This window comes from Protopterus annectens, chromosome 7.part0, assembly GCF_019279795.1.
Source record: "Protopterus annectens isolate FY-2018-M chromosome 7.part0, PAN1.0, whole genome shotgun sequence".
Lineage (NCBI taxonomy): Eukaryota > Metazoa > Chordata > Ceratodontiformes > Protopteridae > Protopterus > Protopterus annectens.
Window position 1 is genome coordinate 1,815,977,486 of NC_056739.1, and position 72,089 is coordinate 1,816,049,574.

A 72,089-nucleotide genomic window follows, 5' to 3' on the forward strand; every position below is an offset into this window, starting at 1 on the left:
ATTCCAGCTTTGAATTCTATCTTTGAAGGAGTGAAGTGTCTTTGAATAAAGCAAGCAGGAGTACAATCTGTCACTACTGTTTATGTGAAAAATACATTAATGTAACTGGACACTACAGGATGGCAATGGGTATGATGACTGTCCATGGATTAAATAATTCTAACTTTGTAGGACTGAGCTATATTTGAGTGAAACACACTGGAAGACAAGTAGTGATTACTGTTTCTGTGAAACAAAATGTACATTAATGCATTATTTTTTATACTAGAATGGTCAAACCAGATACTTCAAGTATGCAATGGGTATGGAGGCTATATGTCGGGTTGGGAGGGTGGCCTAATGGTGAAGGTGTTTGCCTTACAAACACAAGGTGCAGGGTTTGAGTCTCACAAGGGATATATTTACTAAAAAAAAAATGGCTCAGGGGGGCAGTTAGCTTTTCAATCTCTATGAATCTATGAAAAAATGATTGGCCCAGAACTGTTAAATGACATGTTTGTGTTCTGCTGAGGAAAGCTTTGTGTGTTATTGAGTGACCTACAGGTGGCCGAAAATTGAAGTCTTGAGCCTCATGCGGTTCAAGCCCCTGACAGTTGGAGTTCCTCCATTGGAAGTCACTGTCTGTCAGTTCTACCAGCAATTACCTTTTTGAGGGAATTTCACCCTTCTTTGAGTTAGAGTGATCATGGAGTTGGTATATATAGGTTTTGGGGTATAGGGGTCTTGCCCCTCATCTCCACATCATGGGGTGCAGGGGGGGCTTTCCTCTTGGAAAAACATTTAAAAGGTGTTCGGGGATTCCAACCTTGGAGCATTCAATTGTTTTCCTGGGATAGTGGAAGTGTTATTTTTTGCACAAATTAAATGGAATCTTTACTGAATCAGCCCAAAGCATGTGCTTTTGGTTTATATTTGATACTGCATGATATTAAGGTTGATATTATGTTACATTTCTCTGTGGTATTTTACAGTGATTTCATTTGTTTTCTTAACAGCATATAACTGAAATGAGGTATTCATAGATTCATAGACTGTTACTAGGCTAATGACTTGGGGGGCCTTTCTAAGCCTAGCCAAGTTTTCCTGAAAGAATAATGATGTCCTGCATCCAAACAGGACATTGAGGATCAGGCATTTATAAGATACCTCTGTCCATAAGAGACAAGGATGCCAAGCCCCGTGCAAATTTCCTATTCTCCATCCACTTGTCTATGCTGTGCTTAAATTAGGTAATAGACAAACTCACTTTCGCATGGATGGGAAGCCTGCTCCATAGGAGGATCAGTCTCTGGGACTCAGTCTGTCCAACATGTTCTGTTTAAGTAACAGACAAAATTCAGGTTCCTAGACCTTGTATTTTTGGTACGCTTTGACTTATGAGTATGTAGGAGATTCATAATTTTGGGGTTTGTGGATGTCTTTTAAGCCAGGCATAGATCAGGAGACTGAGTAGAGGGAAAGGTCTTTAAGGTGCTCTGCCTGCTTTTTCGAATTTCTTTTCCCATAACATGTAGTCCCTGATGTTGCTGTGTGTGTGTGTGTGTGTGTGTGTGTGTGTGTGTGTGTGTGTGTGTGTGTGTGTGTGTGTGTGTGTGTGTGTGTGTGTATGCATGTGTTTGCATAGCTATTCATTGGCTTTGCAGAAATTCTTATTTATTACAAAGTTGCTTGCTTTTGCTATAGTACTTGCTGAGGTGGTATCACCTTTACTGGGACTCTTTGCTAGGCCATCATAACACATATGCAAACTGTGTCATCATGGGAGAGGTCTGTGACCTGCCATGAGTAACCAATAGCTGGTACTGTCTGTAAATTTGCTGTATGCTGGGCAGGAGTCACCTACCTCCACTACCACAGCCAGAACACAATGATGTGCAACAGAATATATATTGCTGTCTTTTCATATGTGCTGTCAGAGCATCTTAAGGATCTTTCCAGAGCCCCTCCACAGCCAGTGTTCCACCCACCTCCACCCCACACTGGTGTACTTTCCAGACTGCACCCTCCCTTCTGGAAATTTCTGAATCTGCCAATGGTAGTTAACTGACCAGAGTGCACCACCCCCCTTTTGCAGATTCCTAGATCCACCATGGATATGAAGAGAGGTGATACAGAAAGTGGAAAAAGTTGCAATTAGGAAGAGACAGGAGAGCAAAAAGGCACTTTTAAAGGGAAAATTGAGCAGTTTGCAGAGAAGAATTTAGTATGAGTAGAAATGTAACAGTTTAGAGTTGGAAGAGAGAGTTTCTAGGATGATAAAGGGTAGACAGCATGATTACAGGTGCAAAGCCCCTTCACTGGCCCAGTAATCAAGGAGCCTCAATCCTCACCACTGGCAATAGTGGGAAACGTACACACTGGGAGGATGACAAGTACACACACAGTAAAGTACAATTTTGCTTAAAAACGCACAGAGATCTCAGGCAGTCTGGGGATGGTTTCTCCCTCTTTTTCCAGATCCCCATTAAGACTCCCCACTGGCACAGCTATAGAGTTGAGTCCTTAGCCAGGGATCCAAGCCAAGTTCTGAAACACTCTCTCTGTCCAACCAGTGCTTCATGTCCCTGCCCATGTAGCTGGCACACACACACACACACACACACACACACACACACACACACACACACACACACACACACACACACACACACACACACACACACACACACACACACACACACACACACACACACACACACACACACACACACACACTCTGCGATTTGATTTATACACAAACACACATGCACACACCTAGGAAAGGCTGGTACAGCTTTATTAGCTATGCCATCTTCTGCCCAGACTATAAGGTAGTTACCACTGCCACCAGAACCCCTTATCAGCTACTTTAAGGCCCTTAACAAAGGGTGTCCAATCTTGCTATGTAATGTTACTATTAATCCAAATGGTAGTCTGACCAAGAGAAGGCTATTTAGGAGTGGCTTGTACAGTGTCACCAAATAGCTTTGTAAGTACTCTAATAGCTTAACTATCTCTAAACAGACCAGCCACAATTGAAAGTTTTAAATATATTTAATAATAAATAATAAAAAAAAAGAAAATAATCAGTTACATCAGAGTTCAAAATCACAGGAAATATTTAAATCAACATTGCAGGACAGTCTCAAATAAATAAAGAAAACATCTAAGCTATACTTTACTATATTCCTATCTCAAATTAAAAGAGTTACTATGCCCTAAAAAACTTGCCTACAGCAAGGCAAGTGCAGAGGTGGTGATGAGTGGATGTTCTTGTTAGGTCAAAGATAAAATACAAAATGCACAGTCTCTCCCTGAGAAAGTTCTTAAATTAATATTACAAAATGTACAGAATTCTACCCTAAGCAAGTTGGAACAGTGCTACAACAAAGTTTCAAAGTTTGCCACAAACTCTAAATATCACACACACCACTGTAAACCACTTCTAGAATTAAACTGGCTTGAACTCCCCAACCAACTTGCCTTTATTCAGATACACACTTTCCACAACCTTATTTTCAAGCCTACTGCCTGCCCTGCACTAGCCAATCTAGTCACACATTACACACCAAATCAATCCCTATGATCAGAAGACAAAATTCTCTTAGCTATTTCAAAACCCACAAGAAAACCTGGTCACTCTCTGTATTCATACTCTGTCTCTATACATTGGAATTCACTGCCTCTAGCTACCAGGTTTATGCCTGGCGTAACACATTCCAAAGCCTCTTTAAACAAGCATCTCAAACATAAATGGCTCTGCTCCTGCATAAAGCCTGCCTAATGCTCAGGTCTTCCTCTTTTCTCAAATTTCAATTCCTCTCAGACTGCAAGATCCTAAAGCTCTTCTAACTCCTTCTCTGCTTCTATACCATATCCTTAAGATACTGCTCAGACTTTATTGCTTTTATTCTTCTTAACTCTCTCTCGCTATATGTCTGCATCACTAACTTTCTGGCTGCTATTTCTACATCATGTATGATGAGAGTGACTATTATCATCTGTAATGTTTAACTGTATAGAATTGTTTACATGTGTAGTACTATATTACAAAATCTTGTAGCAATTTGTTTCTTTCAGCTTATTTTTTGTATAGTATTTCTAATGTGATCTTTATTGTATTGGGTTATACTGCATTTGTATTGTACTGTATGTGGAGCTTTTCTCCCCGGGCCTCTGCTGAAAACGGGTTCTGTAGACCCAGTCAGACCATCCTGGTAAACAAATGTCAAATAAAATAAATATCAAATATTACTGCTGGGTTATCTTTCTGTGAAAAATACATATCTCTCAGATGTTTGCAGATCCTGGAAGTCATAAAACAATAAAACACGTCTACATCTCAAACCTAGTAATTACTTCTATTTCAAGACAATGCAAAAAAAACTTCCAGCTTTAGACATTGTGTTTTCTACTGCACTGAAACTGAGAGATAGCATCTTCTGTTTACAGTCCAGTAATTATAAAAACAATTTAATTTCAACTATGTTCTTTGAATTTTTTTTAAGTTAACCTCCTGTGCTCCAGTTTCCATTAAACATATACATCCAAACAGTCACAATAGTGCAGGTACATTCCTGTTCTATTCCAATAGGGCATGCTGTGGTAACATTTTAGCTCAGTACTTTGCACACACTTCTGTATCAATCATATCAATATTCACAAATGACATAGAATTTAGCTGGGCTAGCAGTGTACCAACAGGGAAAGAATGAAATTAAATGAAACAAAATTTGGATGTAATATGTGAGCAGTTGTAGAGGAAAAGCAAAAGACATAATGATGCATTTAGCCAGATGAGCTGAAACAACAGCACAGCCAGAAATTAAATAAGTAGTCCTTTAGTTTGATTCTGAAGCAGATGGGGAGGATAGTAGCCTAATAGTAATATAGAGAGAGTTCCACAATGTAAATAGATGGGTGACATATAGAAGTCACAAAGGTACTTAAGGATTTTTTTATGTGAACTCCACTTGAGTCAGATGAGTGAAGGGACCTTGTGGAAGTGTACCATTGTAGGAGTGGAGTAAAGGGAGGAGGGGAGGGGAAATGCTTTTTTCTAACATTTTTTTTTCTTCTTAGTAGTATGGCTTCAATACAGAAGTAACACTGCATCCTGCAAGAAGCCAAAGAGTTTTTTGAAGATTCGCCCTTGGAACGTGTTGTGCCTTCATTAGAACCTCCTCAGTTTAATGCTAAAAGGGACAGTTACCAGTTAGCTGACGCAATATCATCAAGCAATTCACAGACATCTTAAGTGGGAAGAACATCACTCAGATACTTTGTTAGGAGTTACGACTGGCAAGTCTAGGTCATTGTCTTGTACATTTGAAGATCAAATAGATTCCAGTCCCAAAGCTTGTTGGGCTTTTAACACAGATAATCATGTCTGGTCTTCTTGCAGATTTTCACACACTTGTTTTCACTGTGGGGGCAGGCATTCAGCACTTAATTATTGGTGTAAAGAAAGTAGCAAAGGTAGTAGCGTTGGTAATGCCCCTGAAGAAAAATGATGGACCTTATCAGCTAATTTGCTAGAAACAGGTAGGTCTCCTTTAACGCTTCAACAAAACCAGCTTCTTTTGAGATTTACAGTCGAGTTTTAAAGAATCACTTTCCCATCAAACCAAAGCATTTTGGCCAACTCATTAGAAGGCTGTCCACATTACCAAGCTGCTTTGGAGTTGTCCTGATTTACTTTCAAATCCAATGCCCCTAATACTTTTCCTAAATGTAGGAATAAAAGTTTGGTACATGAGAAGCAAGAAATACTATAAGAATTTTTGCACAAGGGGATTGCTAAAGGGAGAGTTGTAAGCCCATTCTAATTTCACCATTTTAAACTTTTTAAAGTCTTCCCACTTAGTTTGGTGCCAAAAAAGACGGATGAATTTCACTTGATCCACCACTTCTCATTTCTATATGGTTCTTCTGTGAATGATGGTATAAAAAACATCCTCATCATCATCATCATCATCATCACCATCCATGCCATACATATTATTCATCAGTTTAAGGATTCTTGGTTAACAAAAGTGGATGTGGTGACAGCCTTCTACCTCTTCCCTGTCTGTCATCAGAACTAGTATCTGTTGGGCATGCACTTTAAGGGTAATTATCACCTTGACATGGCCAGGCCCATGGGATGTTCTGTGATGTTTGCCACATTTAAGAATTGTAGTACCACCTTCCTGTATTGCTGAGAGCAAATATCTCCCACCCCAGCATGTTGTGCATTATGCAGACAATTTTCTGATTATGGGAGAAGGGGTGATTGGTACCATGAAAGGTCTTTCTACATTTTAAGATCTGTGTCACCAGACTGGGATTCCCTTAGTTCAACACAAAACAGAAGGCCTTAATAAGACTCTATCATTTTTGGGCTAAATGTTGACATGGTTTCTTCCTCATTTCAGTCACCACAGGACCAGTTGGAAAGTTTAAATTTTTGTATGAGCACTTTCTTGTTAGCCCAAAAAGTGAAAGTCAGCCATATCATGGAGTGTCTGGTTTGCTAAATTTTGCATGCAGAGTGGTAGCAAATCTTTTGCATGTTGGCCACAAAAGCATGGCAGCCAATAAAAGGGTGAAATCTGACCCCTAATTATATACCTTCTTTTCATTCCACTTCAATGGTAGATCATTCTGGCAAGAGGAATAAGTCCCAAACAATGCAATTCAGTTACTCACAGATGCATCAGTGACTTGGACATGGAGACTTCATAAAGGTCACTGTTTTTTCTATACTTTGACTTTCTTCCTTTTCTAATTATAGGAAAAAAACATCACCTTTCTGGAACTGATGCCCATTTAAATTGCAGTAGTCATTTAGCAGGAGTGCTTATGCAACAAGAAAGTGTTTTTCTGATTAGACAACAAGGCTGTTGTGCAAATTTTGACCAAAGAAGTTGTCCATATCTGCATGTGTTCAATCATTATTAAGACTTTTGGTACTTCACAGTTTACATATTAACTTGTCTTTCTCTGCTGGACATATCCCAGGTATTTACAGTGTGCATACTAATGCTGTTCTTCATCTGCTGATTTCCAAATTTCATCAGTTAACTCCAGAGGCAGTAACTTTGCCAACACAGATTCCTAGCACAGTATGGATGGTTGAAGAAGAGTAGCTCGTATCCTGTGGTGGAATTCATGGGCCTCTAACACTAAGAGAGCATATGGGTAGCTGTCATTGCTTTCAGATGTTTTTGTTTGTCTCTTCCTAAAAAAGACAGATTTTGATCACCTCACTTAATATTGCAATATTTAGCATCTTGTTGGGTTAAAGGTGAAGCTCCTGGAAATGCTAGGGTTAATTTACTGGTACTTAGCTTGTTTCTTAGAAAATTGGTAATACAAAGGGTCAAAAGATAAAGGAAATGGATGAGGACTAGGCAGATGAAGATAGCAAAAAGTCAAGGTTGATAGATGAACATTTTGTTGGATGTGCTGGAAGTAGATTTACTGATATCATAAAGTAGAAGGACCCACAGCAGTTAGATAGATTTCAGCAGTCGTTTTCACAGAGAAAAAGTTCTGAACAATTAAAAAAAAGCTAAAGTTTTAATGTGAAATTCTGAGCAGAATTCTTAGAGAACTCAAGGAGGGACTAGTAATAAAACTAATATTTTTTTAACAGATAATGGGAAGATAAATTTCCTGGTGACTGAGAGAGGACAGCTGAGATTCCTTTTCAGCAAAGGCTGGAAAATTAATAAATGGCCAATGTAACCTCGACTGTATGGGAAATTTATTTAAGATTTGTTAACCGGGAAAGCCCGATTTGGAACAAAGCTAATTTTCATTGGAGGCCCGGAAACACTCCAGATGCCTGTCTTTACAACATGGGAGGAAACCAGACCAAACCCACATGAATGCAAGGAGGACATGCAGACTCTGCACAGAAGGCACTCCAGCTGAGAATCAAACCAGAAAACCTCTTGCTGTGAGGTGACAATTCTACAATTGCACCACTGGGTCATCCAAATTTATTAAATCATCTGTGAAGGAACAAATTCTACAACAGCTCAAAGAGCACAGGGCATAGTACAAGAGACAGCTGAGGATTACAACATTAATTTCATACTAAATAAGTGTTTGAATGAGCAGCCAAGACATTATGATAAGAAAGAAGCTTAAGATGTGATGTTCATAAGCTTTATCAAGGTTTTTGAAATGGTACTAGATAAACAGTTAATGAAAACATTACACAGACTCTGAGTGCACCCCTAAGTGGTAGGTTGAATAAAACAGTGGCTGCACACCAGGTCCCATATCATTATAGTAAATGGAGTCCATAGAGATAGAATGACATCCAGTGGATTACCAAAGCCATCAGTACTGGGACTAGTCTTTTCCATGTATCTGACTATGCAAAAGGCATGGAAGGGAAGGTTTATTCTTAATGTCACAAAGTTATATAATAGGGCTACTATTAACATTCATGTCTATTTTATTGCATGACTTTAAAGTCTTTCTTGAAATTGTTAAGCCACACAGCTTTAAAAAATCCGTTTGGATGTTGTTCCCAAATGAAATGTGTTTGCATTTGGGGAAGGGATTCCTTTGTAAACAGGTGGAACTGTGTATACTGTTGTTCAGAATTTCCATTCAACAGCTGATTAGTTACACTGCCAGTGAAGTGCTTCCTGACTGCAAGAGTTTGATGACTGATGAGCAGTGTTTCTTCAAATAAGGAATAACTGGATAGTATTACATCCTAAATGTTTAACTTTTTTGTTAATCCAAGTGTTTATTTGGGTTAAGGTGGCTGCTTTAGGTGAGTTATGATATTTGGGAGTTATCAGTGTATTTTGTAAGCAGAAAGTATCATAGGTTTAGAGGAATTTTAATAGACAATGATACATCATAGGTGCAAATAAACTGTTAATTGTAAGTGTAGATGTTTCTGAAGACACAGAACTAAACCAAATTTGGGGTTCCCCTAAATCCAAGGTAAGAAAAACAATACAAAAACTGGGGTAAATAAGAAATAAAAAAACAAACAAAAGCATAAAATAACCAAAAATGTATTGACACAAGTTGAACGCTTTCATCTGTAGGTAAAACAGAACTTCATAAGACCTACTATGCAAACCAATCCAATTAAATTTATACATTCATTACAGTGGTCATATAACCTACTCATTCATCATATATTTGAAAAACACGTATAATCTAGTATAAACAATATCATTTACAAATAAACCTCATGTAAATGATGATGCAAGCATCCAGTGATAAAAATATTTTAAGCATTATATTAAATCATTGTTAAAATTCATAGAAAACATACTTATTCATTTAGACCTTAGCTGTACACAGTTTAAGTACACTGCTTAAAAAGCACATCATTAAGATCAGGGTGGGCATTAGCATTTCATCTAATCTGTAACAAAAGCTCCCAATACTCGAGACTATATTCCCATGGGCCCCCTCTAGGATTGAGGTGCACTTGCTCTAAAATAAAAAAATAAAACTTTTTGTTGTTAAACAAATAATTAAGAACAGTGGGAAATTAATTAAATGTGAAGGTATTGATTATGCACTACTATGATATTAGTAGCTCAAACACTAATAATGCATTGTATAAACATAAGTTACCTTGTACAAATGACAAAAAGTTTTATTTATTTGATTTAATATAACATTTAATTGATTTGTTAAAGATTGTCATATGACTACTGTAATGAATACAAAAATTTGATTGGATTGGTTTGCATAGTAGATATTATGAAGTCCTGTTTTTTTTCTAGGGCTGACAGAGCTTAACTTGTGTGAATAAATTTGTGGTTACTTTGTGCTTTTATTTGTTTTTTCATTTCCAGTTTACTCTGGTTTTCATATTGTTTTTCCTGCTTCGGACTTAGGAGAAATCTAAATTTGGTTTTCAAGGTTTCCTCTCCCACGTTGTTGGTGTTTGATTCATTTCTGATGACACACAAAGAGTGTTAAGATAAGTGTACAGATAGTTAGATAACTAGGTAGATAAATGATGGATAAACAGATACATACCTAGACAGACAGATAGATAGATACTGTAGATAGATAGATAGATAGATAGATAGATAGATAGATAGATAGATGATAGATAGATAGATAGATAGATAGATAGATAGATAGATAGATAGATAGATAGATAGATAGATAGGTAGATAGATAATTTTCACTATGGCAGTTGATTGTGACTTATCATGTACATTACCATATGCATCACACTGTATAGAGACAAAGCACTTTGCCAAAATCCTTGAACGGATTAATTGACCACTCGAGAGACAATACTGGACTGTGATTAGTGTGTTGATTATCTATATTTTGCCAGCTCAAGAGTCTATATCACATGATGAAACAATGATATGCATCACTACGAAAGCTTTGTCTCTTTGTGAAGCTACTTTCATATATATCTATATATATATATATATATATATATATATGTGTGTGTGTGTGTGTGTGTGTATAGCTAGACAGATATATAGATATACATCTGTATATGCATGTACTTCGAAACATCAAAGTACACAAACATTGATCCCATATGATCAAAACCCAAAATAATGAAAGAAACAATTTATTTTGCAGGTGTCAAGTCTACCTGCATCCCTCATGTGGGGGACTATGCCCCACACCCCCTGCTAATTATATATACCAACTCTGAGGTCAGTCTACAGTGGGGAAAGGGCAAATTCCCCGATCCTCACTGTTCGCGATCTTGCACAGACTTAACACCAGCATAAGTGATCCAATTATAGAGATATGTTCCATATATATATATATATATGGGTCTACTTCTAATGACCGAAAGACAGTGAAATAACCGGAAACCGACAACACACACAAACCCGACAGCGAACACCGAACACCATAACACCGACACACTACACGTAAACAACACAGTACACTACAACACATATCCACTAGCCCTAACCCAAACCCTAACCCTAAGGTCCGACACTACCTGCACCCTAACCTAACTCACTTACACTCTCCTACCTGCACCTAACCCTAACTCACTTACACCCAAACCCCCTCCCTACCTGCACCCTAACCCTAACTCACTTACACCCCAACCCCAAACTCCGACACTACCGCACACCACCTATCACACCCTAACCCTACATCCCTGAGTATTGCACACTTACCTGTCCCTCCCTACTCCTAAATCCAACACTTACTTACCACACATTCCCCGGTCCTCCGTCTGTTCGGTCGATCTTGCACAGACTTAACACCAGCATAAGTGATCCAATTAGAAGGAGACCCGTATATATATATATATATATATATATATATATATATATATATATATGTATATACAGTCATATTCTATAAGTCAACCCGTCATTTCCAAGGAGATTCTGCTGCTAAGAGTTTTGCAACTTATGGATGAAGAAACCTGAGGCTTATGGATATTATAAAACTTTTTTTAAATCTATACTATGGCTTAGGGTGTCTTCTGAATTTTCAAATGCTGCATAATTGTAAACATTTTATTTCAAGCTGCACCCTCATGTAGCTCTGCTTTGAGCATGCCAGTCAAATAATAGGCTCCAGCTGACATTTTTCTTCTTGAAGTATGAATAAATAAATATGAAAAGTCTTATTTGAACTCTAGGTTAAACCAGGAACTTCCAAGTCCTTCCCTCTTGTTCACTAGCTATTTCATTCTAATGATAATAACGGCACAGTGCCGAACCGCAAAAACTACCGTGGCAATAAATAAATAAAAATAATCAGTCCTGGATGTCACCACAGTAGTTACCAAATAGCTGACTTATTCTGTACACCATCAACGTCACTGCTAAGGCACGAAACTTCTTCAAACCACGATCGGTTAATCCAAGGAATATTTTATTTTGTTGTATAATTGTGAGCGCTTTCACCTTTCGGCTTCTTCAGACATAAAAACACTTTAAAACAATCAAATTTAAATTTAAATAGTCCCCCTTCAGTACCAATTGGTCAACCACTTGAAATAACCATTACATCACTTCCTTGATTATATTATGTGTTCTATCAGTACTTCAATGGAACTATGCATACTATCAGAAATTCTAAAAAATGACCTATAAAGCGCTAAGCATTTTCATGAATTAATATAAGACAAATATATATAGTATATGGAACTACATTAAAAATATAAAAATATAACATATGTAAAAGGCTGGTGAAGTTTGCATATACTTTCAACACAGATAAATATTCTCAGCTTTTTAAAGCCTTGCCTTTACAATAGTAAGATCAGCATAAAGTGCAAATGGAATTATATAAATAAATAATGCTTCATAAATGGACATGCTTATAATCTGCTAAAACGTGCCTTATACATTATATGAATAATAAATATGAGGTAGAGAGATAGGAATACATATATATATATACACTCTTATTACCTAATCATATTTCATTTAAATAAATATGCAACCATATTTCATCTAAATAGGGCACTTCTCCAATTCATTGTCTATACTTAAAAGAAATGATAAGAAATAATAATAAGTACTAACATTTACTGAAAATTTCTCAATCGAATCTGATATGCAGGGTAACTAATAAAAACTGGTATAGAAATTGTCTTCGCAAAAGTTGTTATATTGCAATGACAAGTCTAAGAATAATGCTGCTGTTCCTAAAATCTATATACATTTCTAACACCTATATTAACCTAATCACTTGACAGATAATTTCCTATTCTTTAAAACTGGTTTCAAAGGGACTTTATCATTTATACCAGGCCTAACATCTGCTCTCAGACGTATTATCCAGTTGAGCTCACACTCTTCTGTGTGGTTCGAGATGTCCCCACCTCTTAACGTAGCGTTGATAGTTTGTAACACCATGAAACTAAAAGTGTGTAAAGGCCCCTCATTAATAACGTGTTTCGCGAGTGCATTATGTATGTACCCCAACCGTATATTATACACATGGTCACGTATTCTTTCACGTAACTTTCTGTTGGTTTTCCCAACGTAAAATACATCACACTGACCACATCTAGCAAGATACACTATGTTCTCACTGTATTGTATGTTGGGAACATGTATTTTATGTTGGGAGTTATCATATTGGTCTATAAATCCATAAGTTACTGTGTTTGAATCTTATCACAACTGCTTAGTCATATTGTGTGATTGTCCATGTGACAGATGGTTACAGAAATTAAGCTTGTCCAACTCAATATTTCAGCTTCTGCCTTGCTATCTTCTTGTTTTTTACTGTTGTCCTGTTGCTGCTTCCATCCTAAATGATACTTTCAGGAAAAAAATGCTTAATGGCATAGAGACACAACAGTCTTCTGCCCTGCCACTGTCCTGGATTTGTGTAATTATCTAACTAACTATAATAACAATAATAATAATAATAATAATAATAATAATAGCTTTCACTATTTAGTAAAGCTTTCAGCCTGAAGTAGCAGCTGATGATCTCAGGTTAATAGTTATAGACTTATAAAACCTGAGGCTGTAGCTGATCAGCGAAATGCCTAGACATCTTCTAATCTAACCCTCATCTTGGCATGCACTCATTTCAAACTCACACAACTGCCTGGCAGCCATTGACTCATCATGCAGGAGAACACACTCTGAGCTTGCTTCCTACATTTTGGGATTTTTCTGGGAAATATACTGAGGTATGATGCAAAGGCAGATTGATCTCTGCTTCTTGGTAAACATTGCCCTCATCTATCTCTGATTGTGCATCCATGCTTTTTTGCCTCATATTTTTAGCTGAACTTTGTAAAATGTCTGATTTTATGGTAAATCACTGAGGTCAGCAGTGCTGTACATTAAATTTTCCTACTTCTTCTTCTTCAGAAAATGTATTTTGATGCAAAACATGTTATTCTTTTAGCTTTCTAAATAAGTCTGTTATTTTGGCCTTTCATTTATCATTATATTTGTCTTTGTCCCTGATTCTTGAGCAAATAAGTTAAGAGGTATGATTGTAAACAATGTGGCATGGGTTTTACTGGGAATATAATTGTTATAATTCAATTCAAAACAGATAAACATGCAACAGTTGTGAATGTGCATTATAATTTGATGTAAACATGGAAAGTATTAATTCGTAAAGCTGCTGTGAAAATGGATATGGTATCAGAAAACAAATAGAATTCAGTGATCACAGCAGCTGCCCAAATGCAGAGCAAATGCAGGGAACAAGCAGCTGTGGAGAAACACAAGGATGCAATGTTCCAAAGTAGAAAATGAGCTTGAAAAAGTTACGGGGCATATATTGCCATATGTGTCTATTTAAAGACATGTACTGGAGGAATAAATAGTGTTTTGCAGACATCATTACTTTTAAGTCCAGATAGAATTTTCTTAAGCATAATTGCTTTTTGGGTAAAAGGCAGTTTGACAGTGTGTAGGTTTATTATATGACAAAAAGTAGCCTACCTACCATTTCATCATTTTGTGAATAAATTGTAGTTTGTTTGACTTCTAGCTGCTTTTTTGGGGCAAAATGCCTTGTGTCAACTTATTAACTTAATTATGTGGACAGCATGCCATCTGTCAAACTAGTAATTCCATATTGTTGGCAAAATGCATTTCCTTCTGTGAAATGTTTTCTGTCACCTCAACTCATTTTTCAGACGAAATGCACATTGCCAGTCTCATGTTGTCAATGCATATATAAAACACATTTCAGCCGGACTGTTAATTATATTTTCTCAATAAAACAAGCTTGTCAGTCTACTAATTTCAATGTTTAGAGAAAACATACTTTGTTGAACTATTGGTTTAATTATATGAACATCTGTTTAACAAATTGTTAAACACACACTACTTAACAAAACTTCTGCTGTTATTCTCCAGACTGCGTTTTGTACCCAGAGTGTTAATGCTATATTTTGAATCTAATGACAAATATATGAGTGACACATAACCATGTTTTTTATCAAAACAAAATGCTTAATTTTCTTAAAATCAGAAAGAAAAAGCAGTAATATCAAGGGCAAACAGTACATTGCATATGGATATGCTTTATGTCAACATTTTCAAGTAACTCTGTTTAGCGGAGTTGTTTGGTAGAAATTTTATTTATCCAGACAACAATGAACATCATAATGCTGTGCAATACATGCATGTTTGTTTTGTTCTGGTCAATGTGCAAATCAATGGTAATAAACACTGATAGCAATTGAAAGTAGTTACTTTTCTCATGGACCACTTTAAATGCAAGTTGAATGAAAGTTAGTGTGAAATGATTGGGTTTGACTTTGGAGTTGTTGTTTTTCTCTTGTATATAAGCCTCAAAAATACAAAAAAAGTTTATTAGAGAAGAGTCAATAGGAGAAACTACATTTCAGGCCATTAGACTTAATCTAGTTGCAGTCCACCTGCATAATATTTTTTCCATATAACTGCTGTGTGTTTACCTTAGTATCATAAGAGTAAAATATGAATAAACACATGAATATGGGTGTGGCTCTGCAGCAATTCTTTCCTCATAGGCTTCTGCTTAGAGGATGGCATGTCTACTGATAAGCATATATATGTACCAATGAGCATGAGCAGATGAGCCTACCCTTTAATTTTACATTTTTATTAGGCAAAAAGAACAGCATATATGGGAACAAATGCAATCAGCTGTTTCTGGTTACTTTATAAATGCATATCTCAATTACCTAAAATCAACATTATTGTCCCCTAACTACTGTCCCTGAACACTAGATGTTCTTCATTTAGATCACTGCTGCAGTAGTCTTGACTACTGAGACTTCAGAAGTAGAGTCGCTGGATGGACGTCTGTCATAACATCAAGGTCTTAGACCATTTCCCACCTCAGTGTAGCAGAAGCCCTATCCATGAGATATCGGAATTCTCCTAGTATAAACAGGTGTCCAACTATATCATATTACATCTTTCTTGCTGCAGTTTGATGCAGATGACTCATATACAAGCATCACCAATAGCATCTTTCTAGTGTAGTTTGGCTTGCTTCAGAGCTCAGGATTGAGATGTGTCCTATTAAGGAACATTACCATTTCCTTCACTATTTTTAAAAGTTGCACATTTTGTATTAAAAGAGTTTTGTGATTTTAATTATTGACCATATATCAGGGCCTAAAAGGAGAAGGTGTGTCTGTGGTAAACAGATTCCTCACAAGGAATTTCACAGCAATTGCATTTTCTGCTTGGAGCCTAACCACAATGTCCAAGGGTGAACTGTTTGCCAGATTTTAACTCAGAAGACCATCCAAAGTAGGCAGTGTTCCATACAAGACTACTTAAACAGGAAGAGGTAAGAGGTTTTCACCCAATCCACAGTGGTGCCTGCAGGGTCATCTGTGGCCCCCATCATCATCAAGAAACAGTGAATTAAGGACAAGAGATGTAACTGAGGTGTTCAGTGTTCCTAGTCAGTTTGAGAGTGTCAGTTCTGGTAAGGTGCTTTTGTATCTCCCAGATTGTACTCCTCTTTGTTTAGAGGTAACTAATGATTTTCAGTTGGAATCCATTGTAGCAGTGTATGTCAGTCCTTCCAGACCAACAATCTAACAAACAGGGTTCAGCTTTTGTGAATATCCATCTGTGTGAGCTTGTAGTCAAAGCTCAGTTCATGGTTCTGAAAAGAGAGAGAATGGGACCCCCATCATAATGGTGACAGACTATGTCACAAGCCACAAGGTGTAGGTCTGGCACTCCCATTCTAAAGCCAAAATTCCAGACCATATGTCCCACTCAAAAAGGCCCAGAAGGTAAAGCACATTCTACCACCCCCAAGCAATCAGCAGGTATCTGGGCCTCAGAAATCGGGTGGGTCTTCTTATTATTCTCACATGTCAGACCCACCCAGAATAATGAATCACCATGGCACGAGAGCTCCTAAGACTTGTACAGACCCTGCAACTAATTTTATTGCATTTTGTTTACTGGGATAGTCTGACTGGTTCATGCAAGACACATTTTCAACAGTGGCTCAGGGAGAAAAGCTCCACAGGAACTGAACATTTTATGTCTCAAAAAAAAAAAAAAAAATAAGGAAATACTCACATGGACAGACTGACTACCAAGAAAGCAAAAGAGAAGATCTGAATTTTTCTTCTTGGATGCCCCCCCCCCCACACACACACACACACACACACACACACACACACGCGCACACACACACACACACACACACACACACACACACACACACACACACACATAAACTGAAACTGACACAGAGGACATGATTTCCTCTGAATAACCTAAAAAGAAAATATCAATTATAGAAACCCACACTTGAATGAAGGAGTACTTTAAAGGAAGGGAGGCATCTGAGGCTAAGATTTCTGAGAGGCTCTGAGAAATAATTTTCAAAGACAGACAGGTTCATCAGATCATTTTAAAAGGGTATAGACTCCAATTTGCAAAATTTCCAAACATGGCAGGGATTCCTCCTGTGCCAAAAGATCAAAGACACCTGATTCCCTATATTCTACAAAATCTCTTGGCACTAGGGGTCATAGAACCAATATCCTCAAATAAACAAAACAAAGGGTTTTATTCAAGACTTTTCCTGTTCCTCAGAACGGAGAGAACTTGAAGACCTATCTTGGACCTATCAAAACGCAGTTGAATTCTTCAAAATTCCAAATATCAGAAAATTAATATTTCAGGCCTTATTACCCCTCCTATTTCCTTAAGCCCTGATGGCTACTTTAAACATCAAAGAAGTCTACTTCTACACTGCAAACCAGAGAGATCACAGGTGCTTTCTTATATTCAAAGCAAGGGGCCAACATTATCACTTTAAATCATTGATCTTTGGTTTGACTACTGGTCCCAGGATGTTTAGAAACTGTCTGTCTTTAGTGATTAATTTATTTGCAGAATTATGGACATTCACATGTATCCATACATTGATGACTTCAGGAGGACATCATCAAGACCCTTCGTTCACCATGATTTTCCTCCATAGCGTTGGGTTTTCCACTCCACATTCAGAAATCCAGTCAATTTCCCTCCCATAAAGTAATTTTCCTGGGCTCTTTTTTAGACACCAACCTTCAGAAGGTTGTCATACCACCATGGAGATAAAGATGACTGCCAGAGTTTCTACCAACATGGTATCTCTGGTCAGGCCTATAGTGTCATCTGACATCTTTCTGGAGCCAACGATCTTAACCCCTGGAAGAGGTTATTCCCATTTTATCCTGCATTTCTGAGGAAGTGGTGGTCCATATAAGTAAGCAAAATTGCAGGGATTCCATTCCTTCAGGTACCACCCAAATAGATCCTGACAACAGACGCTGCAGACCTAGCCTGCAGGGCATTCAGGCAAGGGATGTGGAATACATCTCAAATACAGAACCATACAAATATGAAAGACATTATGACATTGATTCACGCTTTGAAAGTCTTCGAACAAATTTGGGCAATGGTTGTCTTCCAAGTGCTGACAGACATCATCACAGTCATGTTGTTTGTCAATAAGCTGGGAAGGACAAGCCCTTACACACTTTGCAGGTTAGCAATGACTGCTTGGGAACTAGCTTTACAGCATGAGCAAACTGTAAAGCTGGTCTGCATACTTACTCAGCAGAATACAGTGGAAGACTAGTTCATCAGCTCAAAGGCAAACCCACATAAATGGATGCCGCTCATTTAGGTCTTCTTGCAACAAGTGCACAGGCAGTGCATGCCACAGACAGACCTGTTTGAACCACCAGACAGTAAATGCACATAAATGGATGCTGCTCAGATGTAACTAGTGCATGGGTGGATCTTGCCACAGATAGACCTGTTTAAATCACCAGACAGTAAACCCACATAAATGGATGCTGCTTAGGGAGGTCATCTTGTAACTAGTACACAGATGGATCTTGCCACAGATACACCTGTTTGAATCAGCAGAAATAGGCAGTTGAACAAACTATGCTCAAGATTAGTATGCAAGGAAGTTTGAACAATGGATGTCTTTTCCATCAACAAAAAGGACTTTTCCTAAATGCCTTTCCACTGATCCCCTTGTTACTCACAGTGATACTGGAAACGAGATTGGAAAGACCAAAGATGCTACTAATAACACCATTTTGGCCTAGGCAGCAGTGTTTCTTCCTTCTCAGGGAGATGCCCAGTGGGAAAGATTCAGGTACTACCTCTAATGATGTACCTACTCACATAGAACAAAGCGCAGGGCATCAAGGGTTGTTAACAATAGATAAATGGCAGTGATCATCTTATGTTTCCAATCATACATTGTATGTTTTATTTTGTCATAATCAGTTTTCTTATAACTTTTAGTAGGCCATCCACATTTAACTGAATTATGCGACTTTCACATTTACCTTATATTACATTTGCAATGTTCCTTTAGGGATTATTCCCTAAAATAGTTCGGTCCACTTGTCATTTGTACTGTTAACAGTCTCTGGTGAGCACTTAGAGATATAGAGTAAATCTCAGCATCTCTCATCTGGTCACATTTCCATTCTAAAATGCAGTTTGTTGTTCTAGAACATTGCGGCTGGTTTAGTGTAGATAATTGCATGAATAGCACTATCACAAGAAAACAAAAATTATGCATCGCTTATTGCGGGGCTTTATTATAGGAACTTGCTTATTTTATTTTATTTTTCTACGTAGTTTATTTGCATTTCATCCAAGCCTCGGTATTTAACTGCATACATGGAATGTTTAATTCTATTTTCTTTCTCTGAAATGTGTCATAGCATTTGTTTCCCAAGTGTCTTAAATTCCTATTATTTTAACTGTAAACAATTACTATGGACATTATTGTACAGGCAAGTGATGTTTGGCCACTTGGAGTTACTGTTATGAGGAACAGTAAGTGTCTGACAAGTCCAAAAAGGTCTCACAGTATTAGTACAGATACATTGTCAGCATCCTTCAAAGTCCCTTGTTATATCATCTGTTTACTGTCTGTTTGCAAGTGCCAGGTTGCCACAAGGAAATTATTTATTTATTTGTTTATTTGTTAATCAGGTAAACCCCATTTGCCATAGGTGCCTCTTTGAGAAATAATACGAGAGCACAGATTGATTAAATGACTTATGTAGATTCACACAGTAGGTAGACTACCACACACCTAAATCTTTGCTGTTTCCAGGTGCCCCCTCACATGTTGTGTCTCTAAAATGAAACTTATCTCTGATTACCATTCTAGTGCTACACAGGGCCTAGACATATGGACAACACCCCTTCTTCAGAAGTAAATTCAAGATGCAAGAGATTATTATCATTAAAAAATCCTTTATGACTATTCCATACACTTCTGACAGCATCGAGTCATTCCTGGCTTCTTTTCTTATCTCATCAGCTGCCATGTGTAATTGCACAACAACCAACAGGTTGACTTTGAAATCGTCATACCTACAATCTTTCTTCACTACTGGCACTATGGCTACAGACCATTCTGTATTACCCAGGCACTTTCTAGCTTGTTTAATTCAGTTTGTGTTTTAAGTCTTAAACACAAGGCAGTGTCCTTGCTTTGACAAATGAAGGCCTAGAATTTGCTTGTGGTTTAGGTCTTACTTTTATGTCATTTAATTTCCCTGTGATATTGTAAATATTTGGCTTCTGCAACTAAGTGTCACAACTATCTATGTGTAGTAGAGTTGTTACTGTCCTTCACTAACATATGCAGCTTCTTGACAGAGCATCAGCTGAATGTATGCATGTACTTCATCTGTCCTTTGCCATATAGTGTTGCTTTCCCAGTGTCACATACATGTAAGTCCAGATGTTTTAGTTTACCTCCGTATATAACTGATGTACTTACTCTGAGGTCTTATTCCTATACTGTAGGCTATTCAGTCAGTCTATCCTGATTATCTTACAGCTTTCATCTATTTTCCATCAATTGTATTAGAGTATTCTACCAAGGGGCCATTTGCAGTCTCTTACTATTGCCCAAATCCACTATGATGTTAGAGAAGGAAATAACATGAAGGATTGTTCTAAACATGAAGTCCTACAGTACTGGAGAACTTAAGTGTTAATTAACTAACTCATAGACATCTGGGCACTCACCTGAATTCCTCAGTTAATGTCTATAAACAGGCAGAACTCACACAAATAATGAAGTTAGTATATGGAGTCTGTCTTGTTCACTGCACTAGCTAAAAAACATTCTCATCCATAAAACAGTGCATGTTATCCTCCTTGTGGTAATCGGAAATTTTCTAAAATGCCCTAAATAAAATCTTCAGGTATTAATTTGGCTAATACTTGAATTCACTATTGTACTACATTTTACATTCATAACATCTTGTGCAGAAGCATGGATACTGATGCGTTGGGGTAGATATTAGGAGATAACTCATCTTTGAGGGTTCTTTGTTGGCATACTTGGATAAATGCTATTATCATGGATAGTTTTCAATATTTATAATCTAAAGTGTCAGCATACTTTTATGACATGGTTTGGCTATTTAGCACAGAGGGCAAAAGCTATGAGCTGCCAGTGAGCTTTCTACAGTAGCCTTGGGTTTGATCCCTCAATCATCAATTGAATCTCCAGTTGTGAAATGTGTGACACTGAGTCAGTCAGTATTAGAACTCTCATGTTACTCCTGCAAAGAAACATTTAGCTAGGATTCACTAAAATCCTCACAGTTCAAGATAATTGCCCAATACAGTTTGATCAATTACTGTGACAATGAAAAAATGTGATTCAGAGACCAGTATAAATGTCAAAATGTGATTCAAAGACCAGTATAAATCTCAAGAGTAAGACCTCAGTTTTGGCACATTGCCATGTCTATGAATCAAACACTGCACTGTCAGACCTGTTATCACTAGTGGCCCATTCATTGCTTTAGCAAAGGTAACCCCCCAAACACACACACACACACACACACACACACACACACACACACACACACACACACACACACACACAAAACCAGACTCAAGATTCCCTAACCAACCCCGCAATGCAAACACCCAGGCAGACACAGAATTTCACACACACTAAAACACTCCCCGCCCTCATAACTTTAGTGAACTTCTCTGCACTGAGAGTATTAACATAGGAGTGAATTGGAGAATCCAGTGTTTTTACAGCAGTCAGTTTTTTTTTCTTTTAGCGTAAAATTTTATTTGGCTGCAGACATTTCCATGGAGAGCACATAGTTAATTAGAATTAGCCACTCCTCCAGAATGCCATAGTAGCAAGTTGCTTCACCTACAAGATCACTCTCTGACCTGAAGTCCCTATGAGGGTCAAAACTCGGCAGTAGATTCATCTTGGAATTCAAAAGGCTTATTACAATGCAGAAACTTTCCAAGTTAAGGCTTTTGTATTTCTAAGCCTTTCTGAATCCCAGGGATTTGTGTTTAAAGGGTTTGCATAATTAACAAATGAATAACATTACAAGCTTACATTATGAAGAAAAGTATTGAAAAGTACACCTGGCTTTGGAAGACATTTTGCCCAGTAAATCAGAAATGTAATGTTGGGGCACACAAGCTTTTAAGATGTGAAGCTATCCATTTGTATTTTGGTGTCCCGCAGTCTGACTGTGGAGTTTTGGATTGCTTATCAAAGCTTTTCAACTATTTAATCTGTTGAATATATACCATTATATAACACATGCTATTTTGGAAAACAATCTAGAGGATTAAAAAAAAAACATAACCAAAATGTTAAAGGATGTAAAGAAATTATGTTTGCTTTGCAAACACATTTCTTACTGAGATAGTTGTTAGTTACGGGGTGGGGGGGGTTAGAGTTTCATAGATAGTGTAAACTGGTAAAGGGTGAGGGATCTGGAAAGTCTTAAGTAGTCAGGTGGACAGGAAGGGATGTGAAAGAGGGGTATATAAGATTATGTTAGGTGTGGTACTATCTCTTTGGCACTACAAATTTGATGTGTAGTGTATATGTGAACAGCTGGGGTAGTTTTGGTCATTCTAGTGGCACTCCCAGGTAGAATTGTTCTTGGTGAAGCCAAGTAAGTGTGGTCCAGTACAATTGGAGGTGGTAGGTATTATTGGCAAGGTTATTAGTGGGCAGGTGGTGGTTCTGGATTAGTATGCTACAGCATCCTACTTTAGGGGTTTACTGGTGAGACTGTGGGGAGTCTTCTTGGGGGTATGCCCTGCAGTTAGGAAAAGGGTAGGTCACTTGATAGTAACACATTATTAAAGCTAGGTACTTTGTTGCTAGGCTTATAGATTTGGTTAGTCAGATAGGGAAGCTTTAGCTAGGGAGTAAGTCCACGTGGCAACAGCTGTCTAGAGAGCTTTAGGTTGTAAAGAGTACTTAATTGCTGTTTAGGGTAATTGCAAAGTAAGGACAAAATAGGGGATGTTTAAGGTTAGTCATTGGTGTGAGTGGGACTTTCTGGCCATTATCAGTGACCATGGAAAGAGTACAGCTCAAGGGATATTTATGTTTGGGAGACGAAAAGATAAAATAGAGTAAGAAAGTAGTATTTATTAAATGGATAGGTTAAGATGGATTCTTGGTCCTTTTAGGAGAGGGATGAGTGTGCAGAAAGCCATTTTGAGAGGTATCTGAATCATGAGTAAAGGAGTGAGTCATGACATTGTCATATCGTGGGAGGACATTTTAAATGTTAATAAATAGTAATAAAATAAATACAATAAAATAAAATAAAATAATAATGACAATAACACCAGCATCAGATGAAAGAGGCTAGGCAGTTTGCAGGTTTGCCTAGTATTTTGATTGATCCTTTATAAGTTTTGTGCATCTGTTTAGTGGTTTTGTGTTTTTATGAATAAAGTCTTAAAAGGAAAACCTTTTTGTGTTGCTGGTTTCATATCTTCCATAAATGCATGCTAGATCCCGTATCTTAGCAGCTTTATAATTAGCTGAACAATGCATAACAAAATAAAAAAATGGCCCTCATCTTGTGTTTGTGCTCCAGGACTGTGATCTTTTTTTTTTCATGATGTAAGATTTTGCCAGTTTTCTTTGCTATAAGGCTGAGAGGTATGGCTCTAGAGGTATTAAGGGTGTTGGGGCAAGTGACTGTGACTCAACAGGGTTTTCAGGCATTAGGGAAAGGTAATAAGTCACTCTTTATCACAGTGCTTATCTCCCAGGTGGTGAAAGACAAGATCTGGTGAGGTGGATTTTGTGGAGGTTTTTAGGTTCATAGGTTCATAGGATTCCTCTTGGATTTTATTCCAGAGTGAAGGGAGCCTCTGGGTTATGAATCTGTAGTGCAGAGAGTGTTGGAGTTGGAGGTTCCTAGGGTCAAGGACCTTATGTAAGCATTAGCAGTGTTGGAGAAGAAGGGTCTAGGTAGGTACAAGTAGCAGACACGGGATAATTGGGTGATGGGTTTTACCTCCTTCATGGCAGCCATCACAGAAAAGGAACTGCAGTAAGTCTTTCCATTGCTTTCCTATTTCTTAACAATTAGGGAAGCTCCAAGGCTTCATGTGGGAAATGCCTTGTTTTGGTATGACCAGCATTTTCACAAAGCTAAGTATAAGTCATTGGAATGGAAGAGCAGGCATCCAGACACATGGATGGGAATCATGTTGGAGAGGCAGAGAGGTCCAATAAGAGAGGCTATGGAAGGGACTGGAAGCAAAGTGAAGGCTTGTTGGGCATTTATTGCTGGTAGATGCAGCTGGTTTACCTGTAGATTTCTGCAGTTATGTTTGCAGTGCAGGGGTCAGCATCCAGCAGCTAAATGTTGGCGGAAGAAGGCATCAAAGAGTCTAAGGAGTGAAAGTGCATGGGTATGAAATAGTGGTGAGGCAGGTGGTCATGGAGGCTCTCATAAGCTGTTACCCAGACAAAGGGGTGGCCCAGGAATTAGTAGTTGGCTTTTGGTATGGAGTTCCAATAAAGTTTAAGGTTAGTGGTTCTATTAGAATATGTAAGAATTTGAAATCAGTGCCAGCGAGGGAGGAGGAGGTTTATGCATCGTTGGATAAAGAATTTGCAGTGAGTAGATTGTTAGGCTCATTTGATGTCCCCCAGACTGATGCGTTTCAAGTACTCCCATCAGGTTTAATGACCAAGAAGGCTGCTGAGGAATTTTGGCTCATACATCACTTATCATTCCCTGAAGTTGATTTTGTTAATGCCCATATTGATAAAGCAGACATCACGGTCCAGTATGCCTCTTTGAATGAAGTAGTGAGGGTAATTTGATCATTTAGGGACCCATTGTTGATTAAGTTGGACTTAGAATTAGCTTTCAGGCTGCTTCCAATGTGGAAACACAATTGGCTGATTTTGGGTATGCATCTGGAAGTGAAACTCTATTTTGACAGGGTGATGTCAATGGGTTGTGTAGCAGCATTTGCAGCTTTGGAAAAATTCAGCACTGCATTGTATTGGGCTATGGCATCTGAGAGCAGTATCCATGGGGGCTATAGTTAGTCAGGGAAGGAGAGAAGTTAGTAAGGTTGGTCATGGTGTTGTTTGAGTAGTTACGTGCAGAGCTGGGAGTTCCATTGCCAAAGGATAATCAGGAAGGCCCTGGAAAAAAGCTATAATTTTTGAGTCCAAACGTTGACGTGGATGCAAAGGTGTTTATGTTGCCATTTGAGAATGTGGAGGAAGTAATGGGAAGGATTGAAGTGTTGGTTTCCAGGGACAAAATCAGGATTAACAACATCATGAAAGTGTTAAGTTTGCTGAACTTTGTATGTCAATGGTTGGATATTTATGAGATATTTGGCTAACTTGTTGTTTGGGGGTAAGCATAAGCATCATTGGGTGAGGGTGAACAAGCAGGTTAAGGAGGTCATATCTATTTGGCTGGAATTTCTCCAACAATTCAACAAAGTGTCTTTCTAACAAGGGGAATGGGAATATTTTCCAGACCTGGACTTTGTTTACTGATGCAGTGGGTTGTTTGGGGATGGATGTATATTTTGGGGGTAGGTGATTTACCGAGAGGTGGCCATCAGAGTGCCCTAATTAGTGGTAGACAGATAGACAGATATCACCTTTTTAGAGCTGATGCCAGTCTGGGCTATGGTGGTAGTTTGGTAGACAGAATTTTGCAACAAAAGGGTGCTTTTTCGTTCATATAATATGTCAGTGCTGCAAGTATTAGTCAAGAAGACAGCAAGATCAAAGCTGATGTAGGGCATATTGAGGAAGATTGCATTGCATTATTTGACCATTAACGTTTGTTTTCACCTAAGCATATTCTGGTCATTTTAAGGGCCTGGCTGAAAATTTATTTCACTTTCAGTTTTGGGGGTTCCAGAAGTTGGTGCCTGAAGCTCAGATAAGTTACACAATAGTGCCCTATGTAATATGGGAGATTGGATAGTTGTGGCAAATTGGGTGTTACAGCAATCATAGTCCGAGATGACTCAAAAGGTTTAAGCTAAGACTCTTTAAGTTTTTAAGAATTTTGTGCTAGCTTTGCTGGTGGGGAGAGGAGATGGTTTGTGCAGTTAGTGGTCAGGTACTTGGTGCAGAGATGGAAGGCAGGTGATGCAGTTCATACTGTTATGGAGTAGTTCATGGTATTGGGAGTGGAGACCAAATTATCAGGCATTAAGGATGTGACAAACTCTTGACTGATTTTGTGTTTGTTAAAAGAGTGGGAAATAATATAACCTAAGATGAGTGAAAATAGGTTACCATTAAGTAAGCATATGTTATCATTGCTTTTGCAAGGTTTGCATACAGTCACTTATTCTTATTTTGATTATGTTTAGAGGGCTACATTATCAGTTTTTACTTATGTAAGAGGGTTTCAGGTAAGTAAAATGTTAGTCAATTTGAACTGGTAAGAGCTGTAATAATTTGCCCTATATGCTTTGTATACTGTAAATGCTGTGTTCTGTGGTGCTTTGTATTTTCCAAATGTTGTTTTTGTGGAGCTTTTCTCCCTGGACTTCCACTGTAAATGGGCTCTGAGTGGCCCAATGGACTTTCAAAGTAAACAAATGCCAATAAATAAATAATAAAACTTATGCCAGCAGGTTTGCTGAGTTGGTTAAAAAGATTAAAGATGGCTCAGGAAGGAAAAGGTAGACAGCTGGTGTTACCAAAGAATGTAGAGCATCTAATTTGTCTCATGGTATGGGGATTGATATGGCTAGAGGTTTGTAAGAATCGTTTAGAAGGTTTAGTGTTCCAGGATGGTTGGGGGAAGCAGTTAGATGCTAGGGTGGTTGCCAGTTGGATTAGGAGATCTTTGGAGGTGCAGAGCATTTATGGGGGTAGTGATGCTGCTCATGCCTTTCAGTTAGGCAAAGCAACAGATTTGGCAGAGGAAGGCAGATCTGTAGAGGTCATTAAGAGGGTGGGGAGGTGGGGTTCCAGGGTGTGTTCCAGGGTGTTTTTTTGATTATATTAGGTAGGGTATTTATGTGATTATTATTTGCTGTTGGTATTAACATTGTGTTTTCTTTTTAGGTGAGATGTTATTGTCATAATTAAATACTTGTTTGTTTATTGCATGGCTAGAAGAGCAGAGGTGAGACCTCGAGGAAAAACTTTGGTTTGGATCCAGCATAGCAACAAGTTTAATGGTACATCTGTAGAAGTATGAGATGGTGCCAGTTGCTATCATCTTCGAAGTAGGTAAGCAAGCAATATGGTAGGGGGTAATAATACTGAGGTGGTACCAGAGAGGAAGTGGCTTAGCTGTTTAATTTAGGATTTGCTGATGGTTTATCAGAAGTTTCTGAGAGTGTTGATGATCCGGTCTACAATTATATCTAGGATAGTGTGGATGGTAGCAGCTAAGTTTAAAGCACTAGAGGCGACTAGGAAATTCATCAATCATAGGATAGCCAGGGCAATTGGTTCATTGGGTTTCGTGGTTCATAGGTTCATAGGTTCATACTAGGCTATCTGCCCAAGGGCATTTATAAGCCTAGCCCATAGTTATGTGGCTTTCGCCACCCCTTTAGTTTGAATAAAAACTATGCCTAGCATTTTTCTGTGCCTCTGTCAAGCAGTGACACTGAAGTAATCCCTGGGGTATATCTGTGATCTCCCATCCATTGGTCAAGATTCCTCTTGAACAAGGCCAGCGAGGTGCTCTGCCTCACATGTACCGGGATTTTGTTCCACAGCATAGGGAGTCTCTGGGTGATGAATCTGTCCCTCCAGCACGTTCTATTTATAACCGTGTCAAGGTTTAAGTCTCCGCCTTGTGGTTCTGAGGGATCTAGATTTTTGAGGTGAAGCATATTCATCAAATCTGGGTTTGACATGGCCTTATATGTCAGGCACAGGTCACCTCTGAGCAAGCGGTATGAGACTGAATAAAGCTGGAGTTCTTTCAGTCGGGCAGCATAAGACATATTTTTGAGACCCTTTATCCTTTTGGTGAGGAACTTTTGGGGCCTTTCAAGCTGCATCAGGTGTCTGGTCAGATACATTCCAACGGGCATTGTACTCAATCATTGGTCTAATGAGTGATGAGTACAGGGGACGATGACCTCCCTTGATCTAGATGTGAATCCCTTCATGATCAGGTGGGCGATATAGAAGGTTTTCCTAACTACTTTAGCAACATGAGTGTCAAACGAAAGACTACTGTCAACTTGGGTCCCCAGATCCCTGATGACTTTTTCTGTGCTCAGTGGATTGTCACCTATATGGTAGCTAGGGGTAACCTTGTTTTTCCCGAAGGGTATGACTATGCAGTTTTTGGCGTTTAACTTCAGGCCATGGCTCTGGCACCAGTTATCCATTTCTGTGAGGCCCTTCTGGAGGATATCTGTGTCAGATGTGTTTTCGACTATGGCGCCCAGTTTGCAGTCATCTGCAAACTTTGTCAGCCATAACCCTCCTGTGTTTGCTTGTACTTCAGAAAAGTAGATGCCGAACAAGAGTGGACCCAGGACTGAGCCCTGTGGGACACCACTTGTCACAGGCTTTGAGTCTGACATGGCTCCAGCAACTCTGACCCTGTGGGTTCTGTCGCTTAGCCAGTTTGCAACCCATCTTGTGATGTATGGGTTTACATTCAAGCTGATGAGTTTTTCGATGATACCTGAGTGGGGTATTGTGTCAAGGCCTTTGCCAGGTCGAGGTAGGCTGTATGGACTGCCTTTCCTCATCAATGGCCTTGGTGACTGTCTCGAAAAAGTCAACCAAGTTTAAGAGGCAGGATCTGCCTTTGACAAAGCCAAACTGGGTTGGATCCAAAGTCTGCAAGTTCCCTATGTCTTTATTTATGAGTTCCATTATGATCCTCTCCATGGCTTTGCAGATAAGGCTTGTCAAGCTAATGGGGCGGTAATTTCCAGGGTCTGTGGAGGCACCGCCCTTATGAAGTGGGACCACAGTCGCCGTCGCCACTCCTTGGGTGCGTATCCTGAGGTGAGGCTAAGATTAAACAGCTGTCCTAACTGTGGGTTTAATTCCTCGTTGAGTTCATGAAGCACACAGCCGGGGACACCATCCGGTCCCATGGATGCTGTGTTTTTGCCTTAGTGAGGGCAGTTCTCACCTGGGGGTTGGAGATGTTTGGGGGCTACAATCCTCTGGAATAGATATCTCTCCTTTGGGGGAGGAGGGGAGAAGTTTGCACTGAACCTGTCAGCCAGTATGTTAGCAATGTGTGTAGGTTCAGTAATTTTCACATCATTTTGAACTAATTCTGAGCATATCTGGGAGTTTCCTCCTAGGTTTCTAACATAGCTAAAGAAGGCCTTATGATTGTCTTTAGAGTCCTTGGCGATTTTTCTCTCAAAATTTGCCTTTGATGATTTTATGAGAGCTCTTAGTTTTTACTTATAATGATCAAAGGTGTCTTACCTTTCAAGGATTTTGCTCTATCTTGTAGTAGCTTCCTCCTTTTGTTGTAGAGCTTGTTTATGGCTGGGGTCCACCAGACTGGACGCTTGCCTTTGGTACAGAGAGTCTTAGTTTTGTTTGGGATTGCCTGATCCATGCAGTCCTGTAGGTGCTGGTAGAAGGCATTTGTAAATGATTCAGCGGTTTGAGTAATGTTTACCACTGGCTCAGGGGCCTTAAAGGAGACCACACTAGTTTTTAGAAGTGTGAAATCGGCTTTTGAGAAGTTTTTCACTGTGGTCTTTTTGTTTCAGGTGGGGCGGGATGAGGACCTCCAGCGAGATTAGTTTATGATCTGATCTCACCAGTGAGGGTATACTTCGGTGTTGAACATTTTGATCCCATGTTCGTGATGATGAGATCAAGTATGTTTTCACCTCTTGTGGGGATGGTGACTAGTTGTTCCATGGCATTTGAGTTTATGAACTCCAGGAATCTTTGGGTTAGAGTGTTCGGGCTTGAGTAGTGTTCCCAGTCTATATTAGGGTAGTTGAAGTCACCTAGTATGATGGTGTTTGGAGATACATTTATCCCCTCCAATGTTTTCAGGAAGGCCATGTGAGGTTCCTGAGTTTGAGAGGGTGGCCTGTAACATGCTACAAATTGCAGAGCAGTCTTGCCTATGGTTAATTGCACCTGGATGGTCTCCGATGTATCGTGCGTTGCCACCAACCTTGAGGTGTGGGTGTCCTTTATGAATATGGACACACCCCCTCCTTTCTTGGTGTTGTCTGGATTTTGGGGCCGGAACGCATGATATGAGGTGAAACCTGTTAGTGCTGGGGTGCTCTCAGGCGCCTTGAACCAGGTTTCTGTCACAGCACAGACATCGATGTTCTCCATATTGAGAAGGGCCTCGAGTGCGTGCATCTTGAGATTGAGACTTCTGGCATTGAGCAGCATTACCCTTAGTTTTTTTTCCTTTTTGGTGTTCTAGGGTGGTAGGTTTAGAATTTGAGCCTTGCCTAAAAGGCACTATGGGGTGGCAAGAGCCTTTGCCAATATCCGGAAGCCCAGGGTGACAGGTGCAAGCCGTCCCTTGAAGCAGCGTGGCTTGTCCAGCATGTCATCCCAGGCAGACAGACATTGGATCCCCTTTGAATGACACCAGAATTTAAGCCAATTATTAAAGCTGATCATCTTATCACTGTATTGTGGCATCATTCTAGGTGAAGGTAGGATACTGCTCAAGGTCAGGGTCATACCTGCCTGGGCTACATAATCAGAGAGCTCCTCGATGTCCCTTTTCATGTAGTCCATGGAGGTACGTCTCAGGTCGTTGACACCAGCGTGGACAATGACTGAGTCGTACTTGTACCTGCTGTTGAGAGACCTGAGTGCTTGCGTTATGTGGCGGATTCTAGCGCCCGACAGGCAGCTTACTGTGACCTTCTCCTTACTCAGTCTGGTGAGCGGGACGTCAGTGTGTCTGACTATGGAATCACCAATGACAAGTGTGTCTGGCATTTTGTTTGGCCTTAAGGGCTGTGACTGTTTGACACTCTGACTGTGTGGTCTATGTGTTGCATGTGTTGGGTCGTGAGGTGGTAGTTGTTTGGGTGTCTGCTTTGGTGGCCTCTGCTGTTTTGGTAAATTTTTGATCAGAGCCTCCGAGTATGTCTTTGTGTGAGTATGTGTATGATTTGAAGTTGTGATGGTACCATGTGTGACTGGGTATGTATTGTGTGTGGTTACCTTTGTTGGGCTGAACACTTTTAATGTACACTTGGCATTGTTTGTACTGGATGTCTTAGGGAAATAGAGTAGCTGGCAGTTGGAATAAAGGGGGGAGAGGCTGTGAGGTAGCCTGGGTTCATACGTTCATAGGTGTTTACTAGAATAAAGACTACAAGGGCCTTTTTAATCCTAGCCATACATCCCAAATCTCTGACAAGTTCTGGTACCCTTGATAACTGTAAGGAGGGACTTGGGAGATGAAACATTTACAAGCAGGGGCCTGGGGGATGAACCATTTACAGTTTGCCTGTGTCCATTAGAAACATAGATGCCAAACTTAGAGGGAAGTCAAGTTCACAGAGAGTGTTTTGGCCCTTCTTCCACCCACCAGGCTACTTCACCCCCCCCCCCTTACTGCAACTGCCAACTACTCTTTCTCTAAGACATCCTATAAGTTGTGTTACACTGCTTGGACATTGTGGCTGTGGATAATGAGTGCTGAGACACTGCTAGTGTTGGTCAGTGAGTGGTCTAACACACTGCCCTGTTTAGTGAATGTGTTATTAATCTAGTCATGAAGTGTTTTAGATAGTCACATGTTCTGCTGAGCTGCTAAAAGTGGTGATTGTTAGTTAAATTACAGTATAGTTACAGTGTTTAGTAAAGCTGATCACAAAAGTCTTTGATGTATACTGCTTTGTGTCTGTAGAGTGGACTAACAGTGACAAATGGTGTTTGCTTCACAGACACATTCGTCACTGAGCCAGTTGATAGTTAAATGAAGGGCGGGTTGGAGGACAGAGTTTGGTAGATAGTGTATACTAGTAAGGGGGGAGGGACTGGGAGGGGGAAGAGCTTAAGTGGTCAAGCAGGTAGGAAGGGAAGTGACAATGGGAGGGTGGTATATAAGGTTAGGTTAGGGAAGGGACTAGCTCTTTGGCACTGCAAAACTGAAGTGACCTCACAGCCCTCCTTAACACTGTATTGATTTGTTTTAGGAGGAGAAAGGTTCAGCTTACTTGGCAGAAAATGTTTTGCCCTTCTTCCCTCCCCCTTATGTTATGTTCCATATTGTTTCCTGGTGAGTCAAGTGAATGGCTTTATGCTGCTTGGAGAATATGTCTGTGGATAGTGAGCACTGGGATGCTGCTAGAAGGAGTGGAGATAGAGTGGTAATTGTCATAAAAAGGCTTAACAAGAATCATAGTAACTAATGCCTCTATGATAGAAAATGGAAACTTTCTCAACGCAAACAAAAAAAAAAAAAACAACACAAATGACCATATACAGAACATGTCCCAAGACTACCAGGTCACATATATCTGGAAGGACAAGGGCCAAGAACACAGGTTTCATAATGTATACTTAAAACCATGAGAAGAAACTCATAATGATGAACCAAGGCAAACTCAGACCAAGACATGGAGGTACTACTTGCTAGACCATAGCAATCCAAAGGAATCTTTCTGGGCACAGCACATGACATAATGGAAGCAGTGTAGGTTAGGGAAGGGAAAAATAGAAGCTGAAGTTATGCAATATTTTCAAAGTGAATGTTTACGTGTAGAAAGTCTAACACAAGTTATATCACAACATGATGGAACAACTAGTCCTCAAAGTAAGGAGAAACTAGAGGAGCAGGAGACATCTGAAGAAGAAGAAATATGGACATGGGAAAGAAAAAGAGATTTAATATGGTGCAATATTTATGGAAAGGAGAAAGCAAAACTAATCAATGCAAAAAGAGCAGCACCAAAGATATTTGAGGAGAAATACAGGCAATGGCATCTAGATATGGAAAATTTTACAATACAAAAAATAAGAGAACAAAGAGAAAAAGCTGAAAAGAGAATTAGTAACGGAGAAGTTAAAGACATAGAAACTGAAGATATGGATTACATGCAAAGTAAAGGATTTAGTGCAGAAAATGTAACTCAGATAACATCACAACAGGATAGAACAATGGACACCCAAATTAAGGAGGAACCAGTGGAGGGAAGCATTTATCAGTTGACATATGAAGATACTTTGGAGCGTCCCACAAGAAACCAGTACAAACATTCAGTTAGAGTTATACAGCAAGGGAAAGAACAGGAAAATGTGGCAACTCTAACACAGTCAATATTGTGGAGTGATAGGTCAGAAATTTCTCACATGAAGGAACAATGGATGACACAGGATGAAACTGAAGTGAACATGGCACAGGAAGATGCTTTGGAACTTTCTATAGAATCCCCACAGGAAATGGAGAACAAATCCCAATAAATAAATAATAAAACTTATGCCAACGTGCCCTCAGTTCAAAAGAAAATGATCTAAGAGAAGAGTTGCTTGATTTAATAGAGATGGATAGACATATTAAGATCAATGAAAGAAACAGACTGCAGAAGGTCAATAAAACCCCAAAAGTTAAAAGTTTGATAAAACAAATGAACACAGTAATTAGGACTGTCCATAGAGATTCATGCAATATAACAGAAGTAAGCAGGGTACACTGCCGTGCAGCCAAATTAATAACAGATAAAGTCCTACCACAAGAACACAGGGTAGTAAAAGAAAGGAGAGAGAAATCAAATGCCATCATGGATGTATCGAATAGAGAAAACTATAAAGCAATTAATACAAGAAGTGTCACTGTTAGAAGAGTATAGAAGAGGGAACGGATCAACAACATACTAAGAAAGATAGATGTGTTAAAAGCAATGCACAGTATTATAACAGATCAGGATTTACCATGCACTATCACTAATAATAAACTAAAAATATCAACAAAGGCAGAAAAACTTAGAAGATACACAGATAAATATAAAGGAAAAGTACAAAATAAGCAATTTATTGATGACTCAAAAAAGTTTTACAAAGAATTGGGAAACAAGGTAAAAGGAATTTAAAGACCACCAAAAAAGAAGAAATACTTACATTTTGAAGAATTGTCTATGAAGATCCTGTGGAACATAACAAAGATGCTAAACGGATAAAAGAAGTTAAAGAAAGAATAAGAAGTTCAAATGTACAGGATATGAAACTGGATGAAGTAACAGCCAGAGAGATTGAAACAAAGTTAAGAAAAGCCACTAATTGGAAAACCCTAGGGCGAGATGTAGTACTTAACATTTGGCTAAAAGTATTAACATAGATGTACGAAGATTTACCCATGAGTAAGAACTGTTTATATGTGCACCCCGAACAGATACCAGCTTGGCTAACAACAGGAAAAACAATGGTCCTACTTAAGAGTGAACCTGCAAGCTACCCTAAAAACTATAGACCAATAACTTGCCTTCCGACGATGTATAAACTATACACCAGAATTGATGCCAACAGAATTCATAGTCATTTAGAAGAAAACTCAATTATGGCGATAGAACAAAAGAGTAATAAAAGAAAGTCATATGGAACAAAGGATCATTTGCTGTTAAATACATAGTGAAGAAATGTAAAAAGGGAAAGACTCTAAGTATGGCATGGATAGACTACAAAAAAGCATATGACAGCATTCCACATTCATAAAATACCGCCTAAATATGTATAAGATACACCCTACACTGATAAACTACATCACAGCCACCATTAAACAGTGGCAAACCACTTTGCAGTTAAGCCATGGTAAAGGACAAATTATTATTCCAGGGAGAAAAATTCAAAGGAATATTCCAGGGTGACTTTCTGTTACTTCTGTTCTTTTGCCTTGCCCTTAACCCATTAAGCTGCTTAACAGATTAGGTCATGGCTATAATTTGGCTCCCAGAAAGCAACAAAGTGTAAAGACTTCTCAACTTCTCATTGTAGTTGGTTTAAAACTGTATAGCTCACTACATGAGGAAATGAAAGCACAACTGCAAGCTGTCAAAACTTTTTCAGATGATATAAGAATGTCATTTTGCCTTGATAAATGTGCAAAATCCATATTTAAAGCAGGAAAGCTGCAGCACCAAGAAAACACCAGTTTGGGACAAGAATGTGATGTAAAGGAACTTGAGCAAGAGGAAATGTATAAATATATGGGAATTCATGAAGGATCAGTAATACAACATGAATAAATATGAATAAAACTCAGTAAGGAATATTTTAGAAGATTTAAATTAATCTTGAAAACAGCACTGACATCTAGGAACAAAGTTCAAGTTATATACCAGTTTGCTATATACCAGTTTGCTCTTCCTGTCCTAACTTACAGTTTTGGAGTGATTGACTGGCCTCAGAAGGTGTTGGAGAGATTAGATGGGAAAACAAGAAGGATGTTTCATGCTCGTCAAATGATTTATAAAAATCAGTGCATACCAAGATTATATATTCCCTGTTAATAAGGAGGTATGGGGCTCCTTGAAATTGATTGCATGTATAGATCTGCAGTCATGGGGCCATATACATATCTACTGACCTCACAAGAGCCAAACATAGTGAAAGTGTTGAAACATGTGAATAAATCTAAGATGACTTCCCTGCTTATTCTAGCAGAAACATATTGGTGTCAAGTTGGACTGGAAATCAAACCAGTAGATAAAAATCAGGCAGCAAATGAATGTGCCAAAAAAGCAAAAAAAAAAGAATATGAGGTGAAGGATCAGATAAGAAGGCAAGAACTGTGGAAAACGCATAAATATAGTTGCAAGTATAGAAAACTCCTGGAATAACCTCACGTTGATCAGGACTGAAAGCAGGAATGGTTAAAGAGTAGCAAATTCAAACGAAAAGACAAAAGGTTAATATTGGCAGCCCAAGATACTGGTCTATGTACACATTTGTGTACAAAGTCCATTGAACATGTGGGGAAAAACAGACAAATGTAGGTTTTGTAAAACAGAATTGGAAACAGTTGCACATCTTGTTGCTGGTTGTGCCATACTAATGACAGAAAGACTGTATATTGAAAGGCATAATAATGTGGCAAGACTGTTGCACTGGGGATTGTGCAAACATTATAATACGGAAGTAGCTGAAAAACACTGGAAACATGAGCCACAAAGCATCATAGAAAATGATGAAGTCTGCATCACATAGGATCACCCATTGCCAACAGTTCAAAAGACAGATGCAAGAAAAATAGATATAGTTGTCCATGAAAAGAAGACAAAAGCAGCATCGATCACTGAAATCGCTACACCCAGTGACTACAGTGTCTTGTGCACACAAAGTCATAAAATATCAGGATTTGCAGGCAGAAACTAAAGCAATGAGGAAGAAAGATACCCAGACAGTTCCAGCAGTAGTAGGAGCAATGGGTCTTATAAAAAAGAATCTAAAATCATATTTACAGTAGGTATGTTACCGATACATGTAACTCCATAGGATGCCAACTTCACCCCCTCTCACCCCCTAAAGGGCCCAATCTCAATACCAAAAGATTGCCAAATTCTGATAATCACGGCCACACAGGTAAAAAACGCACTCTCCAAAGCTAAGAATACAGTATCCATGGGACCAGATGACATCCCAAGCTGTGTACTACATGAACTACAAAATGAACTGGCACCTCACCTAAGTGTCATGTTTAATCATAACCTCACCTCAGGCTTTGTGCCCACTGAGTGGCGCACAGCTACAGTTATCCCACTCTACAAGGGAGGATCCGCCTTGGATCCCGGGATCTACCATCCCATCAGTCTGACAAGCCTGATCTGCAAGGGCATGGAATGCATTATCATGGAGCTTATAAACAAAGACATTGGCAACCTTCAAACACTGGACCCCACCCAGTTTGGGTTTGTGAAGGGCCGATCTTGTCTCCTGAATCTAATTGACTTCCTCGAATCAGTCTCCAGAGCTGTGGACGAGGGTAAGGCAGTCCACACAGCCTATCTGGACCTCGCCAAGGCCTTTGACATCATCCCCCACTCTGGAATCATAGATAAACTTACTAAGCTGGGCATAAATCCCTATGTCACAAGATGAGTTGCCAGCTGGCTTAATGATAGAACCCAGACTATAAAGGTAGCCAACTCCAAATCCAGCAACAGACAAGTGACAAGTGGAGTACCTCAGGGTTCAGTCCTGGGACCACTCTTGTTTGGCATCTACTTCTCTGAAGTACAGGCCAACACTAAGGGACTCTGGCTAACAAAGTTTGCAGATGACTGCAAACTGGGAGCCATTATTGAATCCCCAAATGATGTGGATATTCAACAAAAGGGACTTAAAGAAACAGATGCCTGGTGCCAGAGCCATGGGCTCAAACTTAATGCCAAGAAATGTATAGTTATCCCCTTTGGAAAAAAACATGTACCCATGAATTACCACATAGGTGGCAGGACACTAAACATCGAAAGTGTGATGAGAGACTTAGGGACACAGGTGGACAGTGGCCTCACTTTCGATAACCACATCGCCACAACAGTCAGAAAATCCTTCTATGTGACACACCTCATCACTAAGGGCTTCTCATCCAGAAAAAAGGAGGTCATTGTCCCACTGTACTCATCCCTCATTAGGCCCATTATAGAGTATAATGCCCCGTTTGGTATGTACCTCACAAGACATCTGCAACAGCTGGAAAGGCCACAGAAATACCTCACTAAAAGAATCACAGGCCTAAAGCAGATGCCATATGTTGACCATCTAAAAAAACTCCAGCTATACTCTGTGGCATATCATCTACTCAGAGACGATCTCTGCTTAACATACAAGGCCATGTCAAACCCTGAGCTGTTGGACATGTTCCACTTAAAGAAATCCCAATTCCTCAGAGCCACATGCTCTAGGGATCTAAACCTTATCATCACAATAAACAAAACATGCTGGAGGGATAGGTTCCTGACCCAGAGACTCCCCATACTCTGGAATAGACTGCTCATACATGTCAAGCAGAGCGCCTCATTGGCCCTCTTCAAAAGGAACCTTGATGATTGGATGGGAGATAGGAAATTCACCCCGGGGATCATGTCAGTCACCCTGCTAAACAGGGGCCCAGAGAAGTAAATATTGTAGGAAGAAATATCCAGGGAATTGTTATGGCTAGGCTTGCATAGACCTTAGAGCCAATAGCCTAGTACCAACCTATGAATTGCAGGAGGAGTCATTACTGGGCACATTGTGGGTGCTGCACTTCTGGCTAACATCAAAGATTGAAATAATACTGACTTCATGAACTTTAATTGTACCTTGACTTAGGAATGGGGTCCATTCCCGTCATGGTATTAGAAACCCAAAAGACTATGAGAAATTAAAAAGGAAGCAGTCTTAGTCAGGAAGACCTGAATGAGAAGTTCACAGTTATCTGATGACTTTGGGCTCATCAGATAATCAGTAATCCTGAAATCCACTTCAGTTACAGATTTGCTGTTCTGAACTGTTTGGAAGTTTCTAGAAGGCCAGTGCTTGCTTGGGCTAAAGGGAAGTCTCTGTGTTCACCAGTGGGAGTGGTTAACACTGAACAGCCTGCCTGTCCCTGGAGGAGTGGTTACTACCTAGAAGATGTAGTTTTATTGGCCATTTTAGGTCAATTCTAAACTCCTTGATCTCGCTCTCTCTTAAAACCAGGCTGCCTCATGGTTTTGGCGTCTTTTCAGGCTTGCTAGTTGTTGCTGAAGCACCAACCAAGAGGAGAAAATGCTGAGAGAAGAAAAGGAGCCACTTTTGTGATTTTAAGTATTTTCTTCTGATTTTTTTTGTTAAGTTTTACTGCTTTGCCGGCTACTTTTTGGAATTTTCCGGCTTGCTAAAGTTTATATCTGTAACAGCAACAGTACTTGGAACACAACTAGAGCCTGTTTATTGCATTTCCTATGTTGCACTTAATTTAAAATCGTTTTTTTTCTCTAAAAACTGCATTTTACCTGATTTTGGCCTAGCACTCAAGTGTGGGGCCATTTATTGCACTGTTGTGATTATTTTGCTGCTTGTGTATCTCTGCTACCTTTAAACTACAACAAAAAGAAAAAAAAAATCTTGCTTTTTTTCCCACTTTCTGAAAGTTAAGAAAGTTCAGTTACAGATTTGCTGTTCTGAACTGTTTGGAAGTTTCTAGAAGGCCAGTGCTTGCTTGGGCTAAAGGGAAGTCTCTGTGTTCACCAGTGGGAGTGGTTAACACTGAACAGCCTGCCTGTCCCTGGAGGAGTGGTTACTACCTAGAAGCTGTAGTTTTATTGGCCATTTTGGGTCAATTCTAAACTCCTTGATCTCTCTCTTAAAACCCTACAACTCTCTTTTTGCGCGGTTTTGCGCACTGAGCAGCGTCAGGCAGCGCCGCCTAAACAGGTTTAAACTATTCCAGGCTCCACAAAGTCTGCTCTTCACTTTTTCCCTTAGAACTGTTCAAACTCTCAAAGTAATCACTCTATTCTCTTTCTAAAGCCCTGCACTTGCTCAGCTCTTATAAGGAAACACTAACTAACTAAAGCACTACACCCTCCTTGACGTCTCATAAGTATTAGACTCCAGATTGGTCCTTCCTGATCAAGTGAAAAATCAGTTCCCTTCCCTAATCTGATCAGTAAAAAAAACAGTTCCCTATACTAATCTGGTATGTCCAAGGGTCAGTTTCAAGGTTACTCTCCAGTCCAGCTGGTGAATCTGGGAATTTTGAGGCAATGTTACAATTGCCTTATGTACACAGACAACCCTCTCCTCCTTCCAACAAACTCTAATACATGTGAGAGATGCAGTTACACAGCCAAACTGGAGGCAGAGCTCTCTCAACCCAAGACTGGCACAGTCAGTCAGGAGGAAAAGGTAACCACCCACACCACAAATCCAGTCTCACACAGACCTATTGCATCTGCATACCCAACACATAAACACACAAAAACATACTCATAGGTTCATAGGTTCATAGGTTTATACTAGGCTATCTGCCCTAAGGCATTTATAAGCCTAGCCCAAATTTTTGTGGCTTACACCACCCCTTATATGAAAAAATACTGTGCCCATTAGTTTGTTGTGCCTCTGTCCAGCAGTGACACAGAGATGATTCCCGGGGTATAGGTTCATAGGTTTATACTAGGCTATCTGCCCTAAGGCATTTATAAGCCTAGCCCAAATTTTTGTGGCTTACAAAAAATCTGTCATAGGTTCATAGATTAGTACTAGGCTAACTGCCCTTGCAAGCCATTTTAAGCCTAGCCAATTATCCCTTGCGAGACTCCAACCCTGCACCTTGTGTTTGTAAGGCAAACACCTTAACCATTCGGCCACCCAAATAAAAATCTGCCTAAACAGCAAAGACCTCTTAAGCAGATATCCAAGCAACAGCCACCCCTCAACAATACCCACAAATCACATATCTCACAAAATCAGTGTGCCTCACAGTCACAGCCCATAAGGCCAAACAACACACCAAATACACTTGTTATAGGGGACTCTATTGTCCAGCACACTGATGTCCCACTCACCAGACTGAACAAGGAGAAGGTCACTGTAAGCTGCCTGTCGGGTGCCAGGATCTGCCACATAATGCAAGCACTCAGGTCACTCCAAAGCAAGTACAAGTATGACTCCATCAATGACCTAAGACGTACCTCCTTGGACTACATGAAAAGAGACATAGAGGAGCTCTCTGACCATGTAGCCCAGGCTGGTATGTCCCTGACCTTGAGTAGCATCTTGCCCTCACCAAGAATGATGCCACAGTATAAAGACAAAATGATCAGTTTCAACAATTGGCTAAAGTATTGGTGTCATTCAAAGGTGATCCAGTGTCTGTCAGCCTGGGATGACATGCTCGGCAAGCCACGTTGCTTCGCTAGGGACGGCTTGCACCTGTCACCCTTAGGCTTTCGTATACTGGCCAAGGATCTTGCCACCCCCATAGTGCCTTTTTTAGGAAAGGCTCAAAGGACAAACCCACCTCCATAGACAACCCAAAGATAAAAAAACTAAAGGTAATGCTACTCAATGCCAGAAGTCTAAACCTCAAGATGCACACACTTGAGACTCTCCTCAGTATGGAGAAAATCGATGTCTGTGCAGTAACAGAAACCTAGTTCAAGGCTCCTGAGAGTACCGCAGCACTACCAGGTTATAACTCATACCATGCGTTTCTGCCCCAAAACTCGGACAGAAGCACAAAAGGAGGGGGAGTATCTATATTCATCAAAGATACCTACACCTCCAGGTTAGTGGCACTGCACGAAGCATTGGAAACCATCCATGTGCAACTAACAGCAGCAAAACTGCCTTTCAGTTTGTAGCCTGCTACAGAACACCCTCCCTATTACAGGAACCCCACTTGGCATTCCTGAGAACACTGGAGAATATGAAGGTCTCTCCAAACACTATGTTATTGGGTGACTTCAACTACCCAAGCATTGACTGGGAAAACTACTCAAGCCCAAACACCCACGCCCAACGGTTCCTTGAATTTATAAACTCTAACACAATGGAACAACTGGTCACCACTCCCACAAGAGGGAACAACATATTGGACCTGGTCATCACCAACATGGGGACTCTATGTTCCACACCAGAGGTAAACCCCTCATTGCTAAAATCAGACCATAAACAAATTTCCCTGGACATCCATATCCCATCCCCACCCCCAGCCAAGGAAATCACTGTAAAGAATTTCTCAAAAGCCAACATTGCACTTCTCAAGACTGAGGTGGAATCCTTTAAAGCCCCTGGGCCAGAGGGTAATACAGCCCAATCCGCAGAATCCTTTACAAATGCATTGTATGAGCACCTGCAGGAATGCATGGATCATGCTATCCCAAATAAAACCAAGACTCACTCCTCCAAAAACAGGAGACTGGTCTGGTGGACCCCGGCCATAAATAAGCTATACAACAGAAGGAGGAAGCTACTACATGACAGAGCAAAATCCCAAAAAGGGAAGGCATCTCTGATCAGTATTAGCAAGAAACTTCGATCCCTCATAAAATTATCAAAGGCCAGTTTCAAAAGAAAAATTGCCCTAGACACTAAAGATAATCACAAGGCCTTCTTTAGTTATGTCAGAAACATGGATGGAAACTCCCAGATATGCTCTGAATTGTTGCATAACGGTACAAAATATACCAAACCTACAGACATAGCCAACATCCTGGCAGACAGATTCAGCGCAAACTTCTCCCCCCTTCCCCCCCAAAGGAGCAAACGCCTATCCCAACTGAATGTAACCTCCCTGACATCACAGATGCACAGGTGAATGCTGCCCTCTCCAAAGCAAAAAACACAGCATCTATGGGACCGGACGGTGTCCCAGGCTGTGTCTTACATGAGCTCCAAGAAGAACTGAACCCTCACATTAAGTCACTGTTCAAATTTAGCCTTACTACAGGATATGTACCCAAAGAATGGCGTACAGCTACAGTGGTCCCACTCCACAAAGGTGGTTCCACAACGGACCCTGGAAACTATCGCCTCATAAGCCTGACTAGTCTGGTCTGTAAAGCTATGGAGTGTATTATCATGAAACTCATAAACTAAGACATTGGGAGCCTCCAGACACTGAATCCTACCCAATTCGGCTTTGTTAAGGGCAGATCTTGCCTCTTAAACCTAGTTGATTTCTTTGAAACAGTTACCAAAGCCATAGATGAGGGCAAGGTAGTCCATACAGCCTACCTGGACCTCGCAAAAGCCTTCGACACAATACCCCACACGGGCATCATAAATAAGCTTACCAGCTTAAATATCAACCCCTATATCACAAGATGGGTTGCAAACTGGCTCAGAGATAGAACCCACATGGTCAGAATCACAGGTGCCATGTCCGAATCCAAACCAGTTACAAGTGGCATCCCACAGGGCTCAGTTCTGGGACCACTCTTGTTCGGTATATACTTCTCTGAGGTTCAGGCTAACACGGGGGGATTATGGCTGACAAAGTTCGCAGATGACTGCAAACTGGGGGCCATAATCAAATCTCCAGCTGGCACAAGCATCCTCCAAAAGGGTCTCACAGAGACGGATGCTTGGTGCCAGAGCCACGGCCTCAAGCTAAATGCTAAAAAGTGCATAGTCATCCCCTTTGGGAAAAACAAGGTGCCCAAAAATTACCACATAGGTGGTAATCCATTAAGTATGGAAGAAGTAATTAGAGATTTGGGGACCAACGTAGATAGTAATCTCTCCTTTGATAATCACATTGCCAAAGTGGTTAGAAAGACCTTCTATATAGCCCACCTTATCACGAAAGGGTTCGCATCTAGATCAAGAGAGGTCATCGTGCCCCTCTACTCGTCACTCATCAGGCCCATAATTGAATACAATGCCCCTTTTGGGATGTACCTTGCCCGACACCTGCAGCAACTGGAGAGACCCCAAAAGTACCTCACCAAGAGGATCATGGGCTACAAACAGGTGTCCTATGCAGCTCGACTAAAGAAACTCCAACTCTACTCAGCTGCTTACCGCCTACTCAGAGGCGATCTATGCCTGACGTACAAAGCCATATCAAACCCAGAATTAATGGACATGCTCCACCTCAAAAAATCCAAGTCCCTTAGAGCTACACGCTTCAGGGACCTAAACCTCAGCACAAAAATAAATACGACATGCTGAAGGGACAGATTCATTTCCCAGAGGCTCCCCTCACTCTGGAATAGAATCCCACTTCATGTTAGACATAGCCCCTCGCTGACCCTCTTCAAGCGAAATTTGGACGCGTGGATGGGAAATCGCAAATTCACCCCTGGGATCTCTCCTGTGTCCCTGCTAGACAGAGGCACAGTAAACTAATCTTAAAAGGGTACCTTCTGTGACCTACTTTACAGAGGCACAGTAGGCTAATCTAATAAGGAGGTGGAAACCAAATACACTCTGGCTAGGCTTATAAATGCCCTAGGGCAGATAGCCTAGTATCTACCTATGAACCTATGAACCTAAATAATTTACCTGTACAGACCACTCCTTTGCCAAAGATGCTGTCATCATCTTATTGATGATCTCTTATTATCACAGAGCATAATGCGGATCCAATCTATACTTGTCCTGCAAGATGTAGAAACAGTGTCATCACAGTTCCAGCCTTGAGCCAATCCTATAGACAGAACAAAGTCTTTTGCCATGATTCACAAGTTGAACACAAGATGATGAAGTCCAGACCCAGACAGGTAGTTATGACTCAGTTATAGGTAGAAACTAACCAATCTAGGTTATCTGCACTGATCTCCTCAAGGGATTGTGGCATGACAAGAAAAAAATATCCCATGAGTGGCAGGGTTATAATTTCTGCAGTGAAGCAGATCAAGACTGAGGGAACCCAACAAGAGGATTTCCCAAGACACAATGCACCAGACAGTGGTTAGCCCAGAAAACCAATTCTGCCTCCTAGTCAATGGCTGACACACTAAGCTGGAACACTAAATCCAAGGTATGTCCAAAATGACAGAATGCAGAGATAACCACCTGAGCAGACCAACATCTCTTCTTAGATCAAAGGAATTCTCTGACAGGAACATGAACTCCTCATCATCTCAGATGCTAACATAATAAAAAAAACAGACAGTTTGAGCCAAGCCAGTAAGGAACTCTGTTGAGGAACATCATGTGGCATACTTGAAGGAACTGAGTTCTGCACCTACTTCCTTGGACAGATGCCTGAGAGTGTGATAAAGTGATACTATCTCACTCCCAGTTCTACCTGTATGTGGTTACTAAACAACAGGGGACCTAATAGCATAATCTCAGACAAGGTTAAACTAAAGCTCTCATCAGGTCAGGTCCTTGTTGTGAGTTTATAATTCTTTGGTAGGTCAGAAATAATAGCCAGCTGTAGTAAGGGGAGGAGAAATTAGAATACATTTAACAATATTTATAAATTATTTATAATATAATACTGTGTGCTTAACAGAGAGTTATAGCTTTTTTCAGGTGCCCCAGTTGTGGTGCATAGGCCAGCAAAACACTGTTGGGGTTTAGGTACCAATATAATTTAGCTTACTAGTGAAATAGGAACAAGAGTTTCTTTGGCCAAGTTAAGTTTCAGATTTAGCCTTGAAATCCTATATTTTAGAAAGACTTTGGATAGCAGCAGGGAAGTTGTTCAAGTGTTTTGGTAAAAGGACTGAATAATCATACTCAGATTTCTTCTTCTTCTTCTTTCGGCTTTTCCCGGTTAGGGGTCGCCACAGCGGATCACCTTGTCCGCTCATGATTGGCAGTGAAGTTTTACAGTGTCGAGTTGCCAGCCCGGCGCCCAACCTTCCACAGAAGGCACACACACGCACACACTCGCACCTAGGGCCAATTTAGAGTGTCCAATCCACCTGCAGCATGTCTTTGGGATGTGGGAGGAAAATGGAGCACCCGGAGGAAACCCACACGACCACAGGGAGGACATGCAGACTCCGCACAGAAGGCACCCCAGCCGAGGATCACATTTGGAACCCTCACTAAGCTTGTGATTTTATTATTTTATGACCTAAGGTCATACAATGAGTGAGAGACAATAAGGTTACTGTTTTTTTTGGTGTGTTTAAGTAGTTTGCATGTGGTTTTGTGAATAAGGGGAAGAAAAATAAAGTATCATAAAAGGAAATGTAGGTAGTGTCTGGCAGGTGGTGATAACAGGATGACTCTTGAAATACAGTCAGCTAGATTTTGTAGGCCAGAGAGGTTTTTCTTGGAGGAGTAAGCTAATAGTTGAATCCCAAATTGCAATTGGTTTGCAGTACCTCTTGCCCCCTTGCCTATGACTGCCCTGCTATCCAGTGTGAAAAAAAATGAAACTACTATGACAGCAGTATAGTGTCCTATTGATTTTTTGCTTTGAGAAGTGAACATGCTTTTTAATTCATAGGGAAGGATCAACTCCAGGTCAAAATATTTAAAGAAGGGGGCATATCCAATATTTTTACCATCATAGCTAAGGAATTGTGAGAGATTAAAATTATCTTTTAACTTTTTTTACCAAATATTGTGTGTTTGGATTTCTTTACATTACAGATCAATTTCTTGACTTGGTACCATGTAGAGAGTTTGGTAAGGTCAATGCAGAGATCTGGAAGGAGGGTCTTTAAAGGGAGGAAGGATCTGTATAGGACAAGATCATTGATGTAAATTACTAAGCTAGCTAAGATGTGGTCACCTGGGAGGTGATTAAGAAAGGCAACCAAAAGATAAAGAACTGAGCCTTGCGACATAGTCACAACAATACACATTGGTACAGATATTGTGCTGCCAGTTTTTATGTGAAAAAAAAATCAGAAAGTAGTGTAGATTTGGAATCAGGTGACAGAAACAAAACACAGCCTGTGCCTGTGTTACACATGCACATACTCCAAATCTAAGAAGTGAAAAAAAGCACACAGTTTACCAATTATTAAAAAAATACCAATTCAATAACATCATAATTTAAAGGCAAAACTTGTGCATATCATAACTAAGGGTCCATATCTATACAGGAAGAATGCAGTCCCTGTAATCACAACTACGCAGGTAAAAGCTGCACTGTCTAAAGCCAAAAACGCAGCATCCATGGGACTGGACAACATCCCAGGCTGCATTTTACATGAACTTCAGAACAAACTGGCTCCCCACTTATGCACCATGTTCAATAATAGCCTCGCATCAGGCTTTGTGCCCACTGAATGGCACATAGCAACAGTTATCCCACTCCACAAAGGAGGAGCCACCACTGATCCCAGGAACTATCGACCTATTAGCCTGATGAGCCTAGTCTGCAAAGCCATGGAACGTATCATCATGGAACTCATAAACAAAGACATTGCTAACCTCCAAACTCTGGATCCCACCAATTTTGGGTTTGTGAAAGGCAGATCATGCCTCCTGAACCTGATCAACTTCTTTGAGGCAGTCACCAAAGCCATGGATGAGGGTAAAGTGGTTCACACAGCCCATCTTGACCTTGCCAAGGCTTTCAACACCATCTCCCATTCTGGAATTATAGCTAAACTCACTAAACTAGGTATAAATCCCTACATCACAAGATGGGCTGCCAAGTGGCTCAGTGACAGAACCCACACTGTAAAAGTTGCAGACTCCAAATCTGACCTCAAAGCAGTGACAAGTGGAGTACCACAGGGTTCCATCCTGGGACCTCTCCTGTTTGGTATCTACTTCTCTGAAGTACAGGCTAACACAGAAGGCCTCTGGCTAATGAAGTTCACAGATGACTGCAAACTAGGAGCCATAGTCAAGTCCCCAAATGATGTCGACATCCTACAGAAGGGTCTCACTGAGACAGATGCCTGGTGTCAGAGCCATGGCGTCAAGTGCAATGCCAAAAAGTGCAGTGTCATCCCCTTTGGTAAAAACTCTGTACCCATGAACTACCACATAGGCAACAATCTACTTAACACCGAATGTGTGATAAGAGACCTTGGGACCCAGGTAGACAGTAGTCTTTCCTTTGATAGTCACATTGCCACAGTAGTCAGGAAGTCCTTCTACGTGGCACATCTCATCATAAAAGGGTTCTCATCCAGGAAAAAAGAGGTCATTGTTCCCCTCTACTCGTCACTCATTAGACCCATTTTAGAGTTCAACACCCCTTTTGGAATGTACCTCACATCATCTGCAGCAGCTGGAAAGGCCACAGAAGTACCTCACAAAAAGGATTATTGGCCTCAAACAAATGTCCTACACTGACCGCCTCAAAAAAGTCCAACTTTACTCCATAGCATATCGCCTACTCCAAGGTGATCTCTGCCTAACATATAAAGCTATGTCAAACCCAGAGCTGTTAGACATGCTACACCTAAAGAAATCCCAATCCCACCGAGCTACATGCTCTAGGGACTTAAACCTTGTCACCACAATAAACAGGATGCATTGGAGGGATAGATTCCTGTCCCAAAGACTTCCTATACTCTGGAACAAGCTACCCATCTATGTCAAGCAAAGTTCTTCATTAGCACTCTTCAAGAAAAATCTTGATGAGTGGATGGGAAATAGGAAATACACCCCGGGGATCACTTCTGTGTCTCTGCTGGACAGTGGCACAGGAAAATAACTTTCTTGGGTGGCGTAAGCTATGGAACCTTGCTGGCTAGGCTTACGTAGGCCCTTGGGCCGATAGTCTAGTACCTACCTATGAACCTATAATAGGTTTAGCCCTTTTAATTATAAAGTCATTGCACAACAGATACCCAATTTTTCAGTTTTTGTTACAGCCTTTATACTTAAATTAGTGACTGGTGTGCTTTGTTTATCTTTGTAAATCAAAAGCTTTTATGAAATTAGTGAATGGGAGATGAGGACACCACTTAAGTGAACTTGTTCAGCATTGGTCATTATGATGTCAATTACAGGTAACGGTCATTAAGTGTACTTCTCCTTCAGGTGAATTCATGCTCGAGCATGCAAAGTAGACCATACCCTTTAAGAAGGACATGCCAGATAAATATAATTGGATTGTAATATGGAAGCCCTTGGTTTCATTCTGAAATTAGGAAAAAGATAAACTTTTTAAAGATGTCCCTAGTGTGAAACCCAATCTTAGCAACACTTATCGGCGCTTAACAAAAGTTTGTTAAAGACAGCCAAGTGCTGTTAAGATCTGGCTTTGTGCTAGGGACCAAATAAAGATAGTGCCATCTTGCAAAAAACAGACAAGTTAAAACAGCATTCAAAAACTGAAAGATGCTCTGCTTTGCCATACTTATAAACAGAAAAGTGTGGCAGATCAACATATCTAACAGCTTTTAAAGCCTTAGTTCTACAGAAGTGTACTTTTTTTCTGCCTGCTATATATCTGATGGTACTAAGTGGCTGCCAGTTTCAAAAGCTTAGAAATCTAGTAAAACTTTTTTTTTTTAATTTAGTTTTTTTTATCAGAGTAGTACATTGATAACACTTTGCACTCTTACACTTTTTTCTGTAATTGGTAGTACATTGAGCAGATAAAGTTTCATGCACTACAAAGAATTATGGCCAGATCTGGAATTATAACCAGCTTTATTTATTTATTTATTTATTTATTTATTTATTAGTGTCCATCTGGGCCAAGGGCCCGTTTTCAGTGGAGGCCCAGGGAGAAAAGTGTTTTCGACATGGATAACAAGATTCACCTCAGAAGCTTTACCCCTGAACTGAATTTCTTGACCTTCATGACTCGAATACATACTAATGGTCATGACTGGATATCTGATCATAACCCTCTGCTTCACTCAGGCACCAAAGTTATAGACAAATCAACTGTTGTGGTTGTGATTTAGCTATACTGTAGCCAGGCATTTAATATGGGTCCACGGAAAACAGCAATATGCAAGTAAGTCACTGCTATAGTTTGCCATAGGGTGATGCTTTTCATGTTTTTCTTTGCAGAAGTAGAAGAAATTTTGAGAAGTGCATTTGGTAGCTAAGATTTCATAAGGGTAGGCAGACACAAAATGTGTGTACACACTTGCACACTACAATGTGTTAATAACCAAAGAATGCAATATTATACTGTAATCTGAAATAAATACAACACACTTAAATTTAGTCAGCATAATAGGAGTAGCAGATAAAGTAGCTACTGGATGCTAACACTTCAGTTTCAGTACTGTAACTGTATTTGTTTTTTTAGCTGAAAATTATTTAGAATATTCTGTACATTTCGTGTCATGGTCGATGCAGCAAGAATACTCTATTACTGTGAGATTCTGTGTTCCTGTACCAATTAGAGATGCATCTTAGAAAGCCTATTAAATATTAAATAATCCACAAAACACATATTGATACCCTATTGGAGAATGAATGTTCTCCAACATGGTATTAATATGTAGATATCACATGGTAAAAAACAAGTCTACCATTAAAAAAAGAAAAGTAAATGGGCACCTTATTTGTTATGCTTTCTAAATACAGTTTGCTGTCTAGCAAATATAAAATAAATAAAACAATAAGTGAAAAGAAATAAAACTTAAGCAGCAAAAGCAACTGCAGAAGCAATTACTAAGACTTACTGTTTTGCTTTCACCTCTATTCATGGTTTAAAAAGTCAAGTTTAGTGAGCATGGAAAAAAGACAAAAAATACTGAAATTACATGCAAGAAAGTGCGTGTGTGTGTGTGTGTGTGTGTGTGTGTGTGTGTGTGTGTGTGTGTGCGTGCGTGCGTGCGTGCGTGTGTGTGTGTGTGTGTGTGTGTGTGTAGGAGGGAGAACAAACGAGAAAGCCAGAAAACCTATACTTCACAACTTCAACTAACAACTTCTTTGTTCTCAATTTCTGAACTTCTGAACAAAGCCAAAATTAATGAGGGAATAAAGAACTAAAATATAGCCTTAATTTACTTTAAAAGGTACATATAGCAAGATGTTTTCCATCATTGTTTAGCCCATGCATAGACAAATCAGCATCTAATGCCCCTGTCCAGCAGAGACATGGGTGGAATCCTAAGGATGTATTTTCTATTTCCCATCCAGTTATCCAGATTGCGTTTAAAAAGGGGTAAAGAGGTACTCTGCTTGACGTGGAGAGGGAGTTTATTCCATAGATAGGGAAGTCTCTGGGACACAAATCTGTCCAGCCAGCAGGTCCTATTGATGTCACAGACCAGGTTGAGGCCGCATGCATGAGTTACTCGAGTAGAGTTTGACTTGCGGATATGCGGCAGTCCCATCAAGGTGGGGTCCAACATTGCCTTGTATACCAGACAGAGTAGAGGCATAGCGCTTTTAGCCTGTCTGTGTATGGTAGATTTTTGAGGCCCTGGATTCTCCTGGTGAGGAACCTCTTGGTCTTCCCCAGCTGCTGCATGTGCTTTGCGAGGTACATGCCGAATGGGGCATTGTACTCAATAATGGATCTTATAAGGGAAAGCACAGGGATGTTATGACCTTCTTGTCCCTGGATGAGATACCCTTACTTATGAGGTGGGCCATGTAGAAAGCTTTCTGTACAATGGAAGCAACATGGTGGTCAAAAGTCAGGCTGCTATCAATCTGGATGCCCAAATCCCTCACAACTGACTGCATGCTTAGAACTCTGTTATTAATGTGATAATTTGTGGGGACATCTCTCACCCCAAAAGGGATGATGAGGCATTTTTTTTATTCAGCTTGAGGCCATGTTTCTGGCATCAGTCATTTGTTTTGGTGAGACCCTGTTGAAGGATGTCCATGTCACTAGGGGACTAGATGACAGCTCCCAACTTGCAGTCATCTGCAAACTTGGTCAGCCATAGCCCACTGGTTTTGGTCTGTACCTCAGAAAAGTATATCCCAAATAACAGAGGCCGCAAGACCGAACCTCTGTGGTCTGTGGCTGTCATAACATCCCTGTATTCTTCGCTTATAAGGCCCATTATTGCCACTTGATACAGGTCTACTGCCTGAGGTGGCTTCTCCTATTTTGACTAGGTGGGTTCTATCAGTGAGCCAATTGGCTATCCATCTGGTAACATACAGATTGATGCCTAGCTGAGAGAGTTTATCCATTATGCCCAAGTGGGGAATAGTGTCGAAGGCTTTGGCCAGGTCAAGGTAGGCAGTGTGCACTGTCTTCCTCTCATCTATGTCTCTGGTGACTGTCTCAAAAAAGTCAACCAAATTTAATAGACATGACTTCCCCTTGATGAAGCCAAATTGTGTGGGATCGAGTGTTTGGAGGTTGCTAATGTCCTTCTTTATGAGGTCCATGATAATCTGTTCCATGGCCTTGCAGATCAGGCTAGTTAGGCTTATGAGTCTACAATTTCCTGGATCAGTGGACACTCCAATTTTGTGTAAAGGGCTGACAGTGGCTGTCCTCCACTCAGCTGGGACAAAACTGATACGCAGGCTTTGGTTGAATAGGGTGCCTAATGGTGCTGCAAGTTCCTGCCTGAGTTCATATAAGATGCAGCCTAGGATGTTATCAGGTCCCATGGAGGCTGTATTTTTTGCCTTTGAGAGACCAGTGGTGACCTGATCCCTAGATATAAGGGGAAGGGGGGAGGCACTGGGAATGTCCTGATTTACTGATGGGGGGACAGAGGGGTGAAATTTTCACTGAATCTGTCAGCCAGCAAGTTTGCTATATCTATGGCATTTGTATATGTGGTGTCCTTGACCATCAGTTCTGAACAGATCTGGATGCTACCTTTGAGATTACGGACATATGTGAAGAAGGCCTTATGATTGTCTCTAGTAGATGTGGACAATTTGGGCTCGAAGTTTGCTTTGGAGGATTTCACTAGTGCTCTTATTTGCTTGTTTAGTCTTAGGAGAGATTGCTTCCAGTTATGCACCTGCTCCTTCTTGATCCTGGTCAGCAATTTTTTTCTTCTGTTATAGAGTTTATTTATTGCAGATGTCCACCAGACAGGTTTACTTTTCTTGCGGAGGATGATTTAGTCCTGTCAGGTATTCCTGATTCCATGTATCTATATAAATGTTCATATAGTAATTTGGTATAGTTTTGGATATTGGTGTCAGTTCCTAGAGAGGGGGAGGGGGCTGTGAAGCTGTTTATACCATCCCTCAGGAGGCTGTAATCAGCTTTGGAAAAGTTTTTTATTGACCTTAGCTAGGGGGAGGTCAGGGGAGATGGTGACTTCAAACGTGACCACTTTATGGTCAGATCTTGCAAGGGACGATGATACTGCAGGGATGCTGCGGTGGCTACTCATGTTGGTTAATACTAAGTCCAAGATATGATCACCTCTTGCGGGGTTATCAACTAGCTGTTCCAAAGCATTTGCATTTACAAAATCAAGGAATCTCTAGGTATTTGTGTTTTGGCAAGAGTAGTTCTTCCAGTCTATGTTTGTGCAGTTAAAGTCACCCAGGATCAAGTTAGATGGTTGAATCTTGATAGATTTGAAGAGGTCTAGATAAGCAGTTTGGGCATCTCGGGTCAGATTTGGGGGGTGGGAGCTAGCCATTATTTGTATAGGGGTCTTGTCAATAGTTAACTGCAGCTGGAGTGTCTCTTGTGTGTCATACTGTTTGACCAGCCTGGAGGTGTTTATTTCTTTAATATATATTGAAACTCCACCTCCTTTGGCTTTACTATCCACAGTTTGGGATCTGAATGTATGATAGGATTTGTAACCAGATAAGGCTAGGGTGCTCTCCGCAGCTATGATCCAGGTTTCTGTGACCACAGAGATGTCAGCATTTTCCAGGGTTTGGAATGCTGAGTGCAGTTTTGTGTTTAGACTCCTAGCATTTAGCAGCATGACCTTTAATTTGTGTTTTATTGAAATTTTTATGTTGGTAGTTTTAACCTAATCACTTTTCCTGAAAAAGGCACTATAGCAGAGGCAAGAGCCTTTGCCAGAATCCTGAAGCCCAGGTGAGACAGATGTAGGCCATCTCTGGCAAAGCATCGTGGTCTGTCGATCATATCTTCCCAGGCTGTCTAGTTCTGGATCCCCCTGGAATGACACCAGAAACTAAGCCAATTGTTAAAGTCAATCATTTTCTGTTTGTATTCAGGCATCATTCTGGGTGACAGTAGAATGCTGCTTAAGGCTAGGGACATACCTGCCTGGGACACATATTCAGCGAGTTCAATCATGTCTATCTTCATATAGTCCAGGGAGGTATGTCTCAAGTCATTCACACCAACATGGACTATGACAGAGTCTTAACTGTACCTGTTGTTGAGAGACTTAAGTGCATGTGTGATATGGCGGATTCTGGCCCCTAACAGACAACTAGCCATGTCTTTCTCCTTATCCACCAGAAAATCAAACATTTTTGGAAGTCAGAGCAAAAATATGAGGCAAAATAATTGAGGTTCTACAAAATCATGGACAGTTTTGATGCTGGAGGGGGCTTTGCACTGTGATTTTTTTTCATTCATTTGCTCACAATGAGATATTTTAAGTACAGTAAGTCAAAAAAGTGTCTATAATTGCTGGGCAGATTGTGTGTGTGTGTGTGTGTGTGTGTGTGTGTGTGTGTGTGTGTGTGTGTGTGTGTGTGTGTGTGTGCGTGTGAGACAGAGAAAGAAACATTAAATACTTACATAACTTAAATCCTGTATGTAGAATACTACCTCCATTAGCAATTACATATGCTACAGCAACTTTGAAACATTAAGCAAAGGAGCTATTATACATGAAAATATAACAGGTATGTTGTTGTTGTTGGTCTTTTCCCAGTTAGGGGTCATCACAGCAGAACTCCCGTCTGCTAATGATTGGCAGTTAATTTTTTTTTTTTTATGGTGTCAAGTTGCCAGCCCAACACCCAGCCTTCAACAAAGGTACACCCATTCATACGTCTTTCAGAGGCCACTCAACCACAGGGAGGACATGTAGACTCCACACAGAAGGCACTCCAGCCAAAAATCGAACAGGAGAACCTCTTGCTGGGAGGCAACAACGCTACCGCTGTACCACCACGGCTTCAAACCTAATGAAAAACCAAATATTAAATAATTTAACATTTAGTCGATAATATCCTCCAAGGTGTGTGTTACAGAGGAAAAAAACAGACCTCCAAGTGGAGGAGAGACCCTCTGCCTGCAGCATATGGCCTCACAATACCTCTGGGCTGTCTAGTACTTCCCCAGTCACACCCAGCCTGTCAGGCATTATTGGTTGCTTAATTAGGCTTCACATGACTGGTAGCCATAACACAGTTTTAGCACCTATCAGAAGCTCATTCTCAGAGCTTGGGAGCTACTTACTTTTACAGAGCAGTCCTTAACAAAGCTAAAGCAAGTTTAAGTTCAGAATGCTTGAAATTGAACAACCAGCAAAGTACAGAGACAGACGTTCAACAGGCCATCTTATATGTGAGATTCACTGTTGTTATGCACAAAACAAAATCCCTCTTTTGACACACACACACACACACACACACACACACACACACACACACACACACACACTCAAATTATTTCTTCATGTGACCTCAAATGCAGTCATTTTTACTTTCTTATAATGCTAAAATTTTTGCTTTCCCAATTTTAAAATACTTAAAACACTGTAACAACTGTTTTCATAACAGTACAGTTAAGTGGTACTTGTACTATAAACTAAAATACTGAATAGGTGTCAACTGATTAATGAATCCTCACCCAGTATTCTAAAGCCTCAGTTCTGCTTTAATTCTAAGGAATCATAGCTGCTCTGAAAATATCAGCATTTTTCAAATGTAATGGTGACACATGTGAAGACAATTTGAGCACAAACTTTCTAAGTGTTCAATGACAGATTATAATACTTGCTTAAAGAGGTTTGCTGATATGGTAATGACAGCCAAAATCTGTATTAGATCACCTACACTGATAAATCTAATTCAGATAATTTAGATACTGTCTCTATCCCAGAACGTAATTTTTTTTAGATTGTTATTATGATTTGAAAGCAATCAGCTTGAGCCTGAACTTTCAGGTGTGAAGTTGTACATCAGATAAAATATTTTTTGGATTATGCTCTTTATGTTAATTTAGCTGTACTCTAATTTATGATGGCCTGATTCCAATGTTTTGCTTCAGAGAAATCAAAAAACAAAGTGTATTTGTTCACCCTTTTAATACACTCCTATCTGCAGTTCAGTTATGTCCCAAGGAATACCAGCATTATTCAAAAATAGAAGGCATTTAATTCCATATTGTCAGTGTACACAGGGAGCCCATTCATAAAAACAGCGTGGTCCAGTTGCCAGTTGTCATACTTTCCAACCAACACCTGCTGTTTATCAGTAAAGTTTCTCAATATCTTTTCATTCATATGTTGAAATTGTGTACCATTAACTCAGCTGCTTGGACACACACACACACACACACACACACACACACACACACACACACACACACACACACACACACACACAATCTTTCTTTAATAAATCCAGCTGAGAATGTAGATTTCTCTTTACAAAACTCATTGCCACCATATACTTACTGTACTAATGGTTAATTGTGTGACATTATGGTAGGTCAGCAAACAATTGTCTCATGTTGCAGATGCCAGCATCGGGACTTGTGTCATTCACACCCTTTATTAATATTTTTACAAATATTTGAGCCAATCCCTCTGTGGCTTAGCTCTGAGGCACAGATGGTAAATGTTTAATTCCATTTTTCTCCATGAATATTTTGAACTTCTCGGACATGAGCTACAGTGTGTTGTCACTAACAAGTTTTTTTCCCGTAATCCATTGCTTTGCAAATACTTCTTTTTCTTCAGATGTTGATCCATACAGATTACCTTGGGCCATGATGAGTGGTTATGTACTATTATTAGAAACACTGAATTATTTAAAGTATATGTTAACTCTATATCAGTACATAGCTTTCGAGCATATGGGGCCGGATTCACGATAGCTTGCACAGAGTCTAAGAGTAGAGTAAGACTCCATGCAGCCATCATGTCCGATGAGCGATCCAGGAACAGCCTGTAGGGGCGTGTAAGAGAGCTCCTAAAACGGCTCTTACACGGACAGGGCCGGGACATGCAAATTACCTCAACTGCAGCTGAAAGGCATACAAATGAGGTAGATTTGTGATCCAGGAAACCCGAACCTGTCCGAGTAAGAGTAGTTTTATCTGCAGAAATGTACTTAGCTGGCAACTAAGTACTGTTCTGCAAATAGCAAAACGGAGCCGTGACAGCTCCAAATAAAGGTTGCATCCAGTAGAGGAAGCATGCCAATGGCCAAATATACGGCCATTGGCAATGTTACCCAATGCAAAATGAAAAAAAAAGTAATTTTTTTTTTTTTCTGATTTTCCATGTTTAAGCGTAGCGGAAACGGGCTGTGCTTTAAAAACCAGAAAAATAAAAATTAAAACCCACAAATGTGGATTTTATGGGTATTTTTATTGTACAATGCAAGGCAATGGCAGGCTGAAGACAACATGGCTACCGAGTAGGGATTGCTAAGGGGGGAACCCAGTCTAAGAGATGTAACCAAGCATTAGTAGGCAGTCCTATGCAAATGAGGGTAAGGATAGTGAATCCCAAGTCTACATAGCAAATGAGCACAGTCAGTGGAGTGTAAGACTAGGATAAGGGGAGTAATAGAGTAGGATATAGGTGACATCAGGAGGGGGTATGCATGAAAGAAGATAATCTCACTGGAGCAGAGTATCATGTGTTAGCTGTCAGTTGCTCATCACTGGAAAAGGTGTGTCATAAGGTATCCTAGCTAAAGTCAAGAAATAGAAGGTGCACACTGTAGGTATCACCAAAGTCTTAAAGTCATTAAAGTCTTGTAAGCGCCTCTGCGGCCGTGGGTGTGCATTTAGGCAGGAATTATCTAGTGTAAGTCCGTCTAAGCCTGTGTGCGCGCATGTTAGCACGTGTACGCGCGTCTGCGCTAGTGTGAGCGGTGCTGCTCCCTGAGGAAATGGAAAGGGAAAAGGAAGCACAATAAACAGTAGGAAGTTAACCAGGGAGAGTCAGCAGAGCTAGCAGGTGGAAATAATCAGAATCAGGCAATTACACAGGCAGTAAACCAGCCCAGCCCAGCACTTAAAACTCTGCAAACGACTTTTCACCATGTATTGCTCAGAGACACTGCAGCACTGCAATAAGCTAAGAGAAGTGAATACTGAAAAGGCTTAACTGAGACAAAGAAATGTTAGGGGCTGCCACTGCTGTCATAAACCGACATATGCAACATGCTGAGGGTGGTGACAATGGGAATGCTGCCGATCAACCCCCAGTGAGGAGACGAAGAAGAGTGTACAGGCCCAGGGTAACCTACCAGGGGCTACAGGAGCTGGAGATAGTGGAGCGCTATAGAGTGGACAGAGACCTCATACAGCAAATCGTTGAGCTGTGCAAGCCACGCCTCACACACAGAACCAGCAGAGGGGAACCCATTCCAGTGGAAACCAAGGTATGTGTTGGCCTACAAATGCTAGCAACAGGTACCTTCCAGAGACCAACTGGTGATATGATGGGGATATCACAGGCATCAGCATCCAGGGTACTGCACCAGTTTCTGGATGCCATGTCAGCATATGTCAGTGATCATGTATATTTCCCCAATTCCCGTGAGGTATTGGCCAGCAATATGCGTCTCTTCCAGCAAATAGTGGAATACCCTGAGGTAGTGGGTGCAATAGACACATACGCATCAAAGCACCAGCCGGTGAGTGGGGTAGGGTCTACTTCAACAGCAAGGGCTTCCCCTCCATCAACTACCAGGTCGTGTGTGATGCCCAGGGCATAATACTGAATGTGTGTGTTGGCTGCCCTGGAAGCTACCATGATTCCCATATCTGGCATCTGACGCAGCTGTACCAGACATTTGCCAATGGGGACATCCCATATGGTCACCTAGTGTGGGATGCTGGCTATGCACTGGAGCCGTGGCTGATGACACCCATCAGAAATGCACACACACCTGAACAGGAACACCATAATGAGGCACACGCACAAACACGAAATGTAATCGAGCGTGTGTTTGGGCTGCTCAAGTCACGGTTCTGGTTCCTGGACACATCTGGTGAAGCCTTGCAGTACACTCCAACTACATGTACCCAAATTGTCATGGTATGTGCTATGCTACATAATATGATCCTGCGAGAACAGCTGCAGCAGGACCAGCATAGGCCTGGCCCAAACAGCCCCCCACCATTGCCAAGGTCATCACAGGCAGAGCGTGACTCAGAGGAGGAACAACCTGAGCCTGCCCCAGTAGGCAGAAGGAGGCATGCCCAATATGCTTTGGCCTTGGCAAAGAGGCAATGCATAGCACATACACTGGCTCAGTAGGAACCCTGGAAATGATACCTCTCTCTGACCCGCACATATAGTAAAAGGGATGCCTAAGTTGACACTACCTGCTTCAAACATGTACAGTGAGTGTAGTATGTGCATCCAACATAGGCAGCCCTGCAGCACCACCTGAGGCATGATTGCAACGTGTTAAGCAATTTAAGGTAGTGCTAAACAGCATTTACCACCATGTAGTATATGCAAACAGAATACACACACCAACTAGTACAACTGTGGTCAGTGTCAAGTAATATTGTGCAATTTCCAGCAAAGTTGGTGAATATACAGCAATGTCAGACAAGCCTGGTCTAAGTAGGGCATAACAGAATAAAAGCCAACATGCTCATATTTGCTTAACTGGCCCTTAAGCAGTCTGGTCTGCTCAGTATGGAAATATAAAGCAGTGATGGGCCTCAAACCCAGGGTACTGTGCACCATAGCTAAGGTACTGAACCACTAAACCATGACAGCATTGCACTGCTCAGCCAGTATGAAGGAATCTTGATAAGTCTATGCAGAGTATCTCATGGAAACCCTGCAGGCACAACATAATCCCTGTTGAGTTATGACACAAAGGTGAGTCCTGCAGTAAGAACAGAACTTGACTTCCAACACACACAGTATAAATGTTAATATCGGTCATGTTCACACACATCCACAAATGTAGTCGACTTCAGATTGCAGCATACTGAAAGGTCACACTGGGCATGCTCACACACTTGATAAATGAGACATATGTCAGGCAACAAAACATGGAAAGCCTGAACTGGGCATGCTCACACACTTAGGCCATGTCTGACTACAGCAGTGGGCCACACATCTGGCAGTTGAATGTGTTAACCCAGGAACCTCTCACTATCCAGCAATCTGCCCTATGCACACAGTTACATGACAACAGACACTTGTATAATATAGTGGAACCCTGTCATGATCAAACATGTTCCACAGATACCTAAGTTGTTCATAGAAACTGGGAAAGCAAAGACGATAAAGACCTGCAAACAGTATCATCAGTAAATATTGTGCATCCTGAGCAGAAGCATAGGTTCAGAGGTCGATAGTAGGCTTTCTGCCCTAGGGTATGTACAAGCCTAGCCAGAGTGTGTTTGGCTTTTGCAGCCCTGTCAGAGTACTACACTGTGCCAGTGAATAGTAGGTCACACAAGATAGCCCATGTATGTTTAGGCTACTGTGCCTCTGTCTAGCAGGGACACAGAAGAGATCCCAGGGGTGAATTTGCGATTTCCCATCCATGTGTCCAGATTTGGCTTGAAGAGGGTCAGCGAGGGGCTATGTCTAATATGAATTGGGATTCTATTCCAGAGTGAGGGGAGCCTCTGGGAAATGAATCTGTCCCTCCAGCATGTCTTTTTTATTCCTGTGCTGAGGTTTAAGTCCCTGGAGCGTGTATCTCTAAGGGACTTGGATTTTTGAGGTGGAGCATGTCCATTAATTTGGGCTTTTGACATGGCTTTGTATGTCAGGCATAGATTGCCTCTGAGTAGGTGGTAAGCAACTGAGTAGAGCTGGAGTTTCCTTAGTTGAGCTGCATATGACATCTGTTTGTAGCCCATAACCCTCTTGGAGAGGTACTTTTGGGTCTCTCCAGGTGCTGCAGGTGTCAGGTAAGGTACATCCCAAAAGGGTCATTGTATTCAAGTATGGTGCTGATGACTGATGAGTACAGGGGCACAATGACCTCACTTGATGTAGATGCAAACCTGTTCGTGATAAGGTGGCATATATAGAAGGTGTTTGTAACCACTTTGGCAATGAGAGATTACTATCTACATTGGTCCACAAATCTCAAGTTACTACTTCTGTACGTAATGGATTACCACTTATGTGGTAATTTGTGTGCACCTTGTTTTTCACAAAGGGGATAACTATGCACTTTTTAGCATGTAGCTCGAGCTTGTGGCTCTGGCAGCAAACATCCATCTCTGTGAGACCCTTCTGGAGGATGCTTGTGTTAGCTGGAGAGTTGATTATGGCCCACAGTTTGCAGTCATCTGTGACCCTTGTCAGCCATAATGTCCCCATGTTAGCCTGAACCTCAGAGAAGTATATACCGAACCAGAGAGGTCCCAGAACTAAGCCCTGTGGGATGCCACTTGTAACTGGTTTGTATTTGGACATGGCACCTGCGATTCTGACAATGTGGGTTCTATCTCTGAGCCACTTTGCAACCCATCTTGTGATATATATGGGTTGATATTTAAGCTGTTAAGCTTATGTATGATATCCGAGTGGGGTATTGTGTTGAACATTTTTGTGAGGTCCAGGTAGGCTGTGTGGACTACTTGCCCTCATCCATAGCTTTGGTAACTGTTTCAAAGAAATCAACTAGGTTTAAGAGGCAAGATCTGCCCTTAACAAAGCCAAATTGGGTAGGGTCCAGTGTCTGGAGGCTCCCAATGTCTTTGTTTATGAGTACCATGATAATACGCTCCATAGCTGTACAGACCAGACTAGTCAGGCTTATGGGGTGATAGTTCCCAGGGTCTGTTGTGGCACCACCTTTGTGGAGTGGAACCACTGTAGCTATATGCCATTATTTGGGTACATATCCTGTAGTAAGGCTAAGTTTGAACAGTGACTTAATGTGAGGGTTCAGTTCTTTTTGGAGCTTGTGTAAGACACAGCCTGGGATATTGTCCGGTCCCATAGCTGCTGTGTTTTCTGCTTTGGCGAGGGCAGCTTTCACCTGTGCATCTGTGATGTCAGGGAGGTTACATTCAGTTGGGATAGGCATTTGTTCCTTTGTGAGTGAAAGGGGGGCGAGGTTTGTGCTGAATCTGTCTGCCAGGATGTTGGCTGTCTGTAGTTTTGGTATATTTTGTATTGTTATGCAACAATTCAGAGCATATCTGGGAGTTTCCACCCATATTATGGACATAACTAAAGAAGGACTTGTATTATCTTTAGTGTCTAGGGCAATTTCCCTTTGGAAACTGGCCTTTGATGATTTTATGAGGTATTGAAGTTTCTTGCTAATACTGATCAGTGATGGCTTCCATTTTGGGGATTTTGCTCTGTCATGTAGTAGCTTCCTCCTTCTGTTGTATAGCTTATTTATGGCCGGGATCCACCAAACAGGTCTCCTGTTTTTGAAGGAGTGAGGCTTCATTTTATTTGGGATAGCACGATCCATGCATTCCTGCAGGTGCTCATAGAATGCATTTGTAAAGGATTCTGTGGATTGGCCTGTTATCCTCTGGCCTGTGGACTTTGAAGGATTCCACCTCAGTCTTGATAAGTGCAAAGTTGGCTTTTGAGAAATTCTATACAGTGATTTCCTTGGTTGGGGGTGGGGACGGGATATGGATATCCATGAAAATTTGTTAATGGTCTGATCTTACCAATGAGGGGTTTACCTCTGGTGTGGAACATAGAGTCCCCATGTTGGTGATGACCAGGTCCAATATGTTGTTCCCTCTTGTGGGAGTGGTGACCAGTTGTTCCATCGCATTACAGTTTATAACTTCAAGGAACCATTGGGCAAGTGTGTTTGGGCATGAGTAGTTGTTGCAGTCAATGTTTGGGTAGTTGAAGTCACCCAATAACATAGTTGTAGGAGAGACCTTGATATTCTCCAGTGTTCTCAGGAATGCCAAGTGGGGTTCTTGTAATAGGGAGGGTGTTCTGTAGCAGGCTACAAACTGAAATGCAGTTTGGCCCACTTCGTGCATTGCCACTAACCTGGAGGTGTAGGTATCTTTGATGAATATAGATACTACCCCTCCTTTTCTGCTTCGGTCCAAGTTTTGTGTGTGAAACACATAGTATGAGTTATAACCTAGTAGTGCTGGGGTGCTCTCAGGAGCCTTGAACCAGATTTCTGTTACTGCACAGACATCGATATTCTCCATACTGAGGAGAGCTTCAAGTGCGTGCATCTTGAAGTGTAGACGTCTGGCATTGAGTAGCATTACCTCTAGATTTTGTATCCTTGGGTTGTCAATGGAGGTGTGTATGTCCTTTGAGCCTCGCCTAAAAAATGCACTATGGGGGTGGCAAGAGGCATGGCCAGTATACGAAAGCCTAAGGGTGACAGGTGCAAGCTGTCCCTAGCGAAGCAATGTGGCTTGTCAGGCATGTCATCCCAGGGCTGACAGACACTGGATCCCCATTGAATGACACCAATACTTTAGACAATTGTTTAAACTGATCATTTTGTCTGTATAATCTGGCATCATTCTTGGTGAGAGCAAGATGCTACTCAAGGTCAGGGTCATACCAGCCTGGGCTACATGATCAGAGAACTGCTCTATGTCTCATGTCTTGTAGTCCAGGGAGGTACGTCTCATGTCATTCACACCTGCATGGACAATGACAGAGTCATACTTGTACCTGCTTTGGGAGTGACCTGAGTGCTTGCATTATGTGGTGGATCCTCCCACCTGACAGGCAGCTTACAGTTACCTTCTCCTTGTTCAGTCAGTTGAACAGGACGTCAGTGTGCCGGACAATAGAGTCCCCTATAACAACTGTATTTGGTGTGTTGTTTGGCCTTAAGGTCTGTGACTGTGAGGCACACTGATTTTGTGAGATATGTGATTCATGGGTATTGTTGAGGGGTGGCTGTTGCTTGGGTATCTGTGACCAGCACAGTTGCTGCAGGTGTTGAGTAAGGTACACCCCAAAGGTGGCACTGTAACCAAGCACGGTTGTTATTAGTATAGGGGCACAATGACATCACTCGATCTAGATGTGAAACCATATGGGATAAGGTTGCTTATATAGAAGGTCTGTCCAACCACTGTGGCAACGTGAATGTCAAAGGTGACAGTACGAACAAGTCATGTCCCCAATCACCTAACAACACCTACCATATGTAATGGAGTACTACCTGTGTGTTAATGTGTGGGCATGTTGTTATTCCCAAAGGGGATGACGGTGCAACTAATGGCATTTAGTTGTAGGCCATGGCTCAGGCACCAGTTATCCATCTCTGAGAGACCCTGTTGGAGTATGCATGTGGCAGCTGGAGAGGTGATCATGGCACCCAGTTTGCAGTCAAGTGTGAACAAAGTCAGCCATATTCCCCCTGTGGTAGCCTGTATGTCAGACAAATATATACTGAACAAGAGAGGTCCCAGGACTGAGCTGTGTGGGATGCCACATGTAACTGGTGTATAGTCAGGCATGGCACCTGCAATTCTGACCATGTGGGTGCTATCCCTGATCCAGGTAGCAATCCATCATGTGAGATATGTGTCCATATCGATGCTGGTGAGCCAATGCATAATGGCCCAGTGGGTTATTGTGCGGAAGGGTTTAGCAAGCTTCAGGTAGGCTGCGTGTACAACTGTCTCTATGTTGATGGACCTGTTAACTGTCAAAAGAATACAAACATATTCAAGAGGCAAGATCTGCCCACAACAACGCTGAAATGTGTAGGACACAGTGTCTGTAGTTTCCTGATGTCTATGTGTAAGAGTCTCATGACAATACACTCCATAGCTTTGCATTCTGGCACCAACTATGTGGAGTGGGAACACTGTTGCTGTATGCCATTCTGTGGGTACATATCCTGTAGTAACTCCAATATTCCACAGTGATGTAATGTGAGGGTTACGTCTGTCATGAAGCTCATGTAAGATGCTGGCCGGGACACCAACTGGTCACACTGATGCTGTAATGTATGTTTTGGGGAAGGCAGCACTCACCTGTTACTGTGTGGTGTCAGGGAGGTTACACTCTGTTGGGATGGGTAGTTGCTCCCTAGGGGGGATGGGGGGAGACATCTGCACTGAACCTGTTTGCCAGGAAGTTGGCTATGCCAGTGGGTTCAGGGTAAGTGTAGTCAGTATGCAGTAACTCACAGCATATCATTGCGTGTCCATCCATGTTCCTGACATAACAGATGAAGGCCTTGTGATAGTCCTACTTGTCTGGTGCAATTGTCCGTGAGAAGAAGACCTTAGATAAGTACATGAGTGATCATAGCTGTCTGCTAGTACAGATCACAGATGCTTTCCCCATCTGGGATTGTGCTCTAACATGTAGTAGCTTCCTCCTGACATTGTACAGCTCATTAATGGCTGGTGTCTACCAGACAGGTCCCCTGCCATTGGAGGAGTGAGTCTTGTTGTTATTTGGGGTAGCACAATCCATGCAGTCCACTAGGAGTCCATAGAATGTGTATGTAAAGGATTCAGCAGTTGGAGCTGTATTTCACACTGTCTCAAGGTCTCTGAAGGATACCACCTTGCTTTGGTGAAATGAGACGTTGGCTCATCAGAAGTTCACCAAGATAACCCAGGATAGGTGTGTGGAGTGTATATGTATGTCCACTGAGATAGCTGTACGTTCCGACCTTACCAATGAGGGGTATATTGCTGGTGTGTAACATAGAGTCCCCACGTCGGTGATGATCATGTCAATATGTATTCCCCCTTGTGGCTGTGGTGACTGGTTGTGCCATAGCATATGAATGTACAAATTGTAGCGACTGTAGGGCGAGATTGTTGTGGCTTGAGTAGTATCCCCAATCAATATTCATGTATCTGATGTCACCCAATATAATGGTGTTCGTGGAGACCATCATATCCCCCACTGTTCCAAGGAAAGCCGAGTGTGGTTCCTGAGTATGGGAGGGTGGTCTGTAGTAGGCAACAAACTGAAATGCAGTTTCAAACAATGGTAGTTGTATATGCATGGTCTGTGATGCTCAGTGCAGTGCCACTAACCCGGAGGTGTGTGTATCTGTGATGTATATGGATACAACCCCTAGTTGTGTTGTCCGTTCCAAGTCCTGTGGTCAGAAAGCATGGTATGAAACATAACCTGGTAGTGCTGGTGTGCATATGTGACCCTGAACTAGGTGGCTGTTAGTGCACATATATTGCTATCCCCCATACTGAGAGGAGTCCTGAGTGGCCGCAATATGAAGGTAACACATCTGGTGTTGAGCAACATTACCCTTAGTGTTATTTAACCTGTAATGTCTATGTAGGTGGGTTTGTCTTTTAAGCCCTGCTCAACAAATGCACTATGGTGGTAGCAAGAGCCTTAGCCAGCATTCAAAGGTCCAAGGGTGACAGGTGCAAGCTGTCCATAGTGAAGCTATGTGGCATGTTGAGCATGTCACCACAGGCTGACAGACACTGTATCCCCTATGAATGACACCAATCTGTTAGCCAAGTGTTAAACGTGATATGTTTGTCTGTATACTGTGACATCATACTTGGTGGGTGTAAGATGCTAGACAAGGTCAGGGTCATACTGGCCTGGGCTACATCATGACACTGTTCCTCCATGTACCATGTCATGTGGTTCAGGGAGTTACATCTGAGGTTTTACACACCAGCATGGACAATGATGGTGTCAGTCCTGTACTTGCTTTGTAGTGACCTGACTGCATGTGTTATGTGGCAGATCCTGACACATGACAGACAGCACAAAGGGACTATTCCCTTGTATGGGCTGGTGAGTGGTACGTCAGTGTGTCTGACAATAAGTGTCGCCTATCACAACTGTATTATGTGTGTTGTGTAGCCCGAAGGCAAGTGACTGTGTGACACCCTGACATTGTGAACTATGTGAGATGTGGGAATTGTAGTGGGGTAGCAGTTGTGTGTGTGCCTGATGTGGAGGTCTCTGCTGCTTAGGCAGAGTTCATTTACAGCATCCGAGTATGTGTATGTGTGATAATGTGGTTTGAGTGCTGTTGCCAGGGGATATGTGAGACTGATATGTGGTGTGTGTGGTTATCTTCACCATCTGATTAACTATGCCAGTCATGGGTTGAGAGAGTTCAGCACCCTGTATGTCTCTATAGGTGCATCTCACACATATATCTGGGTTTGCTGTGAGGAGGAGAGTCTTGTCTGTGTATATGAGGCAGACATGACATTGTGTCTACATCACAATATTCACCAGCTGGACTGGAGAGTGCACACAAAGCCGACCCCTGGACATGCCGGGATATCATCATGACATACTCTGTAGCCAGATGACAAAGGATCAGTAGGGTATTAAGTGTGTAAAGGAGTATATCAGGGATTAGTGCTCAGGTTTGTTGGTGTTCTGTAAAGAGTGGCTAAGAAGGAGTCCAGACTAAATCATGACACCTCCGACAGCTATGTCATATATAGCAATGTACACACACATATATGTCATGAGTCAGGGCCAACTGTACCTGACTGACAATGCTGACATCCTGACAGACAGGCCCATATATACATACCCACCTATCACCGATGATAGTCCATATCATCATACCAGGAGATATCACATGTAGAATGGATGAACAGCTACCCCCAATACTAAAAGCAGACTACATTGATTACCAATATGTGTCATGCATAAACTACAGAACAAACAGATCCTGCACCTGAACTGTCAGCTGAACCTCCCCCCCTACACAGGATGTGGAACCATTGAATGTGTTCAAGCAACATATGGCACTCCACACAAGTGTTGGTGCACAACACACCATGGAATGTACAGTCCAGTATGCCTATGAAGTATGATCTGCAAGCCATGGAGTCCATCATGGTTGAAGTCATAAACCAAGCCTTTGGAAGCTGACATACACACAACCCTACTAACTGTAGTATGTTCATGTGCGGATCATGGTTCTCAAACATGCTAGACTGTTTGCAAGGCAGCCACACAGGACATACATCACTGAACACAGCTACACGTGTCTCACATACACTTTGAATAGCCCTTTATCAACATCCCAGACACATCTAGTAGCCACAAAACCAACAAGCTGTGCATAAATATGTGTTGACATATGAAGGAATGCCGATGTGTCCACAGATAGATCACACAAGGTAAGGATTATGAATTCCTGTTCCAGCTGTTGACGCCTGACGATCCACATGGACCATTCCTGGAATGGCATTAAACAAAGTGTGCACACATTACCATGTCCAGTCTGATGATGTCAGCACCCTAGAAATACAGACAGAGAAAGGAAACCACCCAGTAAAGCAAATAGGGTGCCGTGCTAATGCGTCTCTCTGTAGTATCATAACTTATTTAGGTAGGGGTTTGTATCCTGCTGACGGTGTATGTGTGTGCATTTCTCTGTGAAAGGAGTGGCCTTTTTGAAGACTGGGAAAACACACTACAGATGTACACTCCTCCTTGGAAAGATTGATGATTTCAGTACCATAGAAATATAGATGGATAAGGAAAACCACACAGTAAAGCAAATAGCATGCCGTGCTAATGTGTCTCTCTGTAGTATCATCACCTAGTTAGGTAGGGGCTTGAATCTTGCAAATGCTGACTGTGTGTGTTTGTGTGTGGGGAGTGTGTGCAATTCTCTATGAAAGGAGTGGCCTTTTTGAAGACTGGGAAAACACACTACAGATGTACATTCCTCTTTGGAAAGCTTGATGATGTCAGTACCCTAGAAATATAGATGGAGAAGGGAAATCCCCCCAGTAAAGCAAATAGCGCACTGCGCTAATGCGTCTCTCTTTAGTATTATAACCTAATTAGGTAGGGGTTTGAATCCTGCAAACGCTGACTGTATGTGTATGGGGGGGGGTGTGCAATTTTCTATGAAAGGAGTGGCCTTTTTGAAGACTGGGAAAACACGCTACAGATGTACATTCCTCTTTGGAAAGACTGATGATGTCAGCACCATAGAAATACAGATGGAGAAGAGAAACCACCCAATAAAGCAAATAGCGCACTGCGCTAATGCGTTTCTCTGTAATATCATAACCTAGTTAGATAGGGGTTTGAATCCTGCAAATGCTAACTGACTGTGTGTGTGCGTCACTCTTGGTCAATGTAGTGTGTGTCTTGCTTTTACTATGTTATGGCATATTATGATTACAACAGTAAGTGCATTGCACACATCAGGTATATGCGTTGCAAATATATATGTGTACATGTTCCCTTAATCAGTACATAGGTGTGAAGCCTGCATACTACATGAATACATTTGTTGCCATTGACAGGTTGTGCCGCAGCTTCTCAGATCGTCACATATGTATGTATGTGACAGGCCCATCCACTGTCATGATCCGTGGCCAAGGTCATCTGTGCCACACACACCCATGACAGTTACTTTACAGTAGTGTGAGTGAGGGTATATGCCTGGGATATATGTCAGTCATGTTCATACACAACCATGACTGCCAATAATGGACAGTCTTTATAGGTGTACAACCGCCTTGTGTATATGCATCCAGGCCTCCAATGTGTCATGTGACACACCTTGGGACTCCACAATACCTATGGATATGTGAATACCAAGGGACACATGACATAACATGAGGCTGTATGTACACATTGGTACCCAACATACATGTTGAGGGCTACCACCAATGTGGTACTGATGGGATAGGAAGTATAGTACATGTGGATGACTATGCCATAGTCGGCTTACTGTTATACAGCATGTATCACATGACAGGCATCTGTCTGTATGATACCCTTGTGTAGGATATGTGTCCCATCCAGGGAATGGATTGTAGGCCACTGCATGCATTACCAGATGTAGATGGACATATCCCTAGTGTGTTTGCATGTACCAAAGGGGGCTATATGCCAAACAGGTGTGGACACAGGAATGGGTGGCGGTAATTACCACTGGTTAGTGTTATAGTGTAGCACCAGAAGGATACAACTGTTACTGAGTTCCCTATGACTGTGTGTTATTTGTCAGGACAACATCCAATGATTGCTTATAGTCATGCTGTTGAGGTTATGTATACTACCAGACCGCAAATCATTGACAGATACTAACAGTATCACCCACAGCATGGTGTCTACCCATGTCATACACACATGTCTACCCACGTTAGTACATAACTGTAGTAGAATGCATACTGGCCATTGAAAGATACTGTGACATGTTCACTATGTGTACAACAGGGTATGCCACATGTCCCATGTGTCTACTATGCACATACATACAGACAGTGTGCACCCACCATGTTCACAGATGTACACTTGCTAATCTGTACTGCACACATCACACACGTACTGTCCACTCACTAACACATGCTGGCAACACATTACACGTCAGCCAAGTGGCACATGGGTGGACAATACATAGTCAGAACTAACAGTGGTGTAAACAATGCTACATTGACAATCAGAGCTTTGATGAATAATGTCTGCTGAGATATACCTACAAGGATGTTATTACACTTTCCTGTTGACAACTTGCTAATATTGCTACACTGCTATAGTATCACCCTGTGCATCAGCACCATATTAGCCTGTTCCTCCATCAATGTTACAGATGACAGGAGGTGACAAAGGTATCATCATATGCACAGGGTGTTTTGTTGTTTGCCAGAGCCTGACATTGACCCATCCAATCGACATGTCTGTGTGTGTGTGTGTGTGTGTGTGTGTGTGTGTGTGTGTGTGTGTGTGTGAGGGACAACAGTACAGCATGGGCCAATGTTGATGTAATGTGTGTGTGTATGTTTGAGCCCTAGTTGTTTGGTTAATGTGTGTGTGTCTGCTTGCACACAGCTCCACCATGTGGCTGCCATATGCAGTAGTTTGTGAGACAGCCACAGACTGTACCTGCTAGGCCATACAGATTACTGTCTCCGGCCACGGACACAGTACCTGTGCCTAGCAGGGGTGCTACGGACAGTATCTGGTACCAACCCTGACTGGGTACTGTCCTCAGAGGCAGAGATGGGACGACTGGACCCATGTCCCTGCTGGGAATGGTCAGAGCCACGTGCACATGGTCTACTGGGATGGTCAATGGACAGGCCAGCCCCAGCATTGCTGGGGCTGGTACTGCCACTACAGGAGTGGCTGTGACCCGGGGGCGTCCATGACCACTGCCAGCTGTTGCTGTTGCTGGCATGCGTCGACGTCGCAACCGTCCCGCATGGTCCTGGCTCATGGATGACATATTGTGGAGGGCATCTATTGTCTCCCTCCAACGTCTATCAATGACCTCGGTGTAAGTCCGGATGGCACCAGCAAGGTCACGGATGCTGTCATTGATAGCAGTGTAATGTGCCCTCTGAGCCCTAAGTCCCTGCCTGGTGTACCGTTCCATACGTGCCTGAGCCTGCATTACAGCCTGGAACATACTGGATGTTGTGAGACCAGTGAGGGCACGCCTGCCAGGGGCAATACGACCAGCGGTGCTCCCCTGAGAACCCCTGGGCCTCTGCCTATGTGATACCATTCCAGGAATATGGCTATGGCTGCTGTGAGGGGATGCAAGTGTCATGGGTACCACACTCTCCTGGTCAGTGCCAACTGTATGCTGTCCCTTGCCTATGGCCATTGGTGGTGAGGGATGTATTGGCAGTATGAGTATGAGCATAGATGGGGTTGAACGCTGTGTACTTTCGATTGGTGGACCAATGACAGACCCTGTCAAACCTCCCTGTGTCAAAACACATGTCTTATTATCAGCACTATTCATGGCAGTGGCTTCAGGTTCCATGCTGCATTTGGCCAGCCCTAACTCAGCACCTGTGAGAAGAAGACAGTAAACACACTTTATGGTCTACACATGAACACATGCACAGATGCACACATGCACACATGAACAGTAATACACTCCTCACTACAGCACATACACACACACCAGCAATCCAACACATAATCTATAGTGAGTGAAGGTGGGTGTCAGTATCACAAGGTAAACAGTCACCACACACGTGTCAGCATGCAGAATATGTGTTGCACAAGACCATACAGTGCTAGTGTAGACACCCCAATGTAATGGCAGTATACATGGCTTTGTTGCAACTGTGCCGTTGTTCAGTGATTGGCTACACCCTGGAACACAATTTGTACATGGACACAACCCAATGTGTGTCAAGTGACCTATACACTCACTAGCATTCCAGGACATATATGTGACACTTTGTTTGGATGGCAACTGCTGTGCATATTGTGTATACTGGCATATGTAAGCACAGACACAACATGCTATGCATATTGTGTATAGGTGCATATGTTTGCACACACACACACAACATTGAGGTGCAAAGCAATGACTGCTATGAGTATAGCATGTTTTCATGTAGTGCATATGATAAACGTGTTCTGTTGTGTACAACTGTAGCAACTATGCATATCTAAGGTGCAGTACAGTGCTGCCACAGTTGTGTCTGCTGCACTGTGCAGTGTATGTGCTTGAGGCAGCTACTGACTTTAATGTGATGATTAATATCTCACAGCAAACATGGACAGCATGCATCATTATGTGTAGGTGTGTTACGTGTACATGGCCTACAC